The following is a 68,114-nucleotide window of genomic DNA, read 5'->3' on the forward strand; positions in this document are numbered from 1 at the left end:
TTCGATGATGCTTGCTGCCCATCTTAATAATTTTGTTGAACTATGTGAAATGCAAAAATATAAAGATGTAGATGGTGATATTATTAAACTAAAATTGTTTCCTTTCTCATTAAGAGGAAGAGCTAAAGATTGGTTGCTATCTCTACCTAAGAATAGTATTGATTCATGGACTAAATGCAAGGATGCTTTTATTGGTAGATATTATCCCCCTGCTAAAATTATATCTTTGAGGAGTAGCATAATGAATTTTAAACAATTAGATACTGAACATGTTGCTCAAGCTTGGGAAAGAATGAAATCTCCGGTTAAAAATTGCCCAACCCATGGACTGACTACTTGGATGATCATCCAAACCTTCTATGCAGGACTAAATTTTTCTTCGCGGAATTTATTGGATTCAGCTGCTTGGAGGTACCTTTATGTCCATCACATTGGGGGCGGCTACAAAACTTCTTGATGATATGATGATAAATTACTCCGAATGGCACACGGAAAGAGCTCCACAAGGTAAGAAGGTAAATTCGTCGAAGAATCCTCTTCCTTGAGTGATAAGGTTGATGCTATTATGTCTATGCTTGTGAATGATAGGACTAATATTGATCCTAATAATGTTCCGTTAGCTTCATTGGTTGCACAGGAAGAACATGTTGATGTAAACTTCATTAAAAATAATAATTTCAACAACAATGCTTACCGGAACAATTCTAGTAATAACTATAGGCCATATCCTTATAATAATGGCAACGGCTATGGTAATTCTTATGGAAATTCTTACAACAATAATAGGAATTCACCCCTGGACTTGAAGCCATGCTTAAAGAATTTATTAGTACACAAACTGCTTTTAACAAATCTGTTGAAGAAAAGCTTGGTAAAATTGATATACTTGCTTCTAAAGTCGATAGTCTTGCTGCTGATGTTGATCTTTTGAAATCAAAAGTTTTGCCTAATGAGAATTATCATAATAAAATTGTTACTACAGCAAATGCCATCCAAGTTAGAATTAATGAGAATATAAGATTAATGGCTGAAGCTGCGTGCTAGGTGGGATAGAGAAGAAAATGAAAAACTAGCTAAAGAGAAGAATATAGCTAAAGTTTGGACTATTACCACCACTAGTAATGATAATGCTACACATGTTGCTGCACCTCCTACTCATACTAATAAAAGAATTGGTGTTAGCAATGTTTCCACTTCTAATGCAAAGCGCGAAAACTGCACTGAAGCTGCTAAAACTGCTGAAATTGCCTGTGATAAAGCTGCTGAAATTTTTTCCAACATTGGGGATGATGATCCCATTGCTTTAGATTATAATGGTTTGAATTTTGATGATTGCCACATCTCTGAAGTTATAAAGTTCTTGCAAAAACTTGCTAAAAGTCCTAATGCTAGTGCTATAAATTTGGCTTTCACGCATCATATTACAAATGCTCTCATAAAAGCTAGAGAAGAGAAACTAGAACGCGAAGCCTCTATTCCTAAAAAGCTAGAAGATGGTTGGGAGCCCATCATTAAGATGAAGATTAAAGATTTTGATTGTAATGCTTTATGTGATCTTGGTGCAAGTATTTCTGTTATGCCGAAGAAAATTTATAATATGCTTGACTTGCCACCGCTGAAAAATTGTTATTTGGATGTTAATCTTGCTGATCATTCTACAAAGAAACCTTTGGGTAAAGTTGATAATGTTCGCATTACCGTTAACAATAATCTTGTTCCCGTTGATTTTGTTGTCTTGGATATTGAATGCAATGCATCTTGTCCAATTATATTGGGAAGACCTTTTCTTCGAACTTGTTGGTGCTATTATTGATATGAGGGAAGGTAATATAAAATATCAATTTCCTCTCAAGAAAGGTATGGAACACTTCCCTAGAAAGAGAATGAAGGTACCTTATGATTCTATCATTAGAACAAATTATGATGTTGATGCTTCATCTCTCGATGTTACTTGATACACACTTTCGCGCCTAGCTGAAAGGCGTTAAAGAAAAGCGCTTATGGGAGACAACCCATGTTTTTACCTACAGTACTTTGTTTTTATTTTGTGTCTTGGAAGTTGTTTACTACTGTAGCAACCTCTCCTTATCTTAGTTTTGAGTTTTGTTGTGCCAAGTTAAGCCGTTGATAGAAAAGTAAGTACTAGATTTGGATTACTGCGCAGTTCCAGATTTCTTTGCTGTCACGAATCTGAGCCCACTGCCCTGCAGGAAGCTCAGAAAATTATGCCAATTTACGAGCATGATCCTCAGATATGTACGCAACTTTCATTCAATTTGAGCATTTTCATTTGAGCAAGTCTGGTGCCATTTTAAAATTCGTCAATACGAACTGTTCTGTTTTGACAGATTCTGCCTTTTATTTCGCATTGCCTCTTTCGCTATGTTGGATGAATTTCTTTGATCCACTAATGTCCAGTAGCATTATGCAATGTCCAGAAGTGTTAAGAATGAGTGTGTCACCTCTGAATATGTCAATTTATATTGTGCACTAACCCTCTAATGAGTTGTTTCGAGTTTGGTGTGGAGGAAGTTTTCAAGGATCAAGAGAGGAGTATGATGCAACATGATCAAGGAGAGTGAAAAGCTCTAAGCTTGGGGATGCACCCGGCGGTTCACCCCTGCATATATCAAGAAGACTCAAGCGTCTAAGCTTGGGGATGCCCAAGGCATCCCCTTCTTCATCAACAAATTATCGGGTTCCTCCCTCGAAACTACATTTTTATTCGGCCACATCTTATGTGCTTTTTCTTGGAGCGTCGTTTTGTTTTTGTTTTTGTTTGAATAAAATGGATCCTAGCATTCACTTTATGGGAGAGATACACACTCCGCTGTAGCATATGGACAAATATGTCCTTGGTTTCTACTCATAGTATTCATGGCGAAGTTTCTCCTTCGTTAAATTGTTATATGGTTGGAATTGGAAAATGATACATGTAGTAATTGCTATAAATGTTTTGGGTAATGTGATACTTGGCAATTGTTGTGCTCATGTTTAAGCTCTTGCATCATATGCTTTGCACCCATTAATGAAGAAATACATAGAGCATGCTAAAATTTGGTTTGCATATTTGGTTTCTCTAAGGTCTAGATAATTTCTAGTTTTGAGTTTGAACAACAAGGAAGAAGGTATAGAGTATTATAATGCTTTCAATATGTCTTTTATGTGAGTTTTGCTGTACTAGTTCATCCTTGTGTTTGCCTCAAATAACCTTGCTAGCCTAAACCTTGTATCGAGAGGGAATACTTCTCATGCATCCAAAATACTTGAGCCAACCACTATGCCATTTGTGTCCACCATACCTACCTACTACATGGTATTTTCCAGCCATTCCAAAGTAAATTGCTTGAGTGCTACCTTTAAAATTCCATCATTCACCTTTGCAATATATAGCTCATGGGACAAATAGCTTAAAAACTATTGTGGTATTGAATATGTAATTATGCACTTTATCTCTTATTAAGTTGCTTGTTGTGCGATAACCATGTTTACTGGGGAACGCCATCAACTCATTGTTGAATATCATGTGAGTTGCTATGCATGTTCGTCTTGTCGGAAGTAAGGGCGATCTACACTGAGTTGAATGGTTTGAGCATGCATATTGTGAGAGAAGAACATTGGGCCGCTAACTAAAGCCATGTTCCATGGTGGAAGTTTCAGTTTTGGACAAACATCCTCAAATCTCTAATGAGAAAAGAATTAATTGTTGTTGAATGCTTAAAGCATTAAAAGAGGAGTCCATTATCTCGTTGTCTATGTTGTCCCGGTATGGATGTCTAAGTTGAGAATAATCAAAAGCGAGAAATCCAAATGCGAGCTTTCTCCTTAGACCTTTGTACGAGCGGCATAGAGGTACCCCTTTGTGATACTTGGTTAAAGCATATGTATTGCGGTGATAATCCAGGTAGTCCAAGCTAATTAGGACAAGGTGCGAGCACTATTAGTACACTATGCATGAGGCTTGCAACTTATAAGATATAATTTACATGATGCATATGCTTTATTACTACCGTTGACAAAATTGTTTCATGTTTTCAAAATCAAAGCTCTAGCACAAATATAGCAATCGATGCTTTTCCTCTATGAGGACCATTCTTTTTACTTTTATGTTGAGTCGGTTCACCTATTTCTCTCCACCTCAAGAAGCAAACACTTGTGTGAACTGTGCATTGATTCTTACATACTTGCTTATTGCACTTATTATGTTACTCTATGTTGACAATATCCATGAGATATACATGTTACAAGTTGAAAGCAACCGCTGAAACTTAATCTTCTTTTGTGTTGCTTCAATACCTTTACTTTGAATTATTGCTTTATGAGTTAACTCTTATGCAAGACTTATTGATGCTTGTCTTGAAGTGCTATTCATGAAAAGTCTTTGCTATATGATTCACTTGTTTACTCATGTCATCACCATTGTTTTGATCGCTGCATTCTCTACATATGCTTTACAAATAGTATGATCAAGTTTATGATGGCATGTCACTCCGAAATTATCTTTGTTATCGTTTTACCCGCTCGGGACGAGCGGAACTAAGCTTGGGGATGCTGATACGTCTCCAACGTATCGATAATTTCTTGTGTTCCATGCCACATTATTGATGTTATCTACATGTTTTATGCACACTTTATATCATATTCGTGCATTTTCCGGAACTAACCTATTAACAAGATGCCGAAGTGCCGATTCTTGTTTTCTGCTGTTTTTGGTTTCGTAAATCCTAGTAAAGAAATATTCTCGGAATTGGACGAAATAAAAGCCCGGAGGCCTATTTTCTCACGAAGCTTCCGAAGTCCGAAGGAGAGACGAAGAGGGGCCACAGGGGCGCCAAACCCTAGGGCGGCGCGGCCCCCCCTTGGCCGCGCCGGCCCGTGGTGTGGGCCCCCGCGCCGCCTCTTGACCTGCCCTTCCGCCTACAAATAGCCTCCGTGACGAAACCCCCGGTACCGAGAGCCACGATACGGAAAACATTACCGAGACGCCGTCGCCGCCGATCCCATCTCGGGGGATCCTCGGAGATCGCCTCCGGCACCCTGCCGGAGAGGGGAATCATCTCCCGGAGGACTCTACACCGCCATGGTCGCCTCCGGAGTGATGAGTGAGTAGTCTACCCCTGGACTATGGGTCCATAGCAGTAGCTAGATGGTTGTCTTCTCCCCATTGTGCTATCATTGTCGGATCTTGTGAGCTGCCTATCATGATCAAGATCATCTATATGTAATTCTATATGTTGCGTTTGTTGGGATCCGATGAATAGAGAATACTTGTTATGTTGATTATCAAAGCTATGCTTATGTGTTGTTTATGATCTTGCATGCTCTCCGTTATTAGTAGATGCTCTGGCCAAGTAGATGCTTTTAACTCCAAGAGGGAGTACTTATGCTCGATAGTGGGTTCATGCCCGCATTGACACTCGGGACGAGTGATGAAAGTTCTAAGGTTGTGTTGTCTTGTTGCCACTAGGGATAAAACATTGATGCTATGTCTAAGGATGTAGTTGTTGATTACATTACGCACCATACTTAATGCAATTGTCCGTTGCTTTGCAACTTAATACTGGAGGGGTTCGGATGATAACTCCGAAGGTGGACTTTTTAGGCATAGATGCGGTTGGATGGCGGTCTATGTACTTTGTCGTAATGCCCAATTAAATCTCACTATACTCATCATGATATGTATGTGCATGGTCATGCTCTCTTTATTTGTCAATTGCCCAACTGTAATTTGTTCACCCAACATGCTTGTTCGTCTTATGGGAGAGACACCTCTAGTGAACTCGTGGACCCCGGTCCAATTCTCTTTCTCGAAATACAATCTACTTGCAATACTTGTTTCTACTCGTTTTCTCTCGCAAACAATCATCTTCCACACAATACGGTTAATCCTTTGTTACAGCAAGCCGGTGAGATTGACAACCTCACTCGTTTCGTTGGGGCAAAGTAGCTTGGTTGTGTTGTGCGGGTTCCACGTTGGCGCCGGAATCTCCGGTGTTGCGCCGCACTACATCCCGCCGCCATCAACCTTCAACGTGCTTCTTGGCTCCTCCTGGTTCGATAAACCTTGGTTTCTTTCTGAGGGAAAACTTGCTGCTGTGCTCATCATACCTTCCTCTTGGGGTTGCCCAACGAACGTGTGAAATACACGCCATCACCGAGCCGGTCGACGAGGTGGCGATGATGCTGGCGGGGTTCGGCCAGCCGCATGGACGTCCTGCCTGCCTTGCTGGGGGTTTCAAGCCTCAGAGGAACTTCACGCAGATCAAGGCTACCCTCCCCTCCGGCAGCTACGCTACCTCCTCGCGGACTACATGCCGTTCTCGGGTAGAGGTAGATGTAAGTCATCCACACTTTCATCCTCTATTTTGACTCTTGTTCCTGAATGGCTATGTTGATGAGACGCATTATTTCTGAAATTGTAGACTCAGCTCGAGGCGGCCTATGCAGTAGCTTACGAGGAGTATCTCGAGAAGATTAAGGAGCATGACCTTGTGAAAGATGCCTATGTCCAGTGGACGAGCAACCAGATGGCGGTAAGTTTCAATCTCTATGGTTGCAAAACATCATAAGTCCCCATGTTTGAATCTGAGCTATCTCTCCCTTTTCTTGCAGAGTTTCACTCGGTTCATGATGACTGGAGTGCGAGAGGAACCACTCCCAGAGCCACCTCATCCGGGGCCGACGCCAGTGTTCCCGTCCAAGGAGGAGTTCTATTGCATGTACAAGCGTCAGCGTCAGTTGACCCCGGTAAGTTGCTAACTTGGCTAAGTTGCTAACTTGGTGTGACATGGCTAAGTTGCTAACTCCCTCCAACATGTAGGGATTGGGAGAATCCGGGAACGACACTCCTTGTGGTACGCCGATGCACCCCGGTCGCCATTCTCCTGGTGCTTCTGCCGAACCTCGGCATGGTTCTGCTTCCGGTGGTTCTCGTCGTGGTTCTACCTCCCCGAGCACCGTCGAAATACAGCGGCATCACTTCACCCACTCGGAGCTAGATCGTCTGGAGCTAGATCGTCACTTGGGTGGTGCACCACCATAGTTTCTACATTGTACTAGCTACATGACACATGCTATATGTGTAGAATGATCTATGTAGGATGACTATATGTACCGTATTGCTTGTGTGCTATCTGTGATGTGAGCTATATGTGTGCAATTCATATATGATACTGCTATTTTATATGCAATAGCTGTGCAAATGGAGCAAAATCAGGGAAATAAAAAAAATCTGGGCAGCAGCTGTGCCGACGGTGTCACCGTCGGCACAGGCCCATATCTGTGCCAAATGTCAGGGTCTGTGCCGACGGTGACACCGTCGGCACAGCCGGCCCAGGTTTCGCGCGTTTTTCCAGTTTGAATGCCACCGTTTTGCCGCCAGTTCTGGGAAAAAAAAAAGCAAAACTGTGCCGACGGTGTCACCGTCGGCACAGCTGGGGACGTTGACGGCAGCCGGCGTGACGGCTGGTTGGCTCTGCCGACGATGGGGCGGCCGACGGCCACCGTCCAGCCGTCGGCGTACGACTGTGCCGACGGTGACCAGCTACGCCGACGGTGCGTGCGCAGACCCCGACGCCTGCTGTGCCCACGGGGAGACGCCGACGGTCACCGTCGGCAGAGCCTGTGCCGACGGTGAACCTTACTGTGCCGACGGTGCGGGGCCGTCGGTGTATCCGTTTGTTCCCGTAGTGCTAGGTCCTGCGTATCAAGGATTCAAGAAAAGATCAAAACGTCCAGGCCACCGTGGATTCTTTTTCACGGCACTGCAGCGAAAAGAGAATAGGAAGATCGTTGAGAATGGCGGAATAGCTAGCTCTTTAGTAGGGACGGTGAGGTTCACGCAAATAGGGCACCCTACATTTCTCATTTTCCTTTTTCTTTTCTTTGCCCAGTTCAAAAGGTCCTGCTCCGTCGACCCGCATTCTAAAGCTCCACAATCTGGTGAACGAAGCTCGACAATGCAGCAGACAGGCGTCACCGACTCCCTCGCACACTGACCGAACGCACGCCACCTATAACTAGCGCGGTGTTGGAATCAATGATACGACAATAATAACCATAAGTGCAATGGTCCTAAGTCCTCAATATATTTCTCAATATAAAGTTGTAATTTATAAACCCATCTATCTTTGCCAGGTGCTTTACAAGATTATTTCAGCGAATGCTATTGCAAATAAAATGAGAGGTTTTTTGGATGAAGTTTTTGGAGAAGAGCAAAGTGCTTTTGTGTGTGCTTGTGTCCTAAAAAAGTGCACATCTGACCAAGGAGACACTTCGTGATCAGATTCAGACACACAATGTTCCTATCAAAGCCTAGCCTCAACAACATTGATTCTACATAGTGACATCCCAGTCTATCGTATGCTTTTATCATCTCAAGTTTCACTTGACAATATGGTTTCTTGCACTTCTTCTTGATTTCAGCGTGGACACTTTTTTAGGACATGCATGCATGTTGTTATCCCATGCATGCATGTCTGAATGGAGTATATTATTTCCCCCTTTTTTTTCCCTCCATAGGGTTGATACAAGGTGAACCAATATCGCCTTATTTATTACTAATACGTGCTGAAGGTTTACCTCTTTGTTAAATAATTATGAGGTTTATGTGGACCCAGGAACAAGAGTGAGTGTTCGGTCACCATGGGTTAATCACTTGCTTTCACCAATGATATTCTTATATTTTTGAGTGCAATTTTACCAGGTGCCCAAAGAATCAATGAAATATGGACAAAACAACATGGCAACGCCAAATGCAAGCCTGATTGTGTGGTGGATTGTTTTCCTTTCTTGCATGCATGCATGGGATAACAACATTGAGAATCTCCAAGAATCTTAGAATTAAAACCTTTTATCTTTCGAACCGCTAACCCGATTAATGATCTTTTTCACTTGCTTTAGTTGCAAATGAAATCTTTGATATTAGACTCCACGTTCTTAGATTATTTTATCATACTGTCATACTATTTAATACGTAGTTACCATATTATAATAGATTGGTTGGTAGGCCCATATATGCTAGTATGCACCAATTCAAAGCTACACAATATTAGTTTGTGTGGAATGATACCATGTCTTAGGTCTTAGACACACCAGAACACCAACTATTTAATTATACATATCATTGCAATATCTAATAATATATCCATTAATCAAGTAAAATGATCATGGTTACTATTTAGTACTAATTGGTCAATCCGAATACCTTAGTCTGCTGCTACCGCGAAAAATCACCAAAACACAGATCTCTAATTGGAATAGTAGTTTAGAAGATAAATCATTTTTATTTTTCAAATTATCAACTAATATGGTGATGTCAACATGAGGTGGCATATTTCTTAATAAAGAGAGCATTAAGTCCTTATTGGTAGTACGGTGGGAGCTTTCACCAGGCGTATTTGGGTCTACCTAGAAAAGTAGACAAGATCACTAGTGGTGCTTTTGATCACATCAGAGAAAGCTAAAGGTTCATATGCATGGATGGTCTAAAAAGCTTATGTATATGCATATGAGGAAAAGTTATTCAAATCTCTCATTCAAGCAATCATGGCCTTTTGTATGAATTATTTCCGATTAATAAAGAAATTTTGCAAGAGTTCGACATCAGGTATGGCGCTGGAGGACACGAGGGCAGCGAAGCTCACAAGGTTGTGCCAAGGGTAGTCAAGATGGGGAGCTAAGGGTGTGATGGGTTTCCTGCCTAGATGGCCACACGATTAATTTCCTAGTTTCTAAAGTGTTAAAATGCAAAGTTCAGCGACGTACTAACCAACCATTATCACTCTCAATTTTGTACTCCCTATGATACATAATAAGTGGCGTTGGTGTAGTACAACTTTGTCCTGGAGTCATAATAAATTAGTGACACTTATTATGAATCGGAGAGAATAGTAGAGGCATGTGTTGAATTTTTAGAAAGTATTTCGGAAGTAGCAAGATGTTTTTAGTTTTAATGAAATAACAAGATTTCATTACACCTTTCATTCATTTGATGATTGTAACTACAACGGGCTAAAGCCAACCTAAAGTATATATTAACAGCCAAAGTGGGCAGTGGGAGGTCATTACAATGAGTAAAAAGCTAGAAGGAAAGAGGCTAACAACATCTAGAGAGGAAAATTCGGGGGCTCAAACATGTTACACCGATGAACAGCGTTCATAAGACACACCATAGTACCTCTCTCGCTTCGGTTGTGCCCACAAGGCCGCACCACAACACAACTTGGCCATTTCCTGAGCTAGGTTCATTGGGGTTCCCCGTCGAATGTAGTACTCCCCTCGGATCGATATGAATAATTATCTCTAATATAATGTAGTTCTAGATATATCCATACTAGTGATAAGTAATATATGAATGAGAGGGAGTACTCCATATGAAAGAACTAATTCGAGCAAAATATGTACATTGCGCAACAGGTGCGACCACAGAACGCACAAGGACACTGATTTCGTGATACGATCTCTAGTACGTACATATGCAGATGGACATGCATCCAGAGATCAGCCACAGCTAAACTAGCAAAGCTAAAGCACGATCCACCCACTGGTCAACATTTGCATCACCAATCCACCAGTACGTACGAGAGTACGTACATATGCAGATGAACATACATATGCAGATGAACATGCATCCAGAGATCAAGCCACACACCTAAACTAGCAAAGCTAAAACACGATCCACCCAACACTGGTCAACATTTGCATCACCAATCCACCAGTACGAGCTAGCTAACTACTGAACGGGCAGCAGAAAATCGCTAATCCACTACGTAATCTTTTACCTAGGCTTGCATGCAGGGGTACGATCGTCGATCACCAAATGAGCGCCGCGGCAAGGGTGGCGGTGGCGCCGGAGACCACCCTCCAGTTGGGGCCGTGTGTTAGCGAAAATCATGTATACGCTGTAACTGCACCAACCGGCAAGGATCGGTTGTTTCCTTTTCTGTTTATCTCCTAGTCAATAGGGCTAGTTAATACTGATTGTAATCTTCTCCAATTAAGCCCATTAAGCGCTGATTGGAGTTTCCTTTGTATGGCCACGCCAGGGGCTGTTCCTGGCCGATATAAACACGTAGCCGCCACCGAGATCAAGGTGAGCGATTCCACCAAATTGATATGGTATCAGAGCCATTCTCTTCTACCTCTGTCTAGCAAAACCAAAACATGTCGTCCCCAGCCATCGTCACCATCAACCACCAAGTCTCCGAGAAACTCACTCGCGAGAACTACCTCCTATGGCGCGCCCAGGTCCTCCCAAAGATCAGGGGCGCTCAGCTCTTCGGGTATCTTGATGGTACCATGGCGGCGCCTGCAGAAACCCTCACCGCCAAGGACGCGGAGGGCAAGGACAAGGACGTGGTGAACCCAGCCTACGTCGCGTGGGAGGCACAAGATCAGGAGGTGCTCTCGTACCTCCTCAACTCCTTGACCAAGGAGGTCCTCATCCAAGTGGCGGCGCTCACGAACGCCAAGGCGGTTTGGGACGCCCTCAAGAACATGTTCTCCTCAACCTCACGCTCCCGCATCAACAACCTCCGCATCGCCCTCGCCAATGCAAGAAAGGAGAACAAGACGGTGCCAGCCTTCTTCGCCGAGATGAAGTCCTTTGCGGAGGAACTCGCCACGGCTGGTAAGCCACTCGCCGAGGATGAACTAATCTCATACATACTAGCAGGGCTTGATGAGACCTACAACCCGCTCGTGTCGGCACTCGATGCACGCACGGAGCCTATCACGCTCGATGATCTGTTCGCGCAAATGTCGAATTTCGACCAACGCGCCGAGCTCCTCGGCGGATCAAGCATGGACGGCAGCGGAGGCTTCAAATCCTCCGCCAACTACTCCGCCAACTTCTCTGCGCCACGTGGGCGCGGGCGCGGACGTGGAGGTGGTCCGCGTGGTCGTGGCAATGGAGGCCGCGGCCAAGGCCGTGGAGGCCGACCCCCCTTCAACAACAACACCAGGGGGGGGGGGGGCTCGCTACAACAACAACAACGGCGGCGGACAAGGATCCGCCAACGCCAAGGTCACATGCCAAATATGTGGCAAACCCGGGCACAATGCACGGGACTGCTGGAACCGCTACCGCGAGGATGATCAAGAGGAGCACTCCGCCAATGCCGCCTCCTACGGAGTCGACACAAATTGGTACATGGACAGCGGAGCCACGGACCACATCACCAGCGAACTAGAGAAGGTGACCATCCGCGACAAGTACCGCGGGCAGGAACAAATTCACACCGCAAATGGTGCAGGTATGAAAATTAACCATATTGGTCATTCGGTTATTAAAACCCCCATCCATAAAATTCTGTTAAACAATATCCTTCATGTGCCAGATGCCTATAAAAATCTTCTTTCCGTCAATCGCATTACCATTGATAATCATGCTTATGTTGAATTTTGGCCCAAATTCTTTTTGATCAAGGATCAGGTCACGAGGAAGGTAATATATCGAGGCAGGTGTAGAGGAGGCCTCTACCCGTTGATTCCGCATGATAGGGTCCCCAATAAACAAGCTTTTGGCGTCACCAAGGTTTCATCCTCGAGGTGGCACAGCCGTCTTGGTCATCCATCTTTTTCTATCGTCGAACGAGTGCTTAGGAATAATAAGCTTCCATTTCATGGAAAGCTAGAGTCGGTGTGTGACTCTTGCCAAAAAGCAAAAAGTCACCAACTCCCTTATTCGATTTCCACTAGTGTCTCCACCGCTCCTCTTGAACTTGTGTTTTCTGATGTATGGGGCCCCGCCCCAATTTCTGTTGGTAGACACAACTATTATGTGAGCTTTATTGATGATTTTAGCAAGTTCACATGGATTTATCTCATTAAAAAGAAATCTGATGTTTTTAATGTCTTCCATAATTTCCAAGCACTCGTCGAACGAAAATTTGGGAGAAAAATTATTACCCTCCAATCTGATTGGGGAGGTGAATATGAAAAATTAAATTCCTTCTTTCAAAAAATTGGCATCTCCCATCATGTGTCATGTCCTCATGCCCATCAACAAAATGGCTCCGCCGAACGAAAACATCGCCATATTGTAGAAGTTGGTCTAGCTCTTCTAGCTAATGCATCCATGCCATTAAAATTTTGGGATGAAGCTTTTTTGACAGCCACACATCTCATCAATATGTTGCCTTCCAAAGTCATTGACTTTCATACTCCATTTGAACGTCTATTCAATGAAACTCCAGACTATACCTCTCTCCGTGTTTTTGGTTGCGCATGCTGGCCAAACCTCCGACCCTATAATACTCGCAAATTGTCTTTTCGATCCAAGCAATGTGTGTTTCTTGGGTATAGTGCCATGCACAAAGGAGTCAAATGCTTAGATGTTCAAACTGGTCGTGTTTACATTTCTCGAGATGTAGTGTTCGATGAAACAGTTTTTCCCTTCCAAAACCTTCACCCAAATGCCGGCGCCCAACTTCGCAAAGAAATTTTACTTCTTCCCGACAACCTGCGCTCTTTTGACCATGGGGAGGAAAATAACCGTTTTGATCACTTGGTTAATTCTCATACTACTAATCCTGTGGAAAGAGAAGTTGGTGCAGAAATTGCAGGACAAAACGGTGCAAATCTTGGTCAAAACCGCACACTGGAAGTTCCTGTGATCGTCGTACAAGAACCTGCAGAAAATGACGCGCATGGGCCGGAAATCGAGGAGGACTCAGCGGGGCCCAGCACACCTGCCCAGGAATGTGCGCCCGACACGGCGCGATCCCGAGCTAGCGCTATCAGGCGCGCGAGACGCGCTGCGCCCACGATTGGGTGCTCGAGCGGAACAGACCAAACGGCCTCGGGCGCATGCACGCCCACGAAACAATCAGGACGTGTGGAGGATGTCACGTCCAAGTCCAATCCAAGTGGGCTGATCCCATCAACAGCCTCCTGGCTGGCCGGATCGGCCAAAATCAGTGAGGCCCCTAGCACCTCTGGATCTTCTGTGGCAAGTGACGCTGCAGCACCAGTTGTGCAGCCTCCGCAACGACGACCGGTTACGCGACTTCAAAAAGGTATCGTGCAACCAGTAAAATTATATGATGGCATTATACGGTATGCTATGTTGTCGTCTACAGGTGAACCTGAAAACTTGGAGGATGCACTTCAAGACGAAAAATGGAAGAATGCTATGAAGGAGGAATATATGGCGTTGATGAAAAACAAAACATGGCACTTAGTTCCACCACAAGAAGGTAAAAATCTCATAGATTGTAAGTGGGTCTATAGGATCAAGAAAAAGGCCGATGGATCCATAGATCGTTACAAGGCAAGACTAGTGGCAAAAGGCTTCAAACAACGATACAGTATAGATTACGAGGATACTTTTAGTCCAGTTGTAAAAGCGGCTACTATTCGTCTTGTTTTGGCTATTGCTGTTTCCAGGGGGTGGAGTCTTCGACAGCTAGACGTACAGAACGCGTTTCTTCATGGTGTTCTAGAAGAGGATGTGTACATGAAACAACCCCCGGGTTTCGAAGACAAGAATGCGCCATTCCATATTTGCAAGCTTGATAAAGCTTTATATGGACTCAAACAAGCCCCCAGAGCATGGTACTCTCGGCTAAGTATGAAATTACAAGAACTTGGCTTTGTGCCCTCTAAGGCTGATACATCCTTATTTATTTACCACAAGTCTGGTCTTACAATATTCATGCTCATATATGTTGATGATATAATTGTTACAAGTTCATCTAATGATGCAGTTACAGCATTGCTAAAAGATCTAGGTGCAAACTTTGCCCTCAAAGACTTGGGTGATCTGCATTATTTCCTCGGCATTGAGGTAAAGAAAACAAGAAATGGTATTATCTTGACTCAAGAAAAATATGCAAATGATCTTGTAACTAGAGTAGGAATGCAAGCATGTAAAGCTGCACCTACACCTCTCTCTCACACGGAGAAATTATCTGCACTTGATGGTGACCCGCTCGGACAAGAAGACAGCACAAGGTATAGAAGTATTGTTGGTGCACTTCAGTACTTGACACTTACAAGACCTGATATTGCGTTTTCAGTAAATAAAGTATGCCAATTCCTTCATGCACCTACATCAGTACATTGGACTGCAGCTAAGAGAATACTTAGATATGTTAAAGACACTGCTAGTCTTGGACTCACATTTGTTAGATCCTCCTCCACCTTGGTTAGCGCCTTTTCTGACGCAGATTGGGCGGGATGTCTTGATGATAGAAGATCCACAGGTGGATTTGCTGTCTTCCTTGGGCCGAATTTGATATCATGGTGTGCAAAGAAACAAGCAACTGTTTCAAGGTCAAGCACAGAAGCCGAATATAAAGCTTTGGCCAATGCAACCGCAGAAATAATATGGGTCCAGTCACTACTTAAAGAACTTGGGGTGAAACAGAAACAATCCCCTTGTCTTTGGTGTGATAATCTGGGTGCGACCTATTTATCAGCTAATCCTGTATTTCATGCCAGAACCAAGCACATTGAAATTGATTTTCACTTTGTGAGAGAGAGGGTTGCAAATAAACAATTGAGCATCAGGTTTATACATTCAAAGGATCAAGTTGCAGATGGTTTTACCAAAGCACTTCCAGTCAAGAACTTACTAGAATTTAGACGTAATCTCAACTTAGCTAAGTTGTGATCAAGGGAGGGTGTTAGCGAAAATCATGTATACGCTGTAACTGCACCAACCGGCAAGGATCGGTTGTTTCCTTTTCTGTTTATCTCCTAGTCAATAGGGCTAGTTAATACTGATTGTAATCTTCTCCAATTAAGCCCATTAAGCGCTGATTGGAGTTTCCTTTGTATGGCCACGCCAGGGGCTGTTCCTGGCCGATATAAACACGTAGCCGCCACCGAGATCAAGGTGAGCGATTCCACCAAATTGATACCGTGGCCACGCGGTTCAGCCGCGGAGGTGTGGTTGTGGTGGTAGTCGTCGTCGTCGGGGTGGTCGTCGTCGTAGTGGTGGCGGCGGCGCGACCTCTTTGAGCGGACGACCACGCCGATGCCTCTCCCGCCGCGGCCAGAGCCCTCGTCACCCTTCTCGCCCTGGAGGTGCGCGGCCAGGCAGATCACCAGTACCAGCAGCAGCGCGCACAGCTTCCTTGCCTTGCCCCTCATGGTCGCCTCCGCCCTAGCTCGCCCCCTAGCTAAATCGGCTTGGCGAACTGTGGAACGCCTGCCTAGCTCCTCGATTGAGCTCGCTCGGCCTTCTTCTCCTGTCAGTACTGTTGGAGTGTTGGTGTGGGTGTGGTCGAAGGAAGCGCCGTGCGCGCTTATATAATGATTGAACTGAACTGAACTGAACGGAGAGGGTGGAGGAAGGGGCCGAGAAGCTTCGTCGATGTGCTGCTGCCTTTGGAAGAGTGGGGCAGGTCGATCGGGTGTGGGGTGAATTTCTCGCGCGCCATTGCCTTTGTTCGATCGTGCTAGCTGCTAGGTGCTTCGCCATTGCCTTTGTTCGTGCTAGCTGCTGGTGCTAGGTGCTTGTGAGTATCAACGCGCGCGTACACACAGACTCAGATATGTCTTGGGCTCTAGCTTGGCCGGAAGAGGCAAAGAGTATGTGGCTATTATCTGTGGCGTGGCTCGCGCGTCAGGCATATTTTGCACCCGATCATCCGTACTACAGTATAACCTTTTGAAGCGTAATGTGAACAGGAAAAGAAGATCGTTGAGCTAGCTCTTTAGTTTTTTTTTTTGAACAAGCTAGCTCTTTAGTAGGGACGGTGAGATTCGCACAAGTACGCAAGTACGTAGCTAGGGGCACTAGTGGAAAACGGGGCAATAGGCCCGGTCCATTTGGGCCTTTAGACCCGGTTCCTGAACCGGGACCAACAAGGCGGGACTAAAGGGGGTACCCTTTAGTCCCGGTTCAAAAATAAACCGGGCCTAAAGGCCTCGACACGTGGTGCGGCCAGGGAGCTCGCGGTGGAAGGCCTTTGGTCCCGGCTCGTGGTACGAACCGGGCCTAGGTTCCTCGCCGCGGCAGAGAATTGCTATTTCTCCGCCGCGGCACAGGTTTAGGCTGTACCAGCGTTTCTGCCGCGGCGCAGAAACAGGGCGTTTCTCCGCCACGGCAGAGTTTCAGCAATGCATATATATCATTCAAGAAACCACAAAAAATCGTCATGAATATATATAGACATCGTCAACGGTACACGACATCGTCAACAGTACACGTAATGCATGCATATTTACAATACAACATGTCCTCGACGGATTTCGTCCCCCGTCACGATCCGCCGATAGTGCTCTCCACTCGGGGTAAGGACCTCGGTAATAAAGAATCCCGCGATTTCCTCTTGAATTGCTTTTATTTGATCCGCTGTTATGAGAGTGTCCCGCAAGCGTGTCATCTATATTTAAAAAAGGAGATCAATATATGAATGGAACTCAATACAATAGATGGTACTAATTAAGATTAATTGTGAAAATTTGTTATCGTACACGAGTGTGGTGTATTTGGGGGTCCCCACCCTTGGGACAGGACATGTCACGCATGAAGGTGCAGTACGTAGTATCCACATAAGTTATTCCCTTGTTCCTGCCTCATACACTTTACGAAAAAATAGTTCGATCAAACTAATAATCAAGCATCGTATTGAAAGTAAATATCATATATAAAGTTTCACGGACATAGCTATATATATAGTACTACTTACAGGGTAATCTCTAAATGTAAGCTCCGGTTTCCATTCACCCGGAACGAGTATTGATGAACCGTTTCCAAGCCCTGCCCGGCAAAAAATAATGAGTAAATGAGTAATTGATTAGTTGATGATATCTTCGAATTAGAGCAGATGAAGATGCCAATACGAAATTGATTGAAACTACCTCTGGAGGATGGCAGCCATGTCCGCCCATTCCGCATATTCTTTACGTTTCGAGTCCATGACGTTTACGACTCCAAGTTGAAGATCAATGATTAGGAGAATAAAGTGGAAACTGCACAAGCATAGCTCAATGATTACGAGAATAAAGTGGAAGGTGCACAAGCATAATGTATGTTATATATAACACTCACTTGAAGTTGTAGGGGAAGAATATATCCTCTTTGTCTCGCTTGCTTCTCTAAAAACATTACGATGTTGTCCTCTGTGTCCTTGGGGTACCGTCGAACCGTAACTTCATGAACTGTGTTTGGGTCTATGAACCCCAGCGGTAGGAGCTTGCCTCTTTTGTATTCCAGCTTCTTCATTCTGCATAATTAAATGTATAGCGTACACAAAGGATAATTGTTAGTGCAAATGAATGAGCTACAAACTTAATTACACAAATAAATCACTTACGAGCGGTAGCAACCGATAACAGCTTTGTCGAGGGCGTCTTGATTGAATAATCGAAACAGCTTCTTCTATCTCAAGGTTTATCTCGTCTTCCCCCGGAAGTAATGCTCATCTCTAAGATACACCGTGAGGTAGCTTTCACTTCTTCGACGAGGCTTTCGGTACCATTCATGCAACCTTCGCATCCGAGTCCCTAGACGCGCGAGCTCGCCGGGTTTGACGAGATCTTTTCCGTATCTATACGTGTTTACCACTTGAGCCGTTGGATAGTAATCTTCGTACTCAACCGATGCTCCCCGAGCTCTAGCCGCCCGTTCGATCATCGATGCCGTCTCCGGATCATGATATGGCTCCACGATGAAGTGGGGTGCGGCCCGAATGTCCTGCTGTCCAAGCTGGGCGACTTTTTTGCTTCTTTGCTCGCTCTAGAGGACTGTCCAAGAGAGCGGTCATAATCAGCTCTCGGCTCAGGTCTCTTCATTCTCGTCTCGGCAAAGTGCTTCACCGTCCGCGGTCGAATAAACACCTTCTTCGGCGCAAGAAACGCCTTTTGCTCTTCGGTCTCGCTCATGTGGTAACAACTGCGGAGTCTCGTGCCCTCATTGGAGTTGATGATCTCTTCGGAGCTGTAGGAGGTGCCGCGGACAGCTTCCTCTTTTGCTTAAGTGGAGGCGGCGGAGTCTCCCGACGAGGAGGAGGAGGAGGCGGCGGAGTATTTTCACGCGGAGCGGAGCGGGTCATGGATAGGGGAATCATCATCGCGCACGGGAGAATCATCACGCGGAGGAGACTCGGGTGGCGGAGGAGGCGGAGGTGGCATGCTTGTTGGCTTCTCACCCGGAAACACAATGTTCTCCTTCCGCCATTGCACGGTGGTTCTACGGGCTTCTCCCAGTTCTTTGATTTCCCCATCTTCACCTGCAGGGTGCTCAAGCACCAACCCCTCATAAGCTGTCATCACTTCATCCACCATCACAACAAGCAAAGTCGTCTTGGACCGAACGGCAATGGTAAGACCTTGTAGGTAAGAGGATGCCGACCGCCGCCTTGAAGGATAGGTTGAAAACTTTAACATGCAGCTCACAAGGACGGCTCTCGGTGAGATCATCCACGGGGGTAGCGAGGAGGCTCGACCACCTGGTCATCATCATCATCATCATTATCCACCTGTCGAGAGGAAGCCACGCTGCTTTTCCGGTGTGGTTGAGATTGCAGCGGGCGATGGCATTGAGCAGTGCGGGATCTACGGCCTGCCCCGAGCCATCCGAGATGTAAGTACTTGGGTTACCATGGTTAATTGGGCTTGCATGGTGCTCATACCCTCCTCTAAGTTAGCCGGGCGGTCTGTTTCCCTTGCCTTCCTCCTCTCATGGCTTTTATCGGGAAATCTCTTCCTTTCCGCAGGAAAGCCATACTTCCACGGAACGGAGCCTTCCGTGCCTCGTGTTCGTCCGCCGTGTTCTTTGTTCCCAAGGGCGCGTGTCAGCTCATCGTTCTCTCTTTCGGGCTGGAACAACCCCGCCTCCACGTCCCTATGTGCTTTTTCCGGGGCATCAATGGGAACCTTCGGATGAGCTTTCTTATAGATGCACTTCCCTGTTTCCGGATCCAACGTTCCCCCAATCCCGTAGAACCACTCCTTGCACCGTTCGATCCAACCGTGTGTCCCTAATCTGATCCCTTTACTCGGTCGGTTCCGCCTCAGCTGCTCGCCACTTAGGACGGTTAGCCCCGTATCCACCGGACCCAGAATTTGGTGATATAGCTTCAACGCAGCATTTGCCTTATTTATTTCCGACCTTCTCTTAAATTCTTCGACTCCGTGCTGTACTTCACGAATTCTTCCCGGTGAGTTTTTACCTTCTCATTGTCCGGAGTCTTCTTTATCTTGATAAGGCGGCGCAATCTTTTCTTGTGGCTCTTGAATAGTTCGGCCATCTTCTTCTTGCCAAACTCGCGGAGGGCCTGCTCCATCTTGGCCTTTTCGGCGTCACCCCCTCTTCGGGTACTATGTTGAAATGTGACATGAGCTTGTCCATAATGCTGTTTTTGGCTACATCATCGATATAAAGACCTTGACCTTCTTCCTCTCGCAGACAGCACTAGTCCCTTCGGCTTGTGCCATTCTCGAACGGTGATCGGGACGTGGTCCCTAACAAGCACTCCGCATTGAGCTATAAATGCCTTTGCACCTTTCTCTCGGAGCAATCGGTTTACCATCCTTTTCGATGTGGGTGATGTCGTGCCTAACACCGTCATCCAACTTTTTGGCCGGGCCTCGCTTCCTCGACTTTACGGAAGAAGTGCTCGATCCGGAGGGCTAAAAAAGAAATAGTTCATAGTCAGTACAATTTAATTAGTTAATGCATCTAGTCGATCAACAGCGGCTTAATTAATTTATATACCTCGGTGATAACTACAGTTCGGGAGCCATTATGATGATCGAACACCTCTTGTGCATGTGAAGAAGAGAGGAGAGCAATACACCCTCTTGTGAAGATAGTGAAAAAATGGCTAAGTGTGGCTCACACTTGGGCGAGGGCAAGGTTATATAGCCGGAGGGGGCCTTTGGACCCGGTTTGTCATACTAACCGGGACTAAAAGGTTCCCTAGGCTGACACGGCTCTGGCGCGCCCTGCCGGTGGACCCTTTGGACCCGGTTTGTATGACAAACCGGGTCCAAAGGCCGCTACGAGACAGGCGCCGGCGGGTGGGGTCGTCCTGGGCAGAAACGAACCGGGGCCAATGGGGGCATTGGACCCGGTTTGGTTCAGCAGTGGGTCATTTGCTTGGGACCAAAGGCCTCTTCTCCACTAGTGGGGGCACACTAGGTACGTACCGTGCTCGATCATCTTCCATTACTTTCCTGCAAGTTCGGAAAACCTTGCTCCGTCAGCCCACGTCCCAAGTCTGAACCGTGATGTTTTTTTCGATATGGGAGCGCTCCGGATCTGAACCGTGATGTGTGGTACATAAAGCTAGCACACTGACCAAACACGCCCGGCCGTCCCGAACTATCTAGCTAGCGAGGTGATGCTTGGAACACTCAACGCAGGACCCCTTCTTGATTCCGACTACTAGTGCTTATAGACATTCAAATCCGGAATTCCGGATCAACCGTAAAATTTGTATGCTTCGTATTTGTACATATCGATCAACAACAAAAGAAAACGCTTCGTTTCGGTTGGCCGATCGTGGCTAGAAGATCGGTCGTGGGCTTGGAATCCTCCCGCGTGGGGGCCACCACGTGATGGGCTGAAAACTTCAGCCGAGTGCACAGGCCGGTTTAGTACATGGGTCGTATCAGCGTCTAGGTAGCTTCTACGTAAGAATTAGATGGAATTTTTGTTGTTAACTATTGTAATATTTAGATAATTTTTTAATTGGATTTTGTTGTTCATTATTGTTGTAAACAGCCAACATTTTTTGTTAGATTTCTTGTTGCTAATAATCAAGTGAATTTTGTTGTTGTAATCGTTCACGACTTTTTGTAAAAATAATTAGTGATTTTTATTGTAATTCAATCTATAGAAAATTAATTATTTCTTGGCCATTTCAAACTATTTTGCAAGCATATGGATTTATTTGTTGTAATAGTCTATGGTTTTTGGTGAATTTGTTGGCGACTTTTGTTGTAAACTATTACATATAATTTTTGTAAAAAATTCATATAAATTTTGTAACAATTTTGTATAAATTTTATAAAGAAAGCACGTCAGAGATGTTGTAGTGTTTATGTGGGCGTTTGATACAGGTTTGCAATTTTTGTTGTAATTGTCTACATTTTTGTATTAAAGTAATTGGTGATTTTTATTGTAACTAAATATGTGCAAATTCGTTATTGCTTAATTAATTTTTTCATATCATCCACAAACACATGTGTTTTTTATTGTAGTAGTTTTTTTAGTTTTGTTGTCATTTTTTGTTGTAAACCAACCACTAGCAAAATATTTGTTATTTAACCATGTTTTACAACATTACTTTTTAAAAATTTGTTGTGATTTTTGTTGTTGTAATTATATTTATATATTGTAAACAAAATAAGATATTTTGTTGCAATACGTATGACTAGAATTTGTCATATAGTGGTATTTTTGTTGTAAATAGTGAGAAGGTCGGACCTAAAGAGATATACCTTTTGGATTTAACCGGGGAAGGCAAGGAGTGCGGGTTGAGTTTCAAAAAACTGGGGGGCTAAGCATAAAACATGCACTGCGGTTGATTATGGACGTTGGATCGCTATCAGACGGCGCGGAAGACAACTGATTTTTGGATCGTTTTTCAGCCGACCGACGCCTAGCGTTACCCAAAGAATATCAGAAACCCAATTCACACATGCTTGCGCTAGGATTATTCAGCGCTGGTCAGATGACCCTTCTCAACGCGAACCAGGCAGCGGCAAGAACGGGGGCCGGGGCAGCGACGAGCGCTCCTACATTCCAGACGCGGCCCCGGCCACCGGCGGAGTAGTCGCCGCTGCCGAAGCCGACGAGCGCTCCTACATTCAGATCCGGATCAACCGTACATAATGTGCATCGTTGGGCAGGAGGTATATGTACACACGTACACCCGTTTTGTTTGCATGCGTCGTATCTGTACATATCGATCAACAACGAAACTACAAACGAATATCACAAACTACATGCATGATTTAGCCAGTTCACATATACACCTTGCACTAGGACAGTACTACTTGTTAGTTGTTACACCATAATTCAAGTTATTCAGCCCTAGTCAAACGACCACCCTTCTCTACGCGAACCAGGCAGCGGCAAGGACCGGGGCAACGACGACCGCTCCCACGTTCCAGGCGCGGCCCCGGCCACCGGCGGAGTAGTCGCCGCCGCCGAAGCTCGTCTGGTAATTGCGCGGGACGTGGCTGAACCCGCTCCCATGGTAGGCGCCGCCGCCACAAGAAACGCCAGGGCCTCCGCACGGACGGCCCGGGAAAGTGGCGGTGGGCTCGTGATTGAATCCGAGGACGCCGCCGTGGCCGCGGCTGAAGGTCGCCGCGACGGCGAGGAGGAGCAGCAGCAGCACGCAGAGGCGCCGCGTCGAGCGCGCCATGTCGCCCCGAGAGTTCGTACGTACAGCTTCGGCTTGCTAAAACGTGGTGATCGGTATCCAACGGTTTGCTCCGACGGCTATCGAGTATCCGCTGGTACTTGTAGTGCAGGTGCGTGCCGGGGCACACGTACGCGCGGCTCGCCGAAGGCGAACGGTGCTCGGATTTGGTGTACGGTCAGGTTTCGGAACCGGTGTAGAACTCTGTCGCGGATTCAGTGTTTAGTTCATCACGGAGCTTCGACACCCAGAAGACCAAGTAGCAACGACTTCCGTCACGGGGCCAGCCAAAATAAAGGGAAAGTACACCTTGGACCCGTCTCACTCAAAACAGCTCTCGTTCAATTTTTGGAGGATACGATCTGTTTTATTTTTTCCTATATATATGCCAGCCGTGTAGTTTTGGAGTACATGTGAGATGTATACACGATTTTTTTTCTCGGAAAAATCCTTTATTTTCGTGTGGCACAATCAGCAAAATGTGATGCAAACACATTCCAGTGATTATTGTGCATGGCATTGCGATCCTGCATTATTTTTCCATTTGTGCATTTTACAAATCCCGCTAATTCAAAAAGGCCTACTTGGTAGGGTTTCTATACAATACTAGTTTATTTTCAAACCATTCGTAACAATGACACCATGGGACACGTCGTCATCAGCATTGGCATCTGCGCCGCGGTCTTTGCGGTGTTGCCAGTGGGTGGAGAATGTCAAGATAAACAAGATTGGAAGACTAGAAGCTATATTGATCACTCAAGTCGAGTTTGAGACTGCTAAGTAATGGTGGAGATGGGGCCCTTGGTTGCGACAAAAACAATGCTACACGGGCTGTTATGTGAACATGATAATATTTCCATCTAAACTACACATGCATGTGAGCCTAGTGGTTGGTGATTTACAGCAATGGCCTTGGCTAGGGGCGAACTTTATTTATGGTGGCGCTACTCAAGCGCAAGTCTCAATTTCCAAGGGAATCCTAAATCTGACCTATAATGTGAAGATTTTTGAAATAGTCAGCCTTTATATAACTTTCAGAGCAGGGGAAAAGAGAATATAACGATGAAGATGAAGTTTCCGCAGAAATGAGAATTGGAGAAAAGCATTTTCACGTCGACGCCGATCGCCGGGGAATCTGACTTGCTCAAGTCCAGAACAAAACCCAAAACCAAGAAAAAATAATAATATCTCGCTGTTTTTTTATTACGGAATTCTCGCTGCTTCTTGTTCAAGTCAGCCAGCGCCGGGCCGTGTCCAAGCTCCAAAAGCCCACACGCAGTCACGCCCAACTTCGGACTCATCGCACACGGCCTCTCGCCGTCTCGCCGCCACCGCGCTCCGCAGCCGCGCTCGCTTCCCCGCGCTCGCCGCTCGCTCTCCTCTCCCCGCCGTTGCCGCTCGCTCTCCTCCCCCACTGCCGCGCCCGCTTCCCACTCCGCCTCCGACGGAACCACATTCCCGGACCTAGGGGTAAGGGGAGGCGGGTAGCCGCCGAGCAGAGGAGCGGGGGAGGCGAGCGAGCGAGCGAAATGGACGAGGAGGAGGTGGAGCAGGACGAGGAGGAGGTTGCCGAGACGGGGATCGACTCCCAGGTGCGTATCGACTCGATCATCCCGAGAGTTCCCCGCTTCCATCGCGTTATGTCGAGTGTTTTGTTACCGAAATCGCGCTGCGGTAACCCCCAATTTCGTGCAATGCTGTGCCCTATTCTGGAGTGTAGCCGGAGTCGATGGAGGTTTTCGCTCACGGCACTTCCCAAACTTGTATGCTTGTAGCGTCGATCTCCATCGCATGAGTGCTTTTGATCTGATGCCATGGGCCAGTGCTCTGATTTGGTTTATCTAATTTTGGTACGAGGACACTTGTACCCACGCAGTTTGTCGTGTTATTTTAATAGAACATGCCGTTTAGCTTAGCAATTGTTTTCAGGACTCAAGGTACGGAGCGTATTGATAATTTGAGATGATTGTCGCTTTGCGGCCTTACCCTACAGATATGGCTTGTTCCCGTATTGCACGCCTCATTCTCTTACACAATATTATGTCCATTTGGCTAGAGTTTTATAGTAGAGCAAGAGATTAAGGAATGATGGAACACTCACCAGACGAATCGATCACGATGAATGTTTGATGTGCAACTGTTTCAGTTTAGAACCTGTTTTGAAATTGAGTGCATGCTGTGGGCACTAGAAACCTGTTCTGATGCAAGGTTGCCTGCTGCTTTAGACCAATGGTAGAAGCAGAGCCTGTAAAGGTCGATGGATAATTTTCTTGTGATAGGATGAAGTGTTTATGCTGCTTCATTACTGGGAATCCTTGTTCTGCATTTGATGGGGTTTAGACGCAGTGTTTGTATTCGATAGGGGACCTTAACATTACTTTAGATTGCAACCTTTGTTGTTATTTCTTATGTGACTACTCCCACCAATCTGAGCCTGATTTGGGAAATTCCCTGAAGTGTCTGACTTGATTGGAACAGTCTCTCAAGCAGGTGGAGTTGTGCATTCGTGTAATAGAAAATCTCCTATCTTACGTATTATTTGGCAATGCTTTTTCTGAGTGTTGACGTGCTTCTACACATCTGAGAACTGAATAAAAAGCTAAGCACAGAGGAAAAAGGATAACAAATGATTGTTCGACTAGACCAATTTAGAGTGAATCAGTTAAACAGTGCAACTGACGGAACCATATTTCTTTACTGTAAAGCAATTCAGAGTGTGGTGTGTCCACCTCTGAAGTTCTTAGTACTGCCTTTTTAAAGCTTATTTTCACATTTTTCAAGGATAAGGCACCAAGATTTCAGTATAAGTAATAGTGCTACATTGAAACATCATATTTTCAGAAAAGAATGGCATAATTCCAAAATTTGTTAGGGGCCTACCTTTTGTTTTGATATGCATGCACTGCAAAGAATGGAAGGCTTTGGATGGCTTACTTTGGAGTTTCTGTTACTTTGTTCTTACTTTAGTAGACTGTTTCATGAATTCATATGTAGCCTGAAATGTAGTTTCTGTTTCACACTCAATGATCTGGCGGATATGATTCTATCTGTGTATGATGCTTCAATAACTTCTCATAAAATTATTCACACATTCTTGCTATACAATGTACTTACTGATATTCATCTGATTGTATTGTAGGTCCATATGGCTTGTGTAATGCAAGGACGTAGGTAAACTTTAGATGTATATTTAATATATTTCGATTGTTTTCGTCATTTTGTGAGCAAGCTTATTTTTTCGAGAAAACGCAAAAGATTTCCGTTTCAATTCATTGATAGAAAGAGTTTGGGACAGCCTAGAGAGGCAACACCTGGGTACAGCACGACACTCTACACATTAGGCCGGGGGGAGCAGCACTGCTAGACCCGAACCGTGAACTTGACCCCAGCGATAGGTATACTAGCCGGGAAGCAGATCCGGGAGAGGACCTTGTGCCAGGTGATCCGAGAATAGGGGCAACTGACAAGGATGGTGCTTCTTTAGGATAGTTTATGTGGCAAGTAAACATTTATCTTGTTTACCATTGCACCAAAATTTTAAATGCTAAAATTTCACGGTGTGCGGCAAGCTTCTTTAGGATAGTTTCTGTGGAAGTAAACTTTTCTCTTGTTTACCATTGCACCAAAATTTAAATGCTAAAATTTTATTTTGTCGATTACTAGCACATCAATGTATTTGTTGGATCAGTAGAAGATACAGCATGAGCTAACTGATTATAATCCCTGTCACTTTCATGTGATATCAGGGTTGGAGTGGCATACTATGATTCAAATACGCGCCAGCTTTTTGTATTGGAAATCTGGGAAGACAGCACCGAGGGATTTCCTCTAATTGACCTTGGTATGTTGTTTACATCAATACTATGGTACTGTTTATATCTTTTGAACCAAAGTTCCAGGTTACATACCATGTATACTATTTATTAATATGGAAAAATTGTTTTGGTAGCAAAGTTTTCAACATTTTCCACTGTGAAGTAATTTCAACATGTAGAATAGTAAACAAACATAATTGCATATCTGAATCCCTGTATTGCTTGATTTTGGATCAGTGAAATGTCAAGCAAAACCACGCACCATATATGCAAGTACAAAGACGGAAGAAGAACTTTTGTCGGCTTTACAACGAAATGGTTTTGACCCCATTCACTTCTTCAGTTGATATCTTAAGCTCTGTTTTTGATGGTTTTGCATGGAATCACACAGATAATAATGATGAGGCCCCTGTTGTGAAGCTCATGAAAAGCTCGATATTCAGCTATGAGCAAGCCTGGCACAGGTTAGTAGCTCTCTATACTGTTTACCTGATCGCTAGACCAGGAATTCCTTGAATGCATTGAAAACTATGGTTGCTGCACCTTACAATATGATGTACATGAATATCTTAAGGATTAGTCAAATTGGGTGATACTTATCTGCTTAATTATTGGATATGCTGTTTCAACTGCTATTTGCTCCTTGAATATGTACGTTAATCAAATAAGTTTACCAAAAGATTCAGTCAAAACTTGATTATGGCTTAGCAATAGTATACAATGATGAGGGCTTTTCAACATAATTGTTTTGTCAGTGAAAAATCTGTTAGCTGAATGACTGCAGTTGAATGATTTTTTTGTTTCGACGTTGTAGAAGGCTGACAAACTCATCCATGGAGGTGCTTCATAACTTATGATATGAATGCCGAACTTCTTTGGTTAAAAACCTGACAATCTTTTCTGCAATTGGAAATCTATTATCACTGACTGGAAAGTTCGTCGCAATTGGGCCGACTCTTTCTCCATCTCATGCATTTCCCAATTATTCAAGCTTATGAACTGATGCTAAATTTTCTTTGTATTGCATGTCTAAATTACAGATTAATATACTTGAGAGTTGCAGCAATGGACGATGGGTTAAGTGTAAAAGAGAGGATTTGCTTTGTAAGCGATCCAAACTAGAACCTTACTACTACTGTTTTCTACCTATATGTTTCACTTCTCAATAGATTTAAAAAGGCCAGTTTATGCCTTGATAAACTCTTGCTCAGCGTGGTGTTCAAGACATCTATTTTTGGTCTATTATTGTTTCATTCATCCTATATTGCCTGGTTACTTTTTTTTTAACACTATCGGTGAAAGTTATATGCTTAGCGTTCTGAATGGGGGCATTGTCAACAATTCCGCTCTATTTTTAATATCTTGTTTGGTGATTGTAGAGCCATTTTTTTTGTACCCAACATTACTGTGTACCATCTTGTTTGGTATTTTTGTGCCCTCAAAATGAAGCAGGTTCCTTGGATCTCGCAAATTATTTGTATAGATAGAAGTTAACTTTTGTCTTCTTGTAACTTATGGAATTTACTTTTATAATATTTTTAGTTATTTTATGGAACTTTGCGAACCGGACATGCTTATTTTCTTACAAAACCTGTAATATACTCATATGGATACGTATCCAATTCTTTTGTGTTCCTTTTTAAACTGATTCCCTTCAGTATATCCTTTAGGATATCCTATATTTGTCACACATGAAGAGCTAATAAACTTTAGATACTTGGTTTTTGACCTTTCTCTTGGCTCTCAAATCTTGTTAAATCATTTTGTCAATGCACAGTAAAATCATTTTATGTTCTACTTGCAGCTTAATTCCATGATGGATCTTGGAAGTGATGTTCAAGTTCGTGCGGCTGGAGGTCTTCTTGCTATATTAGACAATGAGAGGCTTCTTGATACACTTGAGCAAATGGAAGGCGGAGCATCCATCGCGATTGATTCTGTGGCACAGATATCATTTTATCCTTCAATCTGTGATTTTATTAGACGAGCTTAACATGATGTTGCGGTGAATTTTAAATTTCATCTTCCACCATGATACCTTATTTCAGGCCCAATATATTTTTGGTTCATACTGTAAGCAACATAAAAAATTTATGTAGCTTCACTGCCACGGTGGAAGCAACTTAGCAATTTATGTAGCTGCGCTGTAGAGTAACTTTATGTCATAAATAGTGACAATTCTTTATATGGTTAGTTTGGCACTGTGTACCTTGACATGCATCACAGAGACAGATACCTGAAACTTGATGCAGCTGCTCATGAGGCACTACAGATTTTTCAAGTAGATAAGCACCCCAGTTACATGGGAATAGGAAGAGCCAAAGAAGGGTAAGAACTGAGAATCTTCGATATGCGTCTTGTACTCTTAACCTGCTTCCAGTGTGTTTAATTGTAGTTATAAACTGCAGGTTTTCAGTCTTTGGTATGCTCAACAAGGTAAATAATTTTGGCTTTTGGGCTTTGGCTTATAAGCCACAAAAGCACCTATTTAGGTGGTCTTTTGCTTAGAAGCCAAAATACGAAAAGGCAAAAATAAGCTCAATGAAACAGTCCCTTAAGCCTATTGCTTTCCTTCACTTATTTTCTAACATTTACTGATCTGTCCTAAATGTAGTGTGTGACACCTATGGGAAGACGTCTCTTGAGGTCAGTTTCCTGCCTTTGCTAGTTATCACTGAAAGAAGAATAAATAACATGTTCTTAAGCAGTAATTATAATTATGCTTCATTTTAGGGCATGGTTCTTGCGTCCCATAATTGATATCGAGGTCATAAATAATCGGCTCAACACAGTATCCTTATTTGCACAACAAATGATCTTTCATCTCTTCGGATTCACTGTTGGCCCTGTATTTCCTAGCAATTCTAGATTTCGTTCTTCCTTTGCTGTGAAGAAGTAATGTCTGTACTGCGTGGGACTTTGAAGTCTGTGAGAGATATTCCCCACATGCTCAAGGTGCTATTTGGTTTTACTCTGCTTATGTAGATTTTTAGATACTTTATTTCTACTGTAGTCTATAAGCTATCTTTGTATATATCTCATCAAAAGTTATTTCTTGTACTAACTTAATGAATGAATTTGAGATCTTCAGACATACTATTTTTGCCTGAAGTAGGAAAGGCAACTCAAAAGTAGTTCAAAACAGTTGAATCATATGTTCATTTACAATGTCATGGTTATTCTTAGTTTCTTCGAGCATGCATTCTGTCTTAGATTTTCAGATATGTGCAACTAACGTTTGCCTTTTTTTCTGAAGAAATTCAACTCTCCTAGTTCCATCTGTACAAGCAGTGATTGGCACACATTTCTGAAGGTACCCCAAAAAGCTTTATTTCCAAGTTCAAATATATGTTATCCTGGCACAATATATCTCCTGTCGGCCTTTCTAGACATTTGCTCATTTATGCCTACCTTACTATTATCATACTCTGTCCATATCACAAATAGTGTCATTTTGAACATTGACACAGTCTTCAAGATTTACCTTTGACCACTACTTTTACTATATATATGCATAAAACCAAAGAAAAGTATTATTGAATATAATTTTTGAGTTAAATCTAAACATATGACTTACAGGTTGTTAATCTGAATATTCAAAACTATATTTATATTTAACACTTCAAAAGCTTGACTTAAGACACATCCAAAACAACATATATTTGTGATATGGAGGGAGCACTTATTAATCCAGCTATCTGTCACTGCCCTGTTTGTGTGTATTTATCTCCTTTCATTTCTCTTGGTAATTTCTTTTTTACGGCTCTTTTTTTTCAGTGCCTTTGCTCTTTGCTTCATATAAACAAGATTTTTGAAGTAGGAATATCAGAGCATCTGGCAAATAAGTTGCAACATATGAACATTGACTTGGTTGAGAAGGTACTATTCTCCGAGCAGGGGCTATCAGTTACACACACTAACTAATCGAAGTTTTGAACTAGTTTCATGATGACACAGTAAGATTTTTCTTTGTTCATGGATGCTTATGTTTTCAGGCAAATTCTTCTATTACAGAAGAGCTGGATTATGTATCAAATCTGGTTCGTACTCATACGGCAATTTGTTCATGTGTTTTACCCTTCTATTTGACTTATAATGATATTCGGTCATCTTCTGTAGGTGACGTTAAACCATATATGGCTCTGCACACGTCTGCTTACTCGTATCTCTAACTAGGCAATATTAGTGAATTATGTGCGTGTGTGTGGTCAGCACTTGGGGTTCTGACATTATGTAGCATAAATTTGCATAAGATGATATATAGATAGTTAGATACTTTGTATGAAAAGTTATTTGTGAAATTTGTTGCTTCAGACCTGAGCAAACATGTTCGACTTGGACGAACACATATGCAATCATTGCTTCATATCTTTTTCTTTCTCTGAAATAATCACCGTTTACATTTCCGTTGAATTTGTGGCTCCGTGCAGTGAATGATTGCTATCTTGTTGTTATAATCTTGTCCTAATAGTAGTATATTAATATTTGATCCATGCAGAGTGTGGCATTTTGGAGGCCGAGCTATATGTAGCTCTTTATTTTCAAACACTAAAAATTCATTTTTCAAAGTTTCAAAAAAATCCGAAACAAAACTAGAAGTTTGCAAACAAATTTGTATTCTAGGCTACACGAAATTGACAAAATCTGACAAATTTTATAGTCTCGAAATGTGCACTATTCATTATATAATTTGAAATAGTTTGTATTGAGATTTTTCACCATTGTAGTATACAACATTGGCTATCACTAGAATTTTTTTTCGGACTTTTTGAAACTTTGAAATACAAATTCTGAGTGTTTGCAAATAAAGGGCTACGTGTAGCTTGGCCTCCATTTTAAGTTTTCCATCCACCCAAGGCATATTTTGTTTTTTCTGGAGGACTCTAGGCATGCTATTGTTGTCTCATAGATCACAGATTGATGATTTCTATCTATTATTGATTATTGATAGGTAATTGGTGTCATTGACGTGCAACGGAGTAAGGAGAAAGGCTATGAGACAGTGGTGAAAGAAAATTTCTGTGATGAGGTCAGGCCTTGTGGTGCTTTCTCATCCTGGCTTTGTGTTCTGTTATTATAAATTATATATACTTTATAAACGATCCCATACTTTATAATTAAGAGACTTTTAGCTGTAACCCATCACACAGTTATCAAACTCTCATCTCTTTATGCGATACTTGGAGCAGGCTTATTGCTTTGCCTTGCACATAACCAGTACTTGTGGTATTCATCATGCTCACTTGTTGCAGTTGGTGATTGCCATATAACATTATTTAAATTGGATCTATTTCTCATTTCTCGAACAAAAACATAGTTGTGTTTCCTTATGCTAAATACATCAGTGGCTCATAGGGATCTGGTAGAATTGGGGTGATAGAAACAGATTTTCATATGTGTGGGTACCATTTGAAGTTTGAACATCCAATCCTCTATGTGATAATAATTGATCATAACATGAAAATTCTCAGCAACTTCTGCAGTTCTTCTAAATATCTTGATTTTTTCCTTTTAAGTGTGATACTTGTACATCTTGTGTATTTCTGTTTTCGCGAAGATATGGGCTGGTTCCTCTAACTAAATCACCCTCCTTGTGGAATGCAGCTGGATGAACTGAGGATGGTGTATGAAGGATTACCTGACTTTTTGGAGCAGGTGAGGGATCTTTCAAACTGAATTTACTTTGATGCATCAACAGTTTATGCATTTATTCGGTAACTTGTCACAGTTTAGCTGCTTCTAGGTTTCAGGAAATGAAAATGCCTCCTTCCCTTTTTCGCTTCAATGCAGGAAAGCTCCATTAATTGTCTACGTACACCAAATAGGTAGCTGTTTTGTTCATCCCCGGATACAACTTTGTTCTTATTATGCTGCTTAATTTGGTACCATCTCACCCTCTTATGTGATGTACATTGCTATTACATGCTCAACCACTGTCCATTTTCTTTTGTTTATGCTACGAAAGGTCTCGTTGTCTACTATATTAACATTAAATATAAACAAGCATTCTCCCCATTCTTTTGTTTATGCTATGAAAGATCTCTTTATCTACTTTGTATTAACATTAAATATACATAGGACTTCTTACTAATGAACTAGCATTTCTTAGAAATCAGCGTAATTGTTTGGCCATCAAGCATTTTTTGTGGTCCAAAGATTATCTTACAAGAGAATATCTTAGTTTTTCTACTTGCCTGCCTGTTGCACCTGCCCAAACTGGACCTCTCCAGAGCTATTGATTCCGTCTCGTGCCCTTTCCTCTTTGAAGTTCTCAATTGCATTAGTTTGGGGGACCTATGGAGGGAATGTATGAAAAACGAGTGGGACCAAGGAAGTTCTAACCCACACCTACACCTTCATCTATGTTGGGTTAGAACTTCCTTGGTCCCGCTCGACTTTCACCACTTGCCGAGAGAGAGGTGGGTGCAAGCGTGTGGGTAATTAATTGGCTGGATGGGTTTCCTGGGAGAGCAAGAGAGCAAGTAGAAATTTTTGAGCCCCTAATCAAAGTGGAGGCCCTGTGCAGGTGCACACTCTGCACCTGCATGTGGTACGGCCCTGGCTTGCAATCTTATTATCATCTGCTATCACCAAGGTTATGATCAACGGTGATCCCGGGCCACCAATCTGGCATAGAAAGGGGTTAAGCCAACGCGACCCTCTTTCCCCTATGTTATTCTTCATGCCGTTGATGCCCTAAACCGTCTAATCAATCATGCCAGTTCTCTTGGAGTGCTGGAACAGCTCAATTCTTGGTGTGCCATGACGTGCATCTCTCTTTATCCTGATGACCTGGTCCTGTTCTGCCGCTCTCCATTCAGGATCCGACCGCCATTCCTGATATTTTGGCGCTCTTCTGAGAGGCCTCCGGTCTGCGCACCAATTACTCCTAGATGTCAGTAACGATGATCCGTGCTCCCCTGATGAGGAGGCTTTGTTGTCCTCCCTTCTTGGTTGTCGGCTGCAAGCTTCTCTGCTGATGAATCTTGGTGTCCCTCTCACGGCAAGCCGCCCCTCGCTGCTCAATTCCAACTCATGGTTGATCAGGTCACCAATTGTCTTCCATCCTGACAGGCACACCTGCTAAACAAGTCTGGGCGCCTTGGTGTCCAGGACCTCGAGTCCGCTGATACTGCTCTGTGCCTTCACTGGCTCTGGCCCCAAGCCACACTGATGGGGCACGCTCTTGGAGCGGCCTGGAACTGCATTTTTCCATGACAGATTTCTTCGCCTCCACCTTTGTGATTGTTGCCAATGGCGCTACCTTGCTCTTTTGTAAGACCAATGTCTTGATGGCCACGCTGCCTGTGAGGTCGCCGCCGATGACTATTGCTGCAGGCTCTCACTACCTTGACTGGACCCTTGATATCCGTGTCGTCTTGACTGTCCCAGCTCTTGCGCAACTCTTGCTGCTCTGATGTGCAATCTTGCAGGTACGTCTCAGTGATGAGCCTGATCACCTTATTTGAAAATGGACAGTTAGCGGTATCTACTCAGCATACCCTTGGTACTGAGCCTCCTTTGAAGGCTCCATCCTGTGCCAAGCCTGGGAGCTCACCTGGTGCTCCTGGGCACCCTGCAAAGTCAAGGTCTTCTTATGGTTGGCTCGTGTGAATCTCTGCTGGATGGCCGACCGGCTGGAACTCCGAGATATCCCCCATAGTCCAACCTACCCTCTCTGTGGCCACGCAGCCTGAAACCCTGACACATCTCCTGGCAGCTTCCCTTTCTCGTGCCATGCCCCCCCCCCTTCCCCCCGGTCGGTAGGCCATGCTTGTCAAGGTCGAGGTAAGGGCGCTGTTTCAATGGTCTTGCTTACTACTTGGATGCTTTGGAAGCACCATAGTGCTTGCATCTTTAAAGATGCACGACATGTGTTGCGGAGCTTCTTAGGCAGACTGGGGGAGACTAGGCTCTGGGCTCATGCTGGTGCCCTTGGCCTCAGAGCAGGGCTGCCCACAGCCTGTGATGTGCATTAATCTAAAGTTTGAGTCGGCACATGAATTGAAAATATTGGTAATATGATGCTGAACTTTTTTTCCTGGTTGTGATTACTAGTTTCTTTGTCTAGTTTGCTGTAGTTCGAACTGGAATCTTAATGTTGGTAGGTGGTGCTTGCAAAAATATATTATTCAATCTGTCATACTAGAAACTAAATGTTTTTGAAGTTAGCACTCATGAGTTTTCCATTTATGATGCTAACAGGATACTTGATGTGTTTTTTTGATGAGAAGATAAGTGATGCCTTGTTAGTAGGACTTCCAGATTTTGAATTTGCGGTAAGCTGTTTGTCATTTTTTTATTTTTTTATTGATAATGTGTAATATTTTTATGTTCATCAGTTTTCAGAGGACAGGGAGGAGAGAAGGTTCTACTATCATACTCAAAAGACAAGAGAGCTGGACAATCTTCTGGGAGATATTTACCATAAAATTCTCGGTAGCTTTCAACAATTTATTTACTTACTATTTGATTCTTGCCCCACTGGTGTGATTTCTTATCTGATGACATTTAATGTTGGTGCAATAATCATATTTTCCCTGATGATAAAGATGTAGCCATTCTATGATTAGGAATAAGTTTGTCTTGAACTTGGTGTTCGATGGTTTAAAGTTACAGTCCATGAATAAGCAACCAGTGAGTATTTCACCTTAACAAAATTATCTTTCCATACTCTCCAGGTATTGCATACCTGTGAATTTTGGAATACAACTTTATATTCATCTACCAAATTCTTGCTATGCTATCTTTTGTTCCAGTATTTTCTGTAGCTTAAGTTTACATGTGATTTATTTTCGAGCATGAAATTTACATGTATGATAACCCTTTTAATATTTTCCAAATTAAGTTTTCATACCTTTTTTGATAATTTTTATATTGAGCATACCCCACCTTAGCAAATATAGAATGATATTTGACTTGGGCCTGGTCGCGCTGACAGACATGGAAAGAGCAATCATAAGGGATTTAGTATGCCGCGTTCTTCAGTTTCTACCTCAACTGACAAAAGCAGTGAACTTTGCAGCAGAGCTTGATTGGTATGCATAAATTTGTTGCACATATCAACTTGCTGACAATACGGCTACCTAATGAGCTCCTCTTGTTAATGTTACATCAGTATTTTATCATTGGCAATTGTTGCTCGCCAAAATAATTATGTGAGGCCCATCTTAACTGAGGATTCTATACTTGAGATACAGAATGGAAGGTTAGTGTTTATTCGTTTTCTTTTCTCATGTTACGTGTTAGCCGGGTATTACTGACAGTCTTATGGTTTGAGGTTTCATCTAGAAGTTCCTAAATTTACTCCAACATCAATTTAGACATGTTTTGCAGGAAATGACCGTTGACACATTTGTTCCAAATGATACTAAAATGCGCAGTGCAGGTGATTAGTTCTCAAGATATGTGAACTTGAAACTTACAGAGTACTTCTGTTGTAAAAACTCGGATTTATGACTATTTTTTTATCCCAGGAAGAATAAACATAATAACTGGACCTAACTACTCAGGGAAAAGCATTTACATTAAGCAGGTAATGTTACCTGAGAAGTGCTTTATGTCCCCAAAAGCAAATTGCACAAATGCTGAAGCTGTATTGGCCAGTTCTGGATTAAAGAGTGGCTGCAGCTCAGATATTTGATAAGTTTTCAATTTGTGTTTTTTTCTTCTAGGTAGATCATGGAAGAACTTCTCTTCCTACTCCCATAAACTCAAATGAGCAAAGCAATAAAGTTCAAGCTGTGTTGGGTATTTGCTTTCAGGTTGCATTGGTGGTTTTTCTTGCTCATATTGGAAGCTTTGTTCCTGCTGATTCTGCTGTTGTTGGATTAACAGATAGGTTTGTGTTTGTATTGCATGTTTATATGTTGCTGATTAAGGGACATTTTTGTGTATTACTGTTCCAGGACAAAGGCCAAAGGACAATATGTGTATTGTTCATTAAACACAGTTATAGTACTAATAGTATATTTGCATACTGATAATTTTAATAACCTTTTGTAGGATATTCTGTGCAATGGGAAGCAAGTCAATGACAACTGAGCAGTCAACCTTTATGATTGATCTACATCAAGTTGGAACAATGCTGAGGTATCATAGTTGTATGCACCCTTAAGTTTGTTATCTAGTGATCCTGAACATGCAAATAAAGAAACTCTGCAGGCATGCAACATCGAGATCATTGTGCTTATTGGATGAATTTGGTAAGGGCACTTTAACAGAAGGTGAGACAACAGAAAATCTCAAATCCTCCTTCCATCCTCAAAAAAACTCAAGATTAGGTGGCTCATTTTCTCCGATTCCATGCAGATGGTATTGGTCTACTTGGAGGGACTATCAGTCATTTTGCAAATTATGATTATCCTCCAAAGGTTAGGTTGCCAGCTTGGTAAATATTACAGTTGAATATAAATCTGATAGTATTGCCTGTATGATCTTCTTTGCAGGCACACTTGAAGTTACTACCATAATTTCATAATTAGTTAGCTCAGATTTTCCGCATTGCAAGCTTTGTTTTTTCTTTTAACTTCTCTTTCAGTTATCAGGCATTTGATGTCATTGGTTACTGGGCATTAGAGATTTTAATAACGGTACCGGAACAATAACCATTGTCAGGTGGCAGATTTATGCATTTTTAGAACTGAATCATTTCATTCAGGATAGACAATAGCTATATACTCCCTCCGTTTCATATTAGTTGTCGCTGATTTAGTACAAAATATGAAACGGAGGGGGTATATTTTGTAACTTGGAAATAAGAACTTGATGTTAGTATAGAACTGAGTGCACACTGAGCGTTTTCAGATCAGATTGATTTTTTTTATGCTTTCATGCATGAGGAACACAGTATTATCCGGGTATGGCTCTATATTTTTTCTAAGGGAAGACCTGGTCCTTTATTGATCCTGCATCCTATAACATATTTCCTATATAAGAGTTTCTTCTGTATGGCATTTTTTTTCTTGAATGCTATGAACATTGTTAACACATTAGTTCTTCTGATTGACATGTATATCTTGCAACCAGCTTGATCCAACATGGGCATGCTATAAATTTACTCTATTCACAAATGAGGGAAATATTATAGTATTGTACTATTGAATGTGTTGGGATCTGATCTAATTGTTGCAACCTTTGCAGGTCCTTTTGTCAACACATCTGACGGAGATCTTCACCGAAAACTACTTACCACAGGTTAATATCTAACTGTTGATGTATAGAAACGATTATGCCCTTTTACACTTGCGTTTCCAAACCCTGGTTATAATGGTCTGATCTCTTTGATTAATCTAGAGATATTTTGCAGTCTGAACATATAAAATGCTATACCATGAGTGTACTGAGTCCTGATGGACAGGCAAGCAACGAAGATATCATATTCCTTTACCGGTAATTATAAATGAAAGCTGCTATTATGTATTTTTCCTTTTTGTACTAATTTCTTATATAACTTATAATACCCATGGTGAAGACTTGTACCTGGACAGGCGCTCTTGAGCTTTGGTAAGCTTAGTACTACATTTATATTTATACAATGACCATGGATACTTTTGAGTCAGATAGAAGTAACTCATCTTTTCTTGCAGGACTTCATTGTGCACAGCTTGCTGGTATGTACATGGAGTAAAGAGTAAACTTCTATTTAGCTGGCAAATTACCATAACATGATAAACTAATATAATTTCATTTTGAGGGAAAGGCTGAATTAATATATTTACTTCGCATTGTTAGTTACCCTTGTTTGTCTGAAACTCACACGGTAAAGTGCTGAGTGTCATTTTCCTTAATTTACATCATGACATGGACAGTTCCAGGAGATACTTTGCAAAGAAACCGGACACTATTACCGTCCGTACAAAGATTATTCTCATGTTTGGCTGTTTGCAGGTGTCCCCGATGAAGTTATTCAGAGAGCTGCTAGTGTCCTGGAGGACGTCCATTCCAAGAGACCTATAAGGCGCATGATCTGTGATAAATTGGTGGCAAAGGACCAACAATACCAGGTATGACTTCAATGCGTGTTTGTCAGAAAAGATTGTTCTGATGGTAGGCTGTTACATGCAAAAGGCACAGTCAAGTGAATATGATGTGTTTTTCTTCGAAATTTCAGGATGCATTGGCAAAATTGTTGGCCTTCGATCCGCGCAGTGGTGATCTGAACAACTTCTTCGAGGAAATATTCCCCCCCTGAGCCGTAGATTAGGCTGATTTAGAGTTAGAAGAGTGACTGTAAATATGGAACTGGTAGACCGTTGAATATAAGCCGTGAAAGCTCGAATGCTATTGGCTACAAATAATTCACTCCATCAAATGAGTACTAATCAATATTGATCATAGAGTACTTTAAATTAAAGTACTCCCTTCGTCCCATGGGAAATGTTTTAACTTTTATCTAAATTTGAATGTATATGGATAATATCTAGATATACCCAAATTTTAATAAATCTAGACATCGAGTAGTTAATGTTTTGTGTACCTTGTTCAAACGAATGAGGCATGATTTACAGTTGTCACATATGGCTTGTCTCGCTGATATAATATCTCAGAGTGTACCGTAATGTAGCAACGCATAAACTGGCGATATTGGACTAAACCAGAGATATCATTTAGAGACGGGATTGCTCTGGCCATTGGGCATATAATATTAAGTGATTTAACTTTATGTGCGGATGTAACTAGATTCATTTTAGTCTTATCCATATCTATAAAAATTTAAATCACTTATTTTCAAACCATTCTAGTGTATAGAGGTATCTGCATTATATGATATTGTCCCTGTAATACTTCCTCTAGTACAACTTAACAGGTATACGCACAGTTTAAGATAAACTTTAACCATTAATTTGATCAAAACAAATATGAATCATGCGTCTACAAAAGCTATACCATTATATCCTTATTAGAGAAGGTTTTCACTGATATATTTTTTATGACATAACTTTAAAATTTTCACTAAAATAATGATCAAAGTAGGAGTAGTTTCTTAAACTATGTACGGCTCTGTTAAACTGATCCGAGGAAGTATCTGAATTTCCTCTCATGGTCGACTGCTCAAGAGGTCAAACAACTCAAAACGTGGCCATAAATATTTGATAGGCACTTCAAGAAAAACTACACACGTGGGTCTCACCTCGCTTCCTTAGCTCTTACTCATGTCTTATCTTTTTCTTTCAGTTGTTAGCATAAAATTACTACTCCTATTTTTTTACCTAAATTTACAAAAAAAAGGTTTTGTTAGTGCGAGCTCACAAGTGGGTTCAGTCCATGTCAGCAAATTGGCATAATAATGCATCCCACGGATTAGAAACATATCAATTCATTGTTAGTTCGCGTTTACTGCTTTTTGAAAAAATAATGGTGTGTTTTTGTCCCGAAACCACGAAATGGTACCTTTGTTAATCTAGCTAGAAATGTTGTGGCTTTATGCTAACCACTCTGTTCTCTCCTAAACCCACTTACACGCTTTAAGTCTCACAAAGCATGGGTGGATAGGCCATCACACACCAAGCTGAAGTTGGCGACGCCAAAGCTGGCCACGATGGAGGCGAGCCATACTCGAGCCGGAGCATGTGATGACGTGGCTGGGCCAATGAAGGCCAGTTAAGATCGAGTCAAAGACTTTTACTCTTTTGTTTTTTAGGTGGAATTGTAGGTGGGGGAAAGAAGCAACCTTTTATTTTTATTGTTATCTCGTTAAGGCACCAAAGATAGGAAACTATGGTAATGATGCATTCACCAAAAAAAGGTTTTGTTAATTAAAGAAATGGATTATAAACTTTCATCGCTCATGTTGGAATTTTTTTTATATCATTCACAACAAGGTGAGAAAGCATGTTCTTGCTTTAAAAATTCGTAGACGAAGTGTAGCTCATGTGTGGTCTAAGAAAAGCATAGAAAAGGAGAAGCTATACAAAGCTTGCATGATTATAATTTTAGGTGTTGTAAAATTTCTCCTTTTGCAAGCTCATGCTTTCCATGGACACAATGAGTCCCCGAGCTCGAGCAATAAGGGAAACTTTCTGAAAATGGTGGGATGGTACAAAAGCAAGGATACGCAGGTTGCAAATGTTCTTGGTGAAAATGCTCCTCGAAATTTCCAAATAACTTCTCCTGAAATGCGTGAGTTGGTGAAAGCTTGTGCACATGAGACAAGGAATGCTATCATGAATGACTTGAGAGGGCGCCGGCTTGTAATTCTTGTTCATGAGTCTCGTGAGAAATCAATAGAAAAGAGAATGCCTGTAATTTTGAGGTTTGTAGCTTTTTCTTATCAATATTCAGATTTATCATTCTACTGATTGCTATTTATTAAATTTTTACATGTAGGTATGCCAATGGGGTGAAGCATGTTTCCGATTACGCTCGCACGCTTCTAACCAACTGTTTGTACTAGAGCTGCTCCATAAAGCATGCACACCAACAATGTATGTTTCAAGATTAAGTTCGAAATTTACTGTCAACCACTCCGTGAACAGACAAACACACTATGTTTTCGGGGCCTACAAATCCAACTCCACATAGACTGAAAGTTACTCGGATCAGCTCCAACCAGTGTTGTTCGGACAACAAATTTCAGTAAATCAGACATACCTGCCCACCTATACAAAGTTCAGTTTCGTCAAAAGCTACGAACTATGACCAACTAAATAAACAACTACTACCGACACAATTTTTAAAAATATTACTACCGAACCAACTTAACAAAGATTTACTACCAAACCAACTAAATGTGTGTTTACTACCAGGCCAACTAAAAAAAATACTACTTGGCCAACTAAATATGTACTTAATCAAACGTGCCAATATACACACAAATGCCTGACCATACCAGCTACCCAACATAAACTGAATCCACTAACATATATATAAACAATGAGAGATTATGGTTTACCCTTGAAGCGTGCGAAACAACTTCGTTAGCGGCAAAACCATGACAAGCACCACCACTTAGTAGCAGCAACGGAGCACCACCGCCAAAACATCTCCACAAACCAACGCATCAATTTATCAAATTTTCTATTGATGTCTATTTGATCTACTTACTGGATTTGGTGGGGAATGGCAAAAAACGGGGCTCAAATTGGAGAGCAATAAGAGAGCGGAGGGAAGTAAGGGTGAAGAAGCGAGGAGGAAGAAGGGCGTCGGCCCGATTTATGACGTGCGAAGGCACTAACTGGGGAAGGCTTTCCCGACGACCCACCTTGAGAATCTCTGGCTCGACCGGCATGTTGCCTACCATTTCCGTGAAAGTTGTGCCTGACCAACTTTGCCGGCCCAGGTGCTAGGAAATCTTCTTTTCGAGAAAGCTGTGCCCGACAAGGCCCTTTCGGGAAAACCCTCCCCGATCCCGTATTATTTCCAAAAAAAGTTCAAAAATAATATTATTCGTAAAATTAACGAAAAAGTATATATTTTTTCGCTCAAATAGTGCATAACGGGAGGCCCGCGGCAACTGAATCAAATAGTTGCGTATTGGTAGAGATGGGAAGGAAAAGAAAAAATCCACAAGACAGGAGTGACCATGGATGATCGGTGCTAAACAGTTGCAGCGCAGCACTACTCGTACTATGTACTGTAACACCGTTCCTGCTACACGTCTGGTCCGTCTACGACATTGCACATCAGCCACGTAAGAAAAGCGACGACGTACGCTAAACAGCGCGAAAGCTCACGCCCGGCGTACGCGAGCCTGGTACACGTCGTGGTCAGCGCTACACGTCCGCGAGTCAGCCACAGTGTGTCGCGCCCACATCTTCCATCAGCTCATTGACCTGTAGACTGTAGTATACACAAGTGGTAGGTGGTCCCCACCTGTCATTGCGCTGCCGTCAGTGCACCTGCTCTGCTTCCTTTCTGCGACCACCTACTCCGGCCCGCTCGACCACGGACACGACATTCTCCCTCCATTCCCGCTTGTCTCGCTCTACAAATACATGGACCGTCGTGCGTGTCTCGCACACCCAGTCGCATACCCTCGACAGCTAGAGTGCTGCTCCACTACTCCAGTATCTGTAGCTAGCGAGCCAGCCTCCTTCGTCTCTTCAGCTTGACGGGCAGAGCTCACCCCGGCCGTCGCTGCACTGCCGCCATGAAGGTACGTAGCAAGCATCGCTCCCATGGATCTTCTTCTACCTGCGGCCAGTTGCTTCTGCCTGTCTCTGCCCACATCTTGGCTGGTCGTTAATGCATTGCTATTGCGCGCGTGTGTGTCGCTGCAGAATGTGAGGGCGAGGCCGCGGCGGATCCCGGCGTTCGGGGAGTGGAACTACTACGACCACGGCGGGTACGGGTACGGGTACGCCGGCGGCGGCGACTGGCCGGTCACCCAGTACTTCGAGTCCGCCATGCAGGCCGGCGGCGGAATGGTCATTGCTCTGCCAGCCTCCCCGCCGCCCAAGCCGGCCAAAAAGGTGAGTAGTAATTGCTCACTAATTATGTGCCGTTTAGTACAAGATCTATCGGCTGAGCACACGTTGTAGGGCATAAATACCTAAGTTGTTTTGTCAAGCTAGCTAGCTGAAAAGTTTGTCTTTGGAGCTTTCTCTCTGATCCTAGTACTTTCTTAAAACACTTCGTGATGAACTGATGATTGTACTTTTGTAGATCACACTAATACTTAGTTTTATTTGACACTTTGACTAGAGCTTCGCACTTGTTTAGGATGAGCTATTTTGTTGGAAAGCTAGCTGAGTGTAGCTTTTTTTTTTGCGGGGTAGCTAGCACAGTGTAGGTAACTGTTTTGGAGCAACTTAGGAGAAATGTAAGTTCCTTTTGGAGAAAAAGGCAAAAAAGCGAGAAGAAAACCTGGTCCTTCCAGGGATTCGGTTACCGAGTGAAATACTGGGGTTGCGCCGGTAACCGAAACTCCTAGCCCACTCCAATAATTTTTTTATTATCTAAAAAAAGCATAGTTTATTTAAATTTGGTTTGAATTTAGGCTGATTGGTTAGTCCAATCTTAAGTGCACGTATTCCTCCTTTGCTATAACCGTGCGCCCTAACTCATTTCCGGTACATTCGCTTCCTCCTGACCCAAACATTATATTCAAAAAAGATATACATTTTTTTGTTCAAAATCTCGAGAGGTAACCGGAAATCTCGGCCACCTCCGAGTTTTCTTACCGAAACTTTGGTCCTTCCACTGGAATGAAACACTAATACACTTGTAGCACATCTTTTAGTATTCAATGGTCCTTAAGCGCCATTTTGGCCCAAAAATAAGAAGCTGGCGAGCATTCAACTTTCATAAAGTTTCTACAGACATACCCGCAGTAAGAATTAATGGTGCTGTTATTACTTCGGTAGGCGGTAACGTGGAGCAGCGCTACAATGGAGATGGCCGACGAGGAGGCGCAGAGGAGGCAGAGGCAGAAGGTGGTGGTGGGGCTGCAGGAGCAGCACGCGACGAAGAAGAAGACTGGCGCCGGGGCCCCCACTATGCCGTCCGCAAAATACCAGACGACGCGCAGGGCGGTCAAAGCCGTGGACGAGGACCTCTACGTGATCCCGCCCGACATGCTCTGCCACAAGCCAAGGGTACCTACCTCTACCTGCACCTCTCCCAGTCTCTATACCTATTCACTGATCCCGGGCCCCGAAATCCGATGGATCGTCGAAACTGACAAAATTATGCAGTACCACCACCACCCTGTGCTTGCTTACTGTCTAATCTAATGATGGTCTTATCTTACTGACAGAGTGCTTGTTATTCCGTGTTTCTTGCAGAAGCGGCTGGCGAAAGGCCTGTGGATCGGCGGGTGCCTGGGCCTCAGCTGCGTCGCGTAGCATGGGGATCCGCGCGCGTTCGCCATGGACTCTCCTTGCATTGTTGTGCGTGCGAGCAGTGATAAGGAGAGCGGCCATGATGCTGTCACAGCACGATCATATCATGTCGAACCTCGTTCCCGACGACGACGACGACGGTGATGCGCGCGCGGCATCGTCATTTCCTCGTGCCAAACACCCCACTCGAGTGCCGCTTTTCCCAGTTGCGTCTTTTCCGATGCGTTTTTTTTGCTCCTGATGCTACCTATACCTGGTTCGCTGAAATTTCGGAGGACCGAGAAGAAGCTGGGAGGTGATGAAAGGTGTGGATGCAATGTACTAGCTAGTAATCATGTAATTTGAGGGCTTGTCCCGTACCTTTCGAGCATGTGTGCAAAGTAAAGATCAACCTGCCTAGCTAGTGTTTAGGGGTTGATGGCCATCTCTTCTGGTGTTTACTGTCTCCGTGTCCTGTTCTAGCTTATGACGGTGTGATTGTGGCGCTGATTCTGTTGGGACTCGTTGATTCGTCCGCATGATCACCTCTTAATTGTGTTGTTCCTCTCGAGAAATGTAGGTGTGTAACGGCTTATGGTCTGTTTGGGCTACGCTTTGGCCCAAGCCTACCGACGACGGGCGTCACTCCGCTCGTCAGAAGTTACCCTCCCTTTAGAATGAGTTTGGATCAAATTTCAAAATTATTCAAATTGGAAAATTGTTCATACATAAAAATATTAACTTTTTGAAGATAATGTTTTAAATTTTGAAATTACAGATTTAAAAACATTTTATCTTTTAAAAACGTAAAAAGAAAAGGCAGAAAAGAAAAAAAGAAAAAAAGAAAAAAAATAAAGAAAAAGTGAAACGAAATGTTGGGCTGGCTCAACCCGCCCACCTGAGGGTGTGCGGCGCCTGGTCCGTGCCGACTAGGTCAACATACATCATTCAGAAAAAGCTTGTAAAGGTGAACCCAAAGCCCAGAAACATACGCGGGACGAGAACCAAGTCATAAGTGAACTATCGGAAAATAATGGGCCACCCGAACGAAAGCCCATACTACCTAATCATGTGCTTTTTTTTGTAAAATGGCCATCTTCAATTACAATTATATGAATATATACAATATTTTATTTACTCCTTTTTATTACTTCTGGAATTATCTATTTATCGGGACAGGCAATACCCCGTCCTAGGAAGGGCTGAGTTGAGTATGATTAATTTAGAAGATATGCTCGCCTTCTTCCTTCCCGCCCTTAGTTTACGAAAGTAGAATTTTTTTTGTTTTTATGTTAGGAACTTTTGGAACATTTCAACAAAGAAGGTCTTTCATACAAACCACAGTAAATACGGATCAATATTAAGTTCGCATAGCGTCATACAATAATCTGTCAAGTCCTTATCAAACCTCACACAATAAACTATCAAGCCACCGCTGCCCCGCACATGGGGTAGCGCGGGCTCTCGAGGGCCACCTCCGCCCTGAGACAGCAATGCGGGCACACCAGGTGAACCGGGAAAGGCATACCGCACAGACGGTATGCCCATCCCCGGCTAGGTAAGTAGTCCCCTTCGGTGGGTACAAGCCGAAGGGGAGCTTTCGTCTTCTAAGTTGCTTCTCTAATGTGGCAAATCTATAAACCTATAGACGAACACTATCCCTAGTGTCACTAGAGCTCCTCCGATCACTAGGCACCCGGCCATCACGAGACCCGTCTTGTCGAATAAGTCAGCATGATCCGCCTCATGCTCGCCGGTCGAATCCATCACCTGCATGTTTTACGGGAAGGGTAAAGGAAATGAGATAAATCACCAACACACATAAAGTTATGCTAAAGATTCAACCCAACATTAACTAAAGTAAGAGAAGTTTTTCTACAAAAAAATCACAACATTTACTAATTTTAGATGGATGTTGTATCATTTTGTACAGTTCTTTATTTAATTTCCCCCTAGCTATCCCCACTCAGTTAACTTTTGAGGACATTGTTAAATTTTGTTGTGAAGAATAAAATGATCCACGACCCATATTTATACTACTTCAGAGAGCAACATTGAGTCATTGTAAGAACTAAATTTCTTTTCTAGACAGCATTAAAAAATAAAGCATATAAAGTTTCGAAGTAATCCAATCATATCCATTGAATTATTATAATAATTATTACTTTGGTCACTCCATGATGAAATATAGAAGCAGACAGCTTCAAGATTTAACTTTGACAATTAATTTATTGAACAATATATGGATTACATGATATTAAAATAGCTTCTACATGTATCGACTTAATGTATAAGACCACTGGCGGAGCTATGTTCAGTTCGGGGGGCGGGGGGAGGGGGTGCAGCCCATGATCATTCAGTTGAGAAACAGCAGGGATTTGGTTGGATCAGCCCAAGCTCCGGCACTGTATAAGACAATCTGAAAATGGTTAAAGATTAGACCAATAGAATTGTTTAATTAGTGAACCAATTTTCACGAAAGACATGCCATCAAATTTTCAGAAGTAACGAGATTCAACCGCATGCAAAGCAGCAGACTGAGTCTCGCCTTTTTTTTCGATAAAGGAGCATAACCCCAGCCTCTGCATCCAAAGGATGCACACAACTTTTTTGCTTTATTAAATTATTCGCAGTGTCTTACAAGGGAAATACAAAGATTTACTTGAAGCCTCCTTCCTAGCGACAACTCGCTATACTTACGATGAAGTGGGTGACCATGAACAAGGTCATACTCCCTGACGATACACCAACAAACATCATCCAAAAAGCAAAACCCTGAGGATGTACCATTTCACACATCGCAGAGTTCGCAACCGCCATCTATCTCGAACCCATCTTCAAGCGAGATCAACACATTGACCATGCCAGGCCTGTCGTCGATGTCACCATAACACCAGACAGCTCCACCATCCTGCACGCGTCCAGCAGTCCTCGCCCGTCTTCGATACCCCGCAGCTCCACGCGGCTGAGAATCATCGACAACAACGTGGTAGATGAACACCACTCCACCAAAAAACCACCTCCATCCAGTCGCTGCTCCAAAAACGATGCCCCAAGAGGTAGCACGACGTAGGGAGCGCCGTCATCGTCCGATCCTGGCTGGATCTAGGGTTTCCCCCGGAGCAGTGATGACGCGTGAAGCACACGTCCGTTGGGAACCCCAAGAGGAAGGTGTGATGCGTACAGCAGCAAGTTTTCTCAGTAAGAAACCAAGGTTTATCGAACCAGTAGGAGATGAAGGCCATGTGAAGGTTGTTGATGAAGGAGTGTAGTGCGGCGCAACACCAGGGATTCCGGCGCCAACATGGAACCTGCACAACACAATCAAAATACTTTGCCCAACTTAACAGTGAGGTTGTCAATCTCACCGGCTTGCTGTAAACAAAGGATTAAACGTATGGTGTGGAGAATGATGTTTGTTTGCAAAGAACAGCAGAGAACAATGATTGTAGTAGATTGTATTTCAGATGTAAAAGAATGGACCGGGATCCACAGTTCACTAGTGGTGTCTCTCCAATAAGATAAATGTAACATCCCAAATTTCAATAAAAGAAAGTTAGAAGAATTCCAGAGAGCAAAATTTCAAACCAACAAAAACTTTTCAAATTTCATATAGTGCCATGCATAGGACTTGTGCATTGGATTGATATGCCATGATGATTGTTATTATGTGTATAAGCTAAACCCTAAAACCCTAAAGTGATCATGAGAAGATCACAAACCAAATAAATCAAAAAGAGGAAGAAAATCCAATAAATGAAAAACCCTAAAAACCCTCACATATGCTCTATGGCATTTTTATAAATTTTGACCCTAGACCAATTTGGTCTTCACCATAAGTTGAATAATGTTACTAAACACTTATTACAACTTTTGGAATCAAAGAATCACAAATCAAATGGATTTCAAATACAAAACTTGCTCACATATGATAATGGTCAAATCTGCCAATTATAGTCTGGTCACTACTTTGAGCCCTTGCAATTCAAATTTCTCAAACCAAACCTTGCTAACTCTTTGCACCACATCCAAGACAACATCAAGGTGAAAACTTTTGGTAAAGATCACCATGCCAAATTCTTTCTTGATCATTAGCTATGCTCATCCAAAGTTGCAACATTTTAATAGATGCAACAATCTCACACTTAGCCAATTTTGCAAAAACTTGAATTTAACAATTCCACCACCACACTTCATCACCTCTGGTCATTTCTAACTAAATGAAGTACTCACAATTCAAAACTTGCAACCATTTGAATTGAATCAAAATTTAACAAAAATTCACAAATAGCATCTATGTGACTATTTGACACTATTTGCTATAGTGATCTACTCTAACCCTAACTACCCCATTTGCACCCTACTGGTTCCCCTGCCCCCTCTAACCATCAATGCCAAATAGAAACCCTAAGAGAGAGGAGGAGCAAGGCTAGGACATGGCCATGCCGGCCATGTCGCCAACCCGACGACCTCCCCCTCTCTCCCTTGCTCTCCAACCCTGGCCACCTTGCCAACGCTCGCCCCCACACCCTACTGGACATGCTAGAGCAAGCCCTGGTCGAGGAGGAGCTCGACAGCCGCCGGGACACACGCGCCCAGTGGTGGCCACGCCATGCCGAGGACGTCGCGAGTGAGCGCCGCAGACGCGCACTGGCCACGTGCAACGCCACCGCCTCGAGCACTCCTTGGACCCCCTGTGAGCGAGTTGAGCACCTGCGTGACACCGCGACGCCGCCAGACACGCTCGCAGCACAGACCCGTGACCGCCGGCGCCGGAGACGACGACATGCTTCCGTTGAACGCCGCGGCAGACGCGGAAGCAAGGCGACCAAACCAGCCACCGCCTACCTTAGCTGTCGCCACCCAGAGGACCACCATGACGCCACGAACCCACCTGCACCCTCGCCTAGCTCGATAGACCACCGGAGCAGCCGCGCCATGGTCGACTTCTTCACAGCCCCGTAGCACCCTCGCGTCCCCATAAAAGGAGACCTCCCTGCGTCAATCCAAGCACACCATCGTCTTCCCCTCTTCTCACTCGACCACCTGAGCCACTCCACTGCCTCGATTAGCCACCAACGCCGCCCAATTGAAGCCTCACTGCCCGTGATCGCCGCCGAAGCTCGCCGTCGATTGGAGCCGCCCCAGGACGAGCCGCCGGTACCAGGAGCTTCGCCGTCATCGACATCGTCCTCGAGCACACTGCCCACCCTAGCTGGAGCCACGGTGAGCGCTCCGACCCCCTAGTGCCGCCGCGCCAGTGAACCCCTCTCGCCGGCGACGACGATGAACGAGCGCCGTTGGATTAGATTCTAATCCAACGCCTCTGTTTAAAACGTACCGCTTCGGGTTTTATGAGCCACTGATGCCTGGACCCCACCCTGTCAGCGCGCCGCGCGTCTGTGGACCGTAGTGGGCTAGACTGGGCCGTTTTAATTCGAATCTGGCCCAGTTTCATTTCCCGCCGGCCCTATTAATTCAAACTCCTTTTAAACTTTTCCAAATAAATTCAATACTGCCCAAACTTTGAAAATCAATAGATTCAAATTGGTTTAACCAAATTCAATGAATTTTATATGGTTGGAAAGCTAGTAAAAAGATCTAAAGAATGCCACTGGTCCCATGTCAATATTTGCTGTAGAATTAATCTGATAAAAAGAAGAAGGCAGGGACTTTTCTCTATTCAAATAATTATTAAAAATCAACCAAAATAGATATTAAGTTAATTCCAACTCTAATAGCTCACATTTGACTTACACTAATTGTTAATGCTAGAAAATGGTGTGGTCACTTTGCATGATCATGCCCTAGTTTAATTGATGGACAATATGGCTAGTTTAGGTAGTTGATACTGTCCAAAACTATTAAGTAAATCATATGAAGTCTTCTACTTCATTTAAACCTTGTCTCAAATGAACTCTCTTATATGAATTACTTAGAGATTTAAATCATATATAGTATTATTAAATGATATGAGGTGATCTACCCCATTTAAATCATTTTCTCAAATGATGATCATGAAGGTTTGACTTAGGTCAATATAAGTTCATGTATGATTGTTGAGAAATTAAATCTTAAGAAGATTTCAATGAGAGGAAATTATTCCTCAAGAACCCTATGGAAACTATCATTCACATATTAAGTAAAAAGAAGTAAATTCTCCCCAAGCCACACAAACAATGCACCCAAATTAAATTAATTGTGTGCCTAGAATAGTTTGTGTGATTATATGTGATGTATGGAATAGCCATTGAATTAGTGAGTAATTATACTCGTATTTAAATTTAGACGCTAGCACCGGAGAGTACACGGAAGAAGAAGGTTGCTACCAAGAGGAGGAGGAGGAGAATTTTGATAACTACCAAGGCAAGCTAATATTCTTGCAAAGTGCAAAGCCCCTTGGGGCAAGGCACCATAAATCTTATCTTTTCTTACATAAGCCTCTCCCAAGTTTATACCTTACAAGTTTTACTTGTTTTCTCAACAAGTTACTTTTATAGTTAACTTTGGTCAAAGTAGAGAAATTCACTAGAGTAGTAAAGTTAGTCTCCATGAAGCAAAGCAAGATAGCACCCCTCATGATTTAGAGCTAGTGCTAATGAATAAAACTTGACTACTCTAGATGGGAACAAGGTGACTTGAATGGAATTTGAAACCTTGGAATGATGAAGCATTCCATTGAATGATTTTTGAAAGTGAATATGACCAAGAGAAGATGGCGATTTTTGATAAACATGATATTGGTTTGAATGCGATACCTTTCCAATTATTGAGTACCCCCACGATACCTGATTATGGGTAGGGCTTAACTGGAAGTTTATGCATCTTAGTATGAGTTCCCTCTGAACACACGTCATAGGGGTTACGCTTGAGGCTGCCTCCGTTGTTGAGAAATGATGTGAAATTGAGGTGAATTGTACGGCCAAGCCCTGTGCAGTTCCCAGGTTGACAGTTGGTCTTCACTGGGAGGCCAAGCTCATGGGGAGAGGTGCTCATACCAGGATTTGTAAGTGAAAGGTTATGGTTGATGATCCGCGTACTGTGTTACGATGATTCGGGGTAATCCCGACGGATGAAATCAAATGTTGTGGCACAAGTGTGCAACCTTTGCAGAGTGCAAATCTATTCGAATAGCCGCGTCCACGGTTACGGACGGTTGGAAAGGCCATACAGTTTCCGATGTCATATCTTTGAAAATGATGTTGAATTAAGATGGTGAAAAGACTTGTGGTGAATTGAATTGAAATCACCACTTGAATGGTGGGAATGACACTAATGTTCCCATTTGAGTTAGTTGGCATATGAATAAGCTTTTACTCAAATACTTGTGAACTAAAATTGGGTTTATGCAAAGAAACTAGAGTTTAGCAAACCTTACTAGAAATGCCTAGCACTTACATTAGTATTAGTTTGCGAGTACTTGAAGTACTCATGGCTTTGTCCCTGGCTATTCAAATGGCCAGAGTATGAAGATGAACAAGGAGATGACCAGCAGGACACCTACGACAACTAGGAGTCTTCCAACATCAAGCGTTGGCCTATGGACTAAAGAGTCCTTGTATCTTACGCTTCCGCTATGAACTTGTGTTTGTTCGTTGATCAATAGATCAACTATTCGTGTAATATGGATCATGTGATTCCAATTTGTAAGACCTTATGGTTTGTAATGAATGATGACTGTGATACTTAACTATTATGCCTCGCAACAACAATATTCCTGGGATTGCGATGTATGACATAATAGGCATCCGGACTTAAAAATCCGGGTGTTGACAAGTTGGTATCAGAGCCATTGTTTGACCTTAGAAGACCTTAGTTAGAATGGGCGTTCTGAAAAACTTAACTTTGAAATCAAATGAAGAGAATATTTGTGAAAATTTACTTACACTCTTGCCTTGGAGACTTTTCCAAAAATTTGATGAATCATGTTCTATCTTATTGAATCTACTTAAAATTTTGCCACACTTTGCACTCTCTAACTTACTCATCCAAATTCTCTTTCAGATGGAGCCGAATGAACCCATCAACACCAAGTTTTACCAGCTTGGGAACGGAGGGAGCTTGATCTTCGAGCACGACCTCAACGCCCTTTCGGACTTCCTCGAGCGCCCGCACCCTGAGTTCCACGGGATTCAGGTGGACGACACTCCTGGAGGAGAGTTGCAGTGGATCATCACCGCCGACTTGAGGGGCAAGATGGAGCCTCCTACTTCAGAGAGGATCCTCTTCTCCTTCCGTGAGAGCAACTGGCTCGACGGACTCGCACGTGGCCTTCAGGAGACACTTGCGCGCCTCTGTGGACAGAACGTGGTGCGCATCCTCGCTTCGCGCTTCGCGCATCTCGTGAGGCGTGATGCCATGGGAGTGCCCATGGAGCTGCAGCCGCACCCGCAGTTGAGGCACCACGCTGAGCACCTGGACTTCATGCTCTACCAGACTCAGAAGGATCTCGACGCCACTCGCGCTTACGCGAACCAGACCCATGCTCACATCATCGAGCAGGGTGAGGCGATCAAGCTACTCAACAACGACCGCAAGAGCCTTCGCCAGCAGCGTGCCAGGAAGGACGCTACGATTGAGCGCCTTCGCGCCAAGATCGCGTCACTTGAGGCCACTATCAAGGCCCAGGAGGATCAGATTCGGGAGCTGGAGGATGATGGCAGAGGTATCGACCTTCAGGGAGGAGGAGCCTTCCTGAGCGACGACGACGACTTTAAGGAGGACGAGTTCACCGAGGAGGAGGACTACGAGTTCCTGGAGGCAGGACCTGACGACTACCTCCCGATCGACGTCGAGGATGAGGAGTAGTTGCACTAGTTTCACTTATATAGGTGTGAGTTGTATCCCGTCCTTTGTATCGTAGCATGAGAATGGTTCTTAAAACCATTGGAGTATGAGTGTGTTAGTTTGTACTATGTGTGGAATGAATGAATGAATGTTATGTTTGTCATGAAAAGATTACAAGTTTTCAAATGTTTTTTTTTAACTTACCCAAAATAAACCATAGAAGTGTTCCGTCTTATCTCATGATCTTCTCTATCTTCAGATGGCCCCTCCCAATCGCACCAACGATGCGATGATGCAACTGCTGCAAACCCTGCTTGCTGACAGGGAGACCGAAAGAGCTGAACGTCAAGCCAACATCGCAGCCTTGCAGAACATTGCCAATCAAGGTCCTGGAAATCATGACCACCCCGGATCCAAGCTCAAGAACTTCCAGAACACCAACCCTCCGGTGTTTAGCAAGACCGAGGAACCCCTCGACACCGACGACTGGCTCCAGACTATGGAGAACAACCTGGAAGTAGCCGGAGTGGAAGCCAACGAGAAGGTCTTGTTTGCAACCCACTATCTCGCTGGACCAGCCCGCGCTTGGTGGACAAGCACCCGTGCCATGATTTCAAGCTAAAGTTCAGCAAGTACCATGTACCCCCGGGTCTTATCAAAAAGATGAGGGATGAGTTCCGTGAACTGAAACAAGGTCGCATGACGGTGGTAGAATACCGCGACAAGTTTCTTACACTGTCGAGGTACGCCCCTGATGAGACCGACACCGTTGAGAAGAGGAAGGAGAGATTCCTGAACGGACTGCATGATGAGATGCAGACTGTCCTCGTCAACATCCCCTTCGCCGACCTTGAAGCCCTTGTCGACTCCGCCATCCAGATGGAGGGCAAGTTGAACCAAGCCAATGAGAACCGCAAGCGCCGCATGATGAACCAGAGTGGATCTAGCCACACCCAGAAGTATCGCCCTAGCTCAAGCGGAGGTTTCACTCCGAGAGGCAATAACAACAAACCCCAGATGCAGAACTCGCGCCCCGGTTACCAGAACCGGAGTGGAGGAAACTCCAAGCCAGGAGGCTACAACAACAACAATAACTACAACCGCGCTCCACCCAGAGCCCCCAACAACAACAACACCAACACCGCTCCCAGAACCGGAAGCAACGCCATCCCCGTTGCGAACAAGCAGGACAAGACCACCATCACTTGCTATGAGTGTGGTGTAGTGGGGCACTACTCCAACGAGTGTCCCAAGCGTCTCGCCAAACTCGCCGGCAACACCGCTGCACCTGCTCAGCAGCAACGCCGTGTCTCCACCGGCAAGAAGTTCGCCCCGAACAACCCCAATAACCGCAACGGCCGCCTCTACCACATGAACGCCGAAGAAGCCCAGGAAGCACCAGATGTTGTACTGGGTATGTTTTCTGTCAACCACATCCCTGCCAGAGTGTTGTTTGATTCCGGAGCATCTCATTCTTTTGTCACCGAAGACTTTGCATCAACAAGTAAAATTCAACCCCTCGATTTGAAGCATGTTATGATAGTTCAAATTCCCGGATCAACCACCAAAGCCAGAAAATTTTGCAAAAATGTACCAATCAAAATCCATGATGTAGATTTCTATGCCAATCTAATCATTCTGGGAACCAAAGGTTTGGAAGTCGTCCTAGGAATGGACTGGATGTCAAAACACAATGGATTGATAGACTGTGCCAAGAAAGCCATAACCATGACCAGCAGCACCGGTATCGTAGTAGAACATATCTCTGAAAAACTACCCAGAAAATTTACCTGCAACCAAAGTGTATCCAAGCCAACTCTGGATCAAATCAGGGTCGTTTGTCGCTACCCTGATGTGTTTCCGGATGATCTACCCGGTATGCCCCCGGATCGGGATATCGAGTTTATCATCGAGTTAATCCCCGAAACTGGACCCATAACCCAGAGAGCCTACAGCATGAAAGCAACCGAGCTTGTGGAGCTGAAGAAACAGATAGATGACATGTTGGCCAAAGGTCTGATTAGACCGAGTGCATCCCCCTGGAGATCTCCCGTCTTGTTTGTGGACAAGAAGGATGGTGCAAATCGTTTATGTACGGACTATCGTAAGCTTAACGATGTCACCATCAAAAACAAATACCCCCTACCCAAGATAGAAGACTTGTTTGATCAACTCACCGGAGCCAAAGTTTTCTCCAAGATCGACCTTAGAACTGGATACCATCAGCTGAAAATCCGAGCCACCGACATTCCAAAAACTGCCTTTACCACCAGATATGGGTTGTACGAGTACAACGTCATGTCATTTGGACTGACCAATGCCCCCGCTTATTTCATGAATCTCATGAATAAGATCTTCATGAACTTTTTGGACAAGTTTGTCGTTGTCTTCATCGACGACATTCTCGTCTACTCCAAGTCCGAAGAGGAACATGAACAACATTTGGAGACTGTCTTAGAAACCCTTAGACATCACAAGTTGTACGCTAAGTTCAGCAAGTGTGAGTTTTGGTTGGAAGAAGTTGGATTCCTGGGACACATCTTGTCTGCAGGAGGAATTGCCGTAGATCCCGCCAAGATCAAGACCGTTATGGAATGGCAAGCCCCAACCACCCAAACCGAGGTCCGCGCTTTTCTTGGATTAGCCGGATATTACCGCAGATTTGTAGAAGGTTTTTCGAGCATCGCTCAACCAATGACCCAACTGCTGAAGAAGGACAGGAAGTTTGAGTGGACCGACAAATGTGAAGAGAGCTTTCAACAGCTCAAGAGTAGAATGACAACCGCCCCAATTCTGATCATGCCCGATATCGCAAAGCCCTTTGATGTATATTGCGACGCCTCCAAGACTGGTCTTGGATGTGTGCTTATGCAAGAAGGCAAGGTTGTATCCTACCTTTCAAGACAGCTAAAGCAGCATGAACAGAACTACCCAACCCATGACCTCGAGCTTGCAGCCGTGGTCTTAGCCTTGCAAGTTTGGCGTCATTACCTCATGGGTAATCGATGCGAGATCTACTCCGACCACAAGAGCCTGGAATACATATTCACCCAGAAGGAGCTGAACATGAGACAACGCCGATGGATCGAATTGATCAAGGATTACGACATGGAGATTCACTACCACCCCGGCAAGGCCAATGTGGTAGCGGATGCTTTGAGTCGACTGCCGTGCCAGTTGAACTCCATGCTCGCAACCGAACAGCCCAGCTTGCATCAAGAGTTCGAACAGTTCAGACTAGAACTCGTTAGCGAAGGATTCCTAGCCAGCATAGAACTCCAACCTACCTTGGTTAGCCAGATCAAGGAAGCCCAGAAGGACAACGTTAGCATTGATGGAATCAAGAAACAGATAGCCGCAGGAAAAGCCCCCGGATTCACCGTAGACGAAGCCGGAGTTCTTTGGTACAAAGAACGTCTCTGCGTACCATCGGACTCAGACTTGAAACAAGTCATCCTGCAAGAAGCCCATGACACTCTTTATTCAATCCACCCCGGAGGTACCAAGATGTACCAAGACCTGAAGGAGCAATTCTAGTGGCACGGAATGAAGAGAGAAATCGATAGCTACATCGCCAAGTGTGACATCTGTCAGAGAGTCAAGGCAGAGCATCAACGACCAGCCGGACTGTTGCAACCACTGCAGATTCCGGAGTGGAAGTGGGACTCCGTGGGAATGGATTTTATCACCGGACTGCCCAAATCCAGCAAAGGCAATGATTCCATATGGGTAGTCGTCGATAGATTGACCAAAGTCACCCATTTCATCGCCGTCAAAACCACCTACCAAGGCCCAAATTTAGCTGAACTATACATCTCCAGAATAGTCGCCCTGCACGGAACCCCGAAATCGATAGTGTCAGATAGAGGATCACAGTTCACCTCAAGGTTCTGGCAGAAAGTGCATGAAGGACTAGGAACCCGTCTAAATTTCAGCACCGCCTATCACCCTCAGACCGACGGACAGACTGAGAGAGTCAACCAGATACTGGAGGACATGCTGAGAGCATGCGTACTGGAATACGGATCCAAGTGGGAAGACTGCTTACCTTACGCAGAATTCTCTTACAACAACAGCTACCAAGCTAGCCTGCAGATGGCCCCCTTTGAAGCCTTGTACGGAAGGAAATGCCGTACCCCCCTGAACTGGTCGGAAGTTGGAGAAAGCCAAGTTTTTGGCCCAGATGTTCTTCGTGAAGCCAAAGAGAAAGTACACAAGATCCGAGAGTACCTCAAGACGGCGCAATCGAGACAGAAGAGCTATGCCGACAAGAGACGTCAGGAGATGACCTTCGAGATCGGAGACTTCGTCTATCTCAAAGTATCCCCCTTGAAAGGAATGCAGAGATTTCAGCTGAAAGGAAAGCTCGCACCCCGATATGTCGGACCCTTCAAGGTCCTCAGCCGCCGAGGTGAAGTATCTTATTAGCTGGAGTTGCCCGAGGAAATGTCGGCTGTGCACGGCGTGTTTCATATCTCACTCCTCCGGAAGTGCCTTGAAGTCCCTGAGAAGACCGAAGTGTTCAAGAACATCGATCACCGATCGGTGGATATCAACCAGGACTTGACATACCGCGAAGTACCGATTCACATCCTGGAAGAAGCTTACCGAACCACCCGCACCCGAAGCATCAAGTTTCTGAAGATACAATGGAGCAATCATACCGAGGATGAAGCCACATGGGAACGCGAAGATTTCATGAAGAAGGAGTACCCAGATCTCTTTAGTACCTAACTTTCTTTTCGATCTCGGGACGAGATCTTTTGTAAGGGGGAAGGGTTTGTAACATCCCAAATTTCAATAAAAGAAAGTTAGAAGAATTCCAGAGAGCAAAATTTCAAACCAACAAAAACTTTTCAAATTTCATATAGTGCCATGCATAGGACTTGTGCATTGGATTGATATGCCATGATGATTTTATTATGTGTATAAGCTAAACCCTAAAACCCTAAAGTGATCATGAGAAGATCACAAACCAAATAAATCAAAAAGAGGAAGAAAATCCAATAAATGAAAAACCCTAAAAACCCTCACATATGTTCTATGGCATTTTTATAAATTTTGACCCTAGAACAATTTGGTCTTCACCATAAGTTGAATAATGTTACTAAACACTTATTACAACTTTTGGAATCAAAGAATCACAAATCAAATGGATTTCAAATACAAAACTTGCTCACATATGATAATGGTCAAATCTGCCAATTATAGTCTGGTCACTACTTTGAGCCCTTGCAATTCAAATTTCTCAAACCAAACCTTGCTAACTCTTTGCACCACATCCAAGACAACATCAAGGTGAACACTTTTTGTAAAGATCACTATGCCAAATTCTTTCTTGATCATTATCTATGCTCATCCAAAGTTGCAACATTTTAATAGATGCAACAATCTCACACTTAGCCAATTTTGCAAAAACTTGAATTTAACAATTCCACCACCACACTTCATCACCTCTGGTCATTTCTAACTAAATGAAATACTCACAATTCAAAACTTGCAACCATTTGAATTGAATCAAAATTTAACAAAAATTCACAAATAGCATCTATGTGACTATTTGACACTATTTGCTATAGTGATCTACTCTAACCCTAACTACCCCATTTGCACCCTACTAGTTCCTCTGCCCCCTCTAACCATCAATGCCAAATAGAAACCCTAAGAGAGAGGAGGAGCAAGGCTAGGACATGGCCATGCCGGCCATGTCGCCAACCCGACGACCTCCCCCTCTCTCCCTTGCTCTCCAACCCTGGCCACCTTGCCAACGCTCGCCACCACACCCTACTGGCCATGCTAGAGCAAGCCCTGGTGGAGGAGGAGCTCGATAGCCGCCGGGACACACGCGCCCAGTGGTGGCCACGCCATGCCAAGGACGTCGCGAGTGAGCGCCGCAGACGCGCACTGGCCACGTGCAACGCCACCGCCTCGAGCACTCCTTGGACCCCCTGTGAGCGAGTTGAGCACCTGCGTGACACCGCGACGCCGCCAGACACGCACGCAGCACAGACCCGTGACCGCCGGCTCCGAAGACGACGACATGCTTCCGTTGAACGCCGTGGCAGACGCGGAAGCAAGGCGACCAAACCAGCCACCGCCTACCCTAGCTGTCGCCACCCAGAGGACCACCATGACGCCACGAACCCACCTGCACCCTCACCTAGCTCGATAGACCACCGGAGCAGCCGCGCCATGGTCGACTTCTTCACGGCCCCGCAGCACCCTCGCGTCCCTATAAAAGGAGACCTCCCCGCGTCAATCCAAGCAAACCATCGTCTTCCCCTCTTCTCACTCGACCACCTGAGCCACTCCACTGCCTCGATTAGCCACCGCCACCGCCCAATTGAAGCCTCACTGCCCGTGATCGCCGCCGAAGCTCGCCGTCGATTGGAGCCGCCCCAGGACGAGCCGCCGGTACCAGGAGCTTCGCCGTTGTCGACATCGTCCTCGAGCACACTGCCCACCCTAGCTGGAGCCACGGTGAGCGCTCCGACCCCCTAGTGCCGCCGCGCCAGTGAACCCCTCTCGCCGGCGACGACGATGAACGAGCGCCGTTGGATTAGATTCTAATCCAACACCTCTGTTTAAAACATATCGCTTCGGGTTTTATGAGCCACTGACGCCTGGACCCCACCCTGTCAGCGCGCCGCGCGTCTGTGGACCGTGGTGGGCTGGACTGGGCCGTTTTAATTCGAATCTGGCCCAGTTTCATTTCCCGCCGGCCCTATTAATTCAAACTCCTTTTAAACTTTTCCAAATAAATTCAATACTGCCCAAACTTTGAAAATCAATAGATTCAAATTGGCTTAACCAAATTCAATGAATTTTATATGGTTGGAAAGCTAGTAAAAAGATCTAAAGAATGCCACTGGTCCCATGTCAATATTTGCTGTAGAATTAATCTGATAAAAAGAAAAAGGCAGGGACTTTTCTCTATTCAAATAATTATTAAAAATCAACCAAAATAGATATTAAGTTAATTCCAACTCTAATAGCTCACATTTGAGTTACACTAATTGTGTATGCAAGAAAATGGTGTGGTCACTTTGCATGATCATGCCCTAGTTTAATTGATGGACAATATGGGTAGTTTAGGTAGTTGATACTGTCCAAAACTATTAAGTAAATCATATGAAGTCTTCTACTTCATTTAAACCTTGTCTCAAATGAATTCATGTGATGTTTGGACCCCTGGCCCAAACTCTCTTATATGAATTACTTATAGATTTAAATCATATATAGTATTATTAAATGATATGAGGTGATCTACCCCATTTAAATCATTTTCTCAAATGATGATCATGAAGGTTTGACTTAGGTCAATATAAGTTCATGTATGATTGTTGAGAAATTAAATCTTAAGAAGATTTCAATGAGAGGAAATTATTCCTCAAGAACCCTATGGAAACTATCATTCACATATTAAATAAAAAGAAGTAAATTCTCCCCAAGCCACACAAACAATGCACCCAAATTAAATTAATTGTGTGCCTAGAATAGTTTGTGTGATTATATGTGATGTATGGAATAGCCATTGAATTAGTGAGTAATTATACTCGTATTTAAATTTAGACACTAGCACCGGAGAGTACACGGAAGAAGAAGGTTGCTACCAAGAGGAGGAGGAGGAGAATTTTGAGAACTACCAAGGCAAGCTAATATTCTTGCAAAGTGCAAAGTGCAAAGCCCCTTGGGGCAAGGCACCATAAATCTTATCTTTTCTTACATAAGCCTCTCCCAAGTTTATACCTTACAAGTTTTACTTGTTTTCTCAACAAGTTACTTTTATAGTTAACTTTGGTCAAAGTAGAGAAATTCACTAGAGTAGTAAAGTTAGTCTCCATGAAGCAAAGCAAGATAGCACCCCTCATGATTTAGAGCTAGTGCTAATGAATAAAACTTGACTACTCTAGATGGGAACAAGGTGACTTGAATGGAATTTGAAACCTTGGAATGATGAAGCATTCCATTGAATGATTTTTGAAAGTGAATATGACCAAGAGAAGATGGTGATTTTTTATAAACATGATATTGGTTTGAATGCGATACCTTTCCAATTATTGAGTACCCCCACGATACCTGATTATGGGTAGGGCTTAACTGGAAGTTTATGCATCTTAGTATGAGTTCCCTCTGAACACACATCATAGGGGTTACGTTTGAGGCTACCTCCGTTGTTGAGAAATGATGTGAAATTGAGGTGAATTGTACGGCCAAGCCCTGTGCAGTTCCCAGGTTGACAGTTGGTCTTCACTGGGAGGCCAAGCTCATGGGGAGAGGTGCTCATACTAGGATTTGTAAGTGAAAGGTTATGGTTGATGATCCGCGTACTGTGTTACGATGATTCGGGGTAATCCCGACGGATGAAATCAAATGTTGTGGCACAAGTGTGCAACCTCTGTAGAGTGTAAATCTATTCGAATAGCCGCGTCCACGGTTACGGACGGTTGGAAAGGCCATACAGTTTCCGATGTCATATCTTTGAAAATGATGTTGAATTGAGATGGTGAAAAGACTTGTGGTGAATTGAATTGAAATCACCACTTGAATGGTGAGAATGACACTAATGTTCCCATTTGAGTTAGTTGGCATATGAATAAGCTTTTACTCAAATACTTGTGAACTAAAATTAGCTTTATGCAAAGAAACTAGAGTTTAGCAAACCTTACTAGAAATGCCTAGCACTTACATTAGTATTAGTTTGCGAGTACTTGAAGTACTCACGGCTTTGTCCCTGGCTATTCAAATGGCCAGAGTATGAAGATGAACAAGGAGATGACCAGCAGGACGCCTACAACAACTAGGAGTCTTCCAACGTCAAGCGTTGGCCTGTGGACTAAAGAGTCCTTGTATCTTACGCTTCCGCTATGAACTTGTGTTTGTTCGTTGATCAATAGATCAACTATTCGTGTAATATGGATCATGTGATTCCAATTTGTAAGACCTTATGGTTTGTAATGAATGATGACTGTGATACTTAACTATTATGCCTCGCAACAACAATATTCCTGGGATTGCGATGTATGACATAATAGGCATCCGGACTTAAAAATCCGGGTGTTGACAATAAATAGCATGTTGGGTGAACAAATTACAGTTGGGCAATTGACAAATAGAGAGGGCATAAAAATGCACATACATATCATGATGACTAATATGAGATTTACTTAGGGCATTACGACAAAGAACATAGACCGATATCCATCATGCATCTATGCCTAAAAAGTCCACCTTCGGGTTAGCATCCGCACCCCTTCCAGTATTAAGTTGCAAACAATAGACAATTGCATTAAGTAACGTGCGTAATGTAAACAATACAAATATCCTTAGACAAAGCATTGATGTTTTATCCCTAGTGGCAACATCACATCCATAACCTTAGAACTTTCTGTCACTGTCCCAGATTCAATGGAGGCATGAACCCACTATCGAGCATAAATACTTGTGGTGACCCTGCATACCACTGCATGTTGTAGTATGCCAGTCGTTGATATAACATTCACGAAGTACCAATCCGCAAATATTACATCCCTCAGAGTAGTACAACAGAACATAGCAGGTTCATAACTCATTCATTTATTATTACAAGCAACATGTACATATCATCTCGGAGCTCCTCTTAGGTCCTAAGAGGGATACTCCTGGGTTCGAGGCGAACCTGACTTAACTTACAATATAAGAGTCTTACTAAGTTATACATTTTATTCTCCTCGAGCAGTTAAGTACTAAGAGTTCGTACTGCTCGGATACTACTACTACTCGGTAGGTCTAAGCTTGCTCTCCTCCGGAACCCTCCCCGGTTCCGTAGACTAAGAGGTAGTCTACTCCTTCGATACCTCCAGAGAGGTCCGGTTCTTCATAGCCGATGAATTCGGCTCCTCCAGGGTCGTCGTTGTCCTCCTCCAGTCGATTCAGACAATCTAAGCAGGGGATTTAAGAGTGGTATGAGTACGAGCGTACTCAACAAGTTCATTATAGAAAAGAGGTGTTTAATGCACTAGCTACGATATCAGACCAGAAAGTCTAATACCAATGTAGGTTTTGATTAACATTTCTTCAAGAGGTTGCTTTTATTCCAAAGAACTATGTCCGTCAGCCTTCACCTGTTTACTAGAACTTCATGGAGTTCCTTTCCGGCAGCGTTCGCAGTTCCAAATCCCGGAACAGGGAGTGACAGGTCACGATTCATTACACTCTGCAGAGGTGTGTTGCTTTACCCATAAGAGATCTTATCCTTGGTGCCAACCAGGCAGCTTTCCCGTCCACACTTCCTTCGGTGTGAGGCCCGGTATAAGGTCATAGCCAATCATATTCCTCCGCTGCCTCGCACACCCACCGTTTGTTGCATACCCCGACCCTGGGTCCTCGCCGGTCCTCTTATACCAATTAAGGATGGACCCCGACCACGACGACAGTCCGGGATTGAACCAAACTCCTTCGCCGGTAGCTGCAACCCATCATAGACCGCAATACCGTGGGGACTTAGAGTGGGATCCCCACCCACAAGTTGTTCCGCAAGCCGCAACTGCTACGGTATGCAAAACATAACCGTGGGGAATTAGAGTGGGATCCCCACCCTCAAGTTGCTCCGCAAGATACAACCGCTACGGTAAGCACATTCGTTGATGTACAAGAGGTGGAAACACGATTGACTAGTCCGTCCCATTTCAGATCTTATGGTTAACACGAGTTTTACGGCACAAGAATCACTTGACGACATTTGTTGTTTAATCCTAGATGGATATAAACCCTTGCAATGGAACCTCCACCATATCAACACAATCCATGGTTCCATTGCCCACCACTTAGTCATATTCATAGTTATGAAAATAGTGGTTTTGCTTTTTTATGCAATAGTGATAAACATAGTACTTTGCAAGTAATTTGGTAAAAATACTCGAATGACATGAGCAAGTGATGAACTTGCCTGAACACTGCAAAGTGTTGCAGTTGGATGGTGTGGACTGACCCTTGTCCTCTGTTGCTGAAAAATAGCATCATTGTCCGATAAGGGCAATGGTTAAAGAAGCAATTATGCATGATTCAGCTTTTAGGGTTGTTCCCCCTTTCCGGTGTTTTTATCATTTCATGTGAGAGGTTAATACTAAGAATGATTTAGGGATACTCTGTTTAGGGTAAAATACAACCTTGAAATGTTTTCAAGGTGTTTTTAAAGTCCCAAAGCATTTATGGACTTATTTTCATTATAGAAAATATAAGGTGTGATTTAAATGATTATTTTAATCATCAAATTTGGACTTAATCTTGTTTGTCTCCAAAAATTCTCTTCATATTTTATTATGATAGAGAATTTTATCCTGAGTAATTTTCATATTTTTAATTATTTTTTAGAGCTATTTATCATTTTCTCTGTATTTTCAAAGTTTCTATTTTAATTGGAATTGTGAAAAGTCTAAAATGCCCCTGGGCCCACTTGTCAGGGTGGCCCAGCGGGTTGAGTCTAACCCGAGCCGCCCCAACCGGCTCGGTCGGACTCAGTCGCTCTCTTCCTCTCCCCTCTCGTGAAACCCTAGCCCTTCGAACTCTGGCGACTCCCGCGTCGCCGCCGCCTTCGAGCTCTTGCATTGTTGTGCATGCGACCTGTGATAAGGAGAGCGGCCATGATGCTGTCACAGCACGATCATATCATACCGAACCTCATTCCCGACCACGACGATGGTGATGCGCGGCATCGTCATTTCCTCGTGCTAAACACCCCACTCGAGTGCCGCTTTTCCCCGTTGCGTCTTTTCCGATGCGTTTTTTTGCTCCTGATGCTACCTATACCTGGTCCGCTGAAATTTCGGAGGACGACACCGCCCGCCGAGAAGAAGCTCAGGGAGGTGGGGCGGTCGATTACAGCTAGCTGTCGGAGAAGCCGTGAAAGGTGGATGTAATCATGTAGCTTGAGACCTGTTCCGTTCCTTTAGAGCATGTGTACACAAGTAAAGAAAGCCGCCTAGTGTTTACTTTTGTAGGGGTTGATCGTGATAACTCTTTAATTTGGTACTGGTATTAGATGTCCTGTCCTGAGCTTATGACGGTCTGATTGCGGCGCTGATTCTGTTGGGACTCGCTGATTCATCTGCATGATCACCTCTTAATTAGTTTCTCTCGGGAATGTAGTTGCGTAAAGGCTTGTGCAGTTAAATATGGAAAAAGTCTAGTACTCTCCATTCCGATTTGCTAGTTCTTCATATACTTTTATAGAATTGATGCACTAGCCAACTATCCAAAAGTGCAACTGGGAGAGAGGATCGATACCTCAAAAATCCAAACTAGTTAACACCAGGTTGGAAGCCACCACACTAGTGATGATGAGAACAATGGTGACGGTGGCTACCCGTACCTCTTTCGCAAAGAGTTCTATGCCACCAGCTGAAAGACACATGTTTTGCCAGACTATATGGCCGGACTAAGTTCGAGAACAAGCACAAGGGCAAGGAGCCCGTGGAGGAGAGCGAGGATGAAGTCGAAGATGATGATGAGGAAGACGAGTAGGTGGAGGACGATGAGTGATCCTTAGCACTGGCGGAGCGTCTTGGAGACCAACCTGGGTGCTGGCCCAGTCTTCTCAAAGTGAAATTCATTTTTATGAGCTTATTTGATCCACCAAATATGGTAAATAATGGTCCATTTAAGAGATATGGCTCCATTGGCCCGTATTACCATTATGGAATGATAATTTGGCCCATGCTAATATTCCAGCCACGCTCAGCCGCTGATCCTTAGGGACGAGTAGTATGCTCTTCTCCCTTTTTGGTGTCTCGATACCGAAGGGGGAGAAGTTGTTCTATTAGGATGCTCGGGAATTTGCATGGGTGGGCAACATATGCTTGTGGTTTCCTTTTTTGCTTCTTGTGCTATGATGCCCCACTCTCTAGTTGAAATTTAAATTCCTTTGGAACTTTGGTTTGTAATAACTTATTTAGGTGGCTACGGTGAACTTTAGGAAACTTTGCCTATACCTATGTGATGGTTGATATCGTTCTATATTCTATATCTATCACCATCTCATTTTAGGCATATTGATAATCATTGATGAGTATTGGATTTCTCAAGCCTAAGGTATGGATTTCAAATCCCAAAACTAAATCATCTTGTGTTATGCCTTGCTGGTGTGTAAAAATGGGCAGGAGCTTCTCTAAAATTGATGTGTATTTGTATTCAAATGCAACTATGTTATATGCAACGTTTGAGAGGGAGATTTTCTCTTATTTAATGATCTTATCATAATATCTATTGTGCTTGCAAATTCTTGTGTTGTCATCAAACACCAATAAGGGGATATTCAAAGAGCATTCTCTATCCCTAGTGTTTTGTGTGTTTGATAACAACACTTGAATAAGAATTTTACCATATGTGCTCAAGTGTGTAGGAATCAGTTTTACCTCACAGGTGCTGTAACGGCCGGTTGCCTGACGGTTGACCGTTATCTTCTGACTAGTGGGGCCACGTAGAGCCCGCAAAGACACGTCAGACCATCCATCTTTGTTTGACCGTAAGCTTCGCTGTATCCCTGACCAAAACGCGCACGAGTGGGGCTTCGATATATCGAATGACAAGTGGGCCATGGCGCTGATACAAGGGGCAATACATGGGTAGGAATAGATTTTTAAACGGAGCTCTACAACGATGGCACAGAGGAGGTGGCATGTGGGGTGCTGAGATGAGATCGACGTCCACAAAGAACTGCATGAGGCGAGACCAGACGCATTAGGTAGATATGAACTAGATGCGTTTAACCATGCAAAGAAGAGAAGAAATGGTCGACGACATCGACGACTACGTCAAAACTTTGACTGACCATTTCCGACACGAACGCGAGCAATGTAGAGAAAACTAGTGTCTCTCCTTTCTTGTGTGTATAGATGGGTGCTAGAAGAGTGTGGTGGCGAAGGGAAAGACCTCGCGGTGGTCTGTGGCATCCAGCATAGCGGGGCGGCGTGGCCGTGCCCACAGCGGCGTGCATGCATGTTCGGCATTGGCATCAGCATGTACTGCATTGGCCTCGGTGGTATCTCTGGTGTGTCAGTGATCGAATGAGGGGACGGGATTGAGGGTGCATCCCGACGGTGACTGATGACCCACAAGTATAGGGGATCGCAACAGTCTTCGAGGGAAGTAAAACCCAATTTATTGATTCGACACAAGGGGAGACAAAGAACACTTGGAAGCCTTAACAACGGATGACCGATGACCCACAAGTATAGGGGATCGCAGTCAGCCTTCGAGGTAAAGTAAAACCCAATCTATTTATTGATTCGTACACAGAGACAAAGAACACTTGGAAGCCTTAACAACGGAGTTGTCAATTCAGTTGCACTGAAACAGACTTGCCTAAGGGTTTAATGTAGGTAAATGTGTTTATAGCAAGAGTGAGAACAGCAAAATGAGTAATGCAGACAAAGAAAGAGTGA

General features: G+C 43.7%; 1 protein-coding gene and 1 non-coding gene across 4 annotated transcripts; both read left to right on the plus strand.

Moving 5' to 3' along the window:
* The first annotated feature begins 11,634 nt into the window (after nucleotides 1–11,634).
* On the plus strand, nucleotides 11,635–11,773 carry LOC124650734. Its single transcript, XR_006987157.1, has one exon. It is a non-coding gene; the product is annotated as a small nucleolar RNA Z247 (small nucleolar RNA).
* A 13,024-nt stretch (nucleotides 11,774–24,797) lies between these two features.
* On the plus strand, nucleotides 24,798–39,488 carry LOC124707391 (DNA mismatch repair protein MSH5). Of its 3 annotated transcripts, XM_047239046.1 has the most exons (34): nucleotides 24,798–24,922; nucleotides 26,470–26,501; nucleotides 27,077–27,171; nucleotides 27,383–27,463; nucleotides 27,537–27,609; nucleotides 28,186–28,249; nucleotides 28,950–29,101; nucleotides 29,372–29,473; nucleotides 29,554–29,581; nucleotides 29,760–29,791; nucleotides 29,879–29,936; nucleotides 30,014–30,100; nucleotides 30,402–30,458; nucleotides 30,923–31,024; nucleotides 31,141–31,185; nucleotides 32,097–32,174; nucleotides 32,750–32,800; nucleotides 32,889–32,970; nucleotides 35,351–35,424; nucleotides 35,488–35,584; nucleotides 36,087–36,183; nucleotides 36,264–36,353; nucleotides 36,469–36,533; nucleotides 36,622–36,680; nucleotides 36,910–36,986; nucleotides 37,151–37,237; nucleotides 37,310–37,371; nucleotides 37,457–37,518; nucleotides 38,288–38,341; nucleotides 38,454–38,536; nucleotides 38,619–38,650; nucleotides 38,734–38,757; nucleotides 39,035–39,150; nucleotides 39,258–39,488. In XM_047239046.1, the coding sequence occupies exons 1-34, from the start codon at nucleotides 24,860–24,862 to the stop codon at nucleotides 39,336–39,338; spliced, it is 2,442 nt and encodes an 813-aa protein (XP_047095002.1). In that variant the 5' UTR covers nucleotides 24,798–24,859; the 3' UTR covers nucleotides 39,339–39,488. The 3 variants fall into 3 exon arrangements, with proteins under 3 accessions (XP_047095002.1, XP_047095003.1, XP_047095004.1); XM_047239047.1 differs by lacking the exon at nucleotides 27,383–27,463 and having other exon boundaries at nucleotides 24,799–24,922; XM_047239048.1 differs by lacking the exons at nucleotides 26,470–26,501; nucleotides 27,383–27,463 and having other exon boundaries at nucleotides 24,861–24,922.
* Nucleotides 39,489–68,114: the final 28,626 nt, after the last annotated feature.

This window comes from Lolium rigidum, chromosome 4 (genome assembly GCF_022539505.1).
Source record: "Lolium rigidum isolate FL_2022 chromosome 4, APGP_CSIRO_Lrig_0.1, whole genome shotgun sequence".
In the NCBI taxonomy this organism is placed as follows: Eukaryota; Viridiplantae; Streptophyta; class Magnoliopsida; order Poales; family Poaceae; genus Lolium; species Lolium rigidum.

Bases quoted from the DNA above. Each gene is read 5' to 3' on its own strand.
- LOC124707391 (XM_047239046.1), top strand. From the start codon at position 24,860: ATGGACGAGGAGGAGGTGGAGCAGGACGAGGAGGAGGTTGCCGAGACG. The intron at 24,923-26,469 runs GTGCGTATCGAC...ATTGTATTGTAG, and splicing joins AGACGGGGATCGACTCCCAG to GTCCATATGGCTTGTGTAAT. The intron at 29,792-29,878 runs GTCAGTTTCCTG...GCTTCATTTTAG, and splicing joins ATGGGAAGACGTCTCTTGAG to GGCATGGTTCTTGCGTCCCA.